Source organism: Somniosus microcephalus, chromosome 1 (genome assembly GCF_052327205.1).
Source record: "Somniosus microcephalus isolate GS21.2 chromosome 1, FLI_Smic_1.0, whole genome shotgun sequence".
Lineage (NCBI taxonomy): Eukaryota > Metazoa > Chordata > Chondrichthyes > Squaliformes > Somniosidae > Somniosus > Somniosus microcephalus.
In genome coordinates, this window is record NC_140987.1 from 81,217,105 (window position 1) to 81,288,928 (window position 71,824).

At 50.1% G+C, this 71,824-nt stretch overlaps 1 protein-coding gene across 1 annotated transcript; it reads right to left on the reverse strand.

Moving 5' to 3' along the window:
- Nucleotides 1–28,025: 28,025 nt before the first annotated feature.
- On the reverse strand, nt 28,026–48,009 carry LOC147124198 (cysteine-rich protein 1). Its single transcript, XM_085983716.1, has 4 exons — nt 47,888–48,009; nt 46,869–46,963; nt 38,189–38,243; nt 28,026–29,053 (listed from the first exon to the last, which is right to left on the reverse strand). The coding sequence occupies exons 1-4, from the start codon at nt 47,928–47,930 to the stop codon at nt 28,974–28,976; spliced, it is 273 nt and encodes a 90-aa protein (XP_085839842.1). The 5' UTR covers nt 47,931–48,009; the 3' UTR covers nt 28,026–28,973.
- Between the last annotated feature and the right edge of the window lie 23,815 nt (nt 48,010–71,824).

The following is a 71,824-nucleotide window of genomic DNA, read 5'->3' on the forward strand; positions in this document are numbered from 1 at the left end:
CCCCGGGATCAGGGATCGGACCTCCCCTGGGATCGAGGATAGGCACAACCCTGGGGATTGGATCCCCCCACGAGGATTGGACGCCCCCCACCCCGGGATCAGGGATCGGACCCCCCCTGGGATCGAGGGTAGGCACAACCCTGGGGATTGGATCCCCCCACGAGGATTGGTCAGCCCCCCCATCCCCCGGGATCAGGGATCAGACCTCCCCTGGGATCGAGGATAGGCACACCCCTGGGGATCGGAACCCCACTCCAGGGTTGGGGCTCGCACCTACCTGTGGTTGCGGCCTCCTGTCCAGCGTTCCCCACCCGACTGAAAGCCAGCCTGTCAGTCAGGCTGACTTCCGGGCAGTGAATCTGTCCATGACGTCACACACACGCTGTGAAGATAAAACTCCACCGCGTGCGGGGGAACCCGTACTCCTGGGTACCTGTGCTCTACCGGGCACCCCCCCACCCTCCACTCTGGGTGGGTCAGAAACTTAAAATTCCAGCCATCATCTCTGCTTTTCTCTCTCAGTCTCTTCACCGAGTGACTTCTCATCCGTGGCTATTTCAACCTCCATCTTAACTCTTCTTGCTCTCTCTCCTGAGTTCACTGCCCTCCTTTCCTCCCTAAATCTCTCCCTCCATATAAACTCTCCTACCCATATTCACGGTCATCCCCTTGACCTTCCCATCTCATGTGGCCTCACTACTCCCATTGTGGCTATCACAGATAAGGCCATCTCTGGTAACTTCTTTGTATCACTCGCCACCTGCATTTCCCTTTCTCCACCCAAAGCCACTTCCTTCTGTGTCTGCCCTTGGGGAAAAACTCTCCCTCAAGTCACTTACCACTGCACTTACAAATTCCTAACTTTCTAGCCTTTGACCTGCCATTCATAATGACATTTCTGCGGCTACCGATCTGCTACATCACACCTTCTCCTTCACCTTTGATGCCCTTGTTCCTATTACTCTCTCTCACCCTAGTCATGCCCCCGGTACTCCCTTAATCCAAGGGACACAGACTTGAATGTCTATGGTGGACAACTGGTTTAACCATCCATCACCAGAATGGATGACATAAAGCACTATCGGGTCCTACTCTCCTTTGCTAAAACTGCTCACTTTTCAAAGATCATCCTGGAATGCAAAGAGAACCCCCGGCTTCTCTTCTCCACCACAAACCGTCTTCTTAAAGCACCCTCCCATGCCTCCTCCAGCCTCACCTCCAGTACAAGTACGAGGAACTCTTGGACTTTTTTGTCACAAAGATCGAGACCATCCATTCAGCTGCTTCCCTCCCTTCCCCTAATCCACCTGACCAAACTTCCCTAATGTTCCCCGCTGCCCTAGCCATGAACTCACATCTTTCTCCAGATTCTATCCCATCTCCCGTCGTGCTCTCTCTGAGCTCATCTTGTCCATGAGACCCACTTCCTGCTCCCTCGACCCTATTTCCACCAAACTGTTGACCACCCAACTTCCTTTCCTGGCTCCCATGTTAGCTGATGCTGTTAACAGTTCCCTCTCCTCAGGTACTGACCCCTCCCCTTCAAATCTGCTGTCATCAACCCTCTCCTCAAAAAACCCACCCTTGACTCCTTTGTCCTTGCAAACTACCGCCCCATCTCCAACCTCACTTTCCTCTCCAAAGCCCTTGAACGTATTGTCGCCTCCCAAATTCATGCCCATCTTTCCCACAATTCCTTGTTTTGTTCCCTCCAATCAGGTTTCTGCTCCTGCCACAGAACTGAAACAGCCATTATCAAAGTCACAAATGACATTCTATGTGACTATGACTGTGGTAAACTATCTCTTCTTATCCTTCTCGACCTATCTGCAGTCTTCTCCGTCTCCTCCGCTGACCTCTCCTCCGTCATCCAGCTGGGTGGAACTGCCTTGCCTGGTTCCATTCTTATCTATCGAATCATAGCCAGAGAATCACCTGCAATGGCTTCTCTTCCCACTTCTGCACCATTACCTCTGGAGTCCCCCAAAGATCTATCCTTGGCCTGCTTCTTTTTCTCATCTATGTTCTTCCCCTCGGTGACATCATTCGAAAACACAACATCAGGTTCCACATGTACGCTGATGACATTCAGCTCTATCTCACCACCACCTCTCTTGACCCTCCACTGGCTCTGATTTGTCACATTGCTTGTCCGACATCCAGTATTGGATGAGCAGAAATTTCCTCCAGCTAAATATTGGGAAGATCGAAGCCATTGTGTTTGGTCCCCACCACAAATTCCGCTCCCTGGTCACTGTTTGCGTCCCTCTCCCTGGCAACTGTCTGAAGCTGAGCCAGACCATTCGCAACCTTGGTGTTGTGTTTGACCCTGAGATGAGCTTCTGAGCACATATCCACTTCATCACCAAGACTGCCTTCATCTACCTCCGTGACATCGCCCTACACCGCCCCTGCCTCAGCTCATCTGATGCTGAAACCCTCATCCATGCCTTTGTTACCTCTATACTTGACTATTCCAATCCTCTCCTGGCCAGTCTCCCATCTTTCACCCTACATAAGCTTGTGCTCATCCAAAACTCTGCTGATCGTATTTTAACTTGCACCAAGTCCTGTTCACCCGTCACCCCTGTGCTTGCTGACCTACACTGGCTCCTGGTCTGACAGTGCCTCAGTTTTTAAGTCCTCATCCTTGTTTTCAAATCCCTCCATGGGCTCACTCCTCCCTATCTCTGTAACCTCCTCCAACCCTACAAGCCTCCGTGGTCTCTGCGCTCCTCCAATTCTGGCCTCTTGCGCATCCCCGATTTTAATTGCTCCAACATTGGCAGCCGTTGTAATGATATCAGCAAATAGTGATGTTATTTGCCTGTTTGATTATGATGCCTTACCAGCATGTTTGCAGGTATTGATTACTTATGCCTGACCAGCAGAGGTCATGTGAGAGACAAGCAGTTTGGTTTAGTTTCAGTTTCGTTCTAGATGGATCACAAGCATCGTGTCTCCTGTAAAAGCTGTATAAAAGAGTTGAACAAGCTTTAGAATAATAGTCATTCTCTTTCATAAATGTCTCGTCATTGAACCCACAAAGAAATCAATACAGCCGTCTTTTCAGCTACCTTGGCCCTAAGCTCTGGAATTCCCTCCCTAAACCTTTTGACCTCTCTACCTTTCTCTCCTGTTAAAACTCTCTTTGACCAAGCTTTTGGTCAGCTGTCCTGATACCTCCTACTGTGGCTTGGTGTTAAATTTTTTATATTGATAAAGCTGTTGTTTTGTGCCTTGGGATATTATACTACATGAAATGCACTATATAAATGCAAGTTGTTGTTGTTGCTAAAACAGTGATTTACCTGTACTTCTTTCAATTTAGTATACTGTATTCGCTGCTCACTATACAATCTCCTCTACACTGGGAGTCCAAATGTAGATAGGGTGATTGCTTTGCTGAACACCTCTGTTCAGTCCGCAAGCTTGACCCATTACCTGTGGAAGGGGTACTCAGAGGAAGCAAGCGGCAGACGAAAACTGGGTAGAACCCCGGCAGGAATAGGTCCTGCCCCAACTTATGCGCTGGTGATGAGTCCTCCGCTGCCATTGTGCCCTGAATGCACTGGAAAACCAGAGGAAATCATAGAATGGTTACAGCACAGAAGGAGGCCATTTGGCCCGTTAAGCCCTTGCCGGCTCTCTGCAAGAGCACTTCAGCTAGTCCCACTCACCCGCCCTTTCCCTGTAGCCCTGCAAAGTTTTTTCCTTCAGGTACTTATCCAATTCCCTTTTGAAAGCCACGATTGAATCTGCCTCCACCACCCTTTCAGGCAGTGCATTCCGGATCCTGACCACTCACCGCGTAAAAAAGATTTTCCTTATGTTGCCTTTGATTCTTCTGCCAATCACCTTAAATCTGTGTCCTCTTGTTCGCGACCCTTCCGCCAATGGGAACAGTTTCTCTCTATTTACTCTGTCTAGACCCCTCATGATTTTGAACACCTCTATCAAATCACCTCTCAACCTTCTCTGCTCTAAGGAGAACAACCCCAGCTTCTCCAGTCAGTCCGTGTAACTGAAGTCCCTCATCCCTGGAACCATTCATGTAAATCTTTTCTGCACCCTTTCTAAGGACTTCACATGCTTCTTCAAGTGCGGTGCCCAGAATGGACACAATACTCCAGTTGAGACCAGACCAGTGTTTTATAAAGGTTCATCATAATTTCCTTGTTTTTGTACTCTATGGGGGAAAAATTGAGTTGCGCCCCCTTTGGGGTGCTAACTTCACCAGGGCGATATTTTTAGCGCCCGAAAAAATTAGCGCCCCCGCGGCCGAAATTCATCAGTAGCGCCCCAAGAGGGAAGCGGGGTGCTACTGGAAGCGCCCCGCCTCCCTCTTGGGACGCTGCGAGGGAATATCGCGATGCTACATGTCGCAGTACTGCAGGCCTTCCTCCGCTTCTTAAAGGGGAGGGCCCTAGCGCAGCGTGACCCGGCACCCAGCTGGGCCACCAGGGATTGGAGTGCCGGCAAAAGAGCCCGGCACTCAAGAGAAGTGCTGGGCTCATGGAGCACAGCCGGCACTCTGCGGGGGGCGGGGGGGGGTGCGGGTGGCTGCACAGAAGGCCGGGGACGGCAAAGCGGGCAGGTGCTGGCAGGCGGCCAGCAACAAAAATGGCCGCCCGGCACCTCGCCTTTAATTAATGCCACCCCGGCCGCAGGTAGGCCCCCCTGACTCCCATCGGCCATAGCATTTGGCGGTAAGTCAGGGGCGATACCGAATATCGCGGCCGGGCCGCGAGTGGGGCACTGCGCACGGCGATGACGTCATCGCTGGCGGCGCAGCTCCGCAGGGCGCTAACGGTTACTGCCGCCGCTAACCTCCCGCTGAATTTTGCGGTAGGTGTTGGCGGCGCCGCACCCGGGCACTAGTTGCTTTGCGCCACGTTAGCACCCTCTTAGGGCGCTAACGGGTGGCGCAAAGCAACTGAATTTTTCCCCCTGTGCCTCTATTTATGAAGCCCAGGATCCGGTATAATTTTTTAACCGCTTTCTCATCCTGCCCTGCCACCTTCAACGATTTGTGCACATATACCCCCAGGTCTCTCTGTTTATGTACCCTCTTTATAATTGTACCCTTTGGTATATATTGCCTCTCCCTGTTCGTCCTACCAAATTCAGGGCAACCTTAGTTGAGCCAGTTAAGGAAAAGGAAACGCAGGGCATCAGCCTGAGCCACTCTGGAACATCTTCTCATTTCTGGTTCATGACCCACATTTGCTGCTTGAGGTCTCAATATAAAATTGTGTATGGCATAAGTTCCAGGGGCAGAAGAACCAAATAAGGGCAAATTATTACTTATAAGTTGGTTGGATGGGGAATTCAATGCTCTGGTTCATGGATGGATACTGACTTTCTATATTGGAGAACTTTTAAATGCCTTTCTGCTGAGAGTTCAATTCTGGTATGTTTACATTACAACAAAAAGTATTTGTTTTAGAGTCAGCAATCCTAAGGCACTTTTCTGCAATACAAATAGTTTTACTCATTTCCTGTCTCACCCTCACGTGCTGCCACACAAAAGGATGCAAGAGATATAACTTGCTACCTAATCTGTGTGCTAACAAAGCCATTTCCTGCCCTAATTCTCTCTAATTCTGGCATGTTACTGTAGCATGAAAGCATATTGGAAATATTTTGAAATTACATGCTCAAAATTTATACACCACTGCTTCATAAATGGGGTGATTAAAACAATGCCACAGTACTGTGAGATTTGCTGCATTAACAGCTGAGCCATCATGGGCCCTAAATTTCCACACGGTTCTCCTGACCTCGGAAGATTGGTGGAAGCCCTGGAGAAATGGCATAAATGTCCGAAAACGGCAGATTACGCAGCTTCCCCGGGGTGTTTTGCCGATCTCCTGTCAAAATGGGTCCTACAGAACAGTGTAGGAACAGTACCCGTAAATTGCTTGAAGGGTGCCTTCGAGATTCGTAGGGCAATTGCCCTCAAATGTGTCTAAAATGGAGTTTAACTTGAAAGTTGTCCAACAACAACAACTTGCATTTATATAGCGTATTTAATGTAGTAAAACATCCCAAGGCGCTTCACAGAAGCGCTATCAAACAAAATTTGACACTGAGCCACATAAGGAGATATTAGGGCAAATGAGAGATGGGTTTTAAGGACGTCTTAAAGGAGGAAAGAGAGGTCGAGAGAGGGAAAGGTTTGGGGAGGTAATTACAGAGCTTAGGGCCTCGGCATTTTAAGGGGCAAGAGGCCAGTTGGAGGTAATTTCTGCTCATTCAGTACTCGGACAAGCAGTCTGACAATTTAGACACACAAAATGGAAGTCTGTAGCTAAAGCCCATAAAGAAATGAAAGCTATAAAAGATCGCAAGTAATGACCCCAAAAAGGATAGTGTCCCTACTAGTATGATAAGCCATTATCCCTAACTCAAACCACTTAGCTAAGACTTAATGGAACATAAAGATTGTAAGATTAGGATCACAGGCTCACACAGATTATCCAACAGGGCTTTAGAAGTTGTAAGGCTTTTAATAAAGAGCTACAGTTTTAAAGCATAATCAGATATTACATATGGTTTAAGCCGAATATAATAGACATACAACCCGTGACAGTAGGAGTGATCTACGACTCCGAAATCGGAATGTCACGACCGGACAGACGAGGAGGCAGTACGGTGGTCTCGGATTGGGTGGATTCCAGCAGTCTGCTGCAGTGGGCACTTCTGTTGGGTCATCTCTCAAGCTGTTGGAAGTGTGAGGCCATCAGCCACCTCAGAGGCTAAACTTGACCAAGGTGTTAGGCCGCAGCCACCTCGGAGAAGCCTTCGCCCCTGACTGCCTGATTTCCTCTCTCGGTCGTCTATATTTATAGTTATTTCGGTGGGCTGGTAATCACCTGGTGTCAATCGTTTGATCCCCCGTCCTATTGTCCAATTGTGAAGCGGGAAAGCAACCCTCACCGTCCCTTTCTGCATGGCTGATGAAGCCTCCCTCTTATCTTTCTGAGGAATGTTTTGTTATGTTTCTTTAAGGACATTTTATGACTTTTCGGCTCCATTTTTGTCTATTATCCCACCACCCTGTGATGTTTTGCATTTTACGATTCCCTTATCACTTCTATTTGTCTTTTGATGCTTGATATTCGACCTTGCTGGCATTTATGCTATCTGTTCCCGGTTGCATGTTGTTAGCCTCTGTTCTAAGAATTAAAACCCATCTTTGAATCTAACAGCTATTTCTTACAAGATGTCTTCTCTCACCACTTGTGTGAAAAAATTCTCAAGATTGAATCGAAAAGGCCATAAAATTGCAGACACAAAGCGGGTTATTTTCCCTGCTGTAGTGCCGGGAATTTAGGTGCAAAAGAGCCTCTGAGGTGGCCAATGTGGGGTCCTGAGCTGCTGCGCCTGGTTAGCCCGCCTTTAACGCAAGATGCCATCTTGGTAAAGGAGTTTAAGAGCATGCCATGAACCGCTGTCCTGAGGATGATTAAACCTATGATCACCAATGAATTTGCTCCTAACGCTCATTAAAGAAGCTGCACGACATTTTGCTGCCTAGCGCTGCAATTAACTATTTCTCCTAACAGCGACCAGCTGAACAGGAGTAAAGAAGTAATTGGTGAGGATTGCAAGCACTATTTAAAGTCATGGTCAACTTTCACTGTTCACTTGCTGATGATTGAGATCGCCTGGCTACACTGCGTTTGAAGAGGACCTTTGAGACACATCGGGGGACTTTCTGGGATACTTTGTTGAGACTTCGCCAACACTCTATCAAAAAAATTTCTGGGAATTCTCTGAGGACGTCACCTAAAAAGAGTGAGTGCTGTGCTACTGTACCTTATTGGAGACCTTGTAGGAGTCACCAGGAGAAAGGGAGTACTTGGTCATGGATGGGGATCTTGCTTGGGGTCACCCTTGGTCTGGAGGAGGAATGGAAGGAGGAAATGAGGCCAGACAGAGCAGCACCAGCTGCTGGAGGAGAGAGGGAGAGGAGGGACAGGAGGGTGAGAAGGGCTCTCAGCAGGAGGCCATATCCACCCAGGGTCGTCAGAAGGAACTATTCCTACATTCACACGTCCCAAGACCAGTGCATGAGGAGACTGCGCTTTATCAAAGAGGTCGTCACAGAGATCTGTGGCCTCGTGGAAGGAAGGCTGAGATGTCGCAGCACAGCCAGGATTGCATTGCCTGTGGCAGTTAAGGTCAGAGTAGCACTTAATTTTTATGCTACTTGAACCTTCCAGGCTGCCACATGGCTCTTCCTCCTCTTCCTCTGGGGGTACGGGGTGGGGGTGTGGTGGAAACAAGGTGGATCTTGCTCCAGGGAGCCTGCAATGATAAAGCTAGAAGGGTTAGTGTGCGTGTGTGGCCACTATAGGAGGATGTATGTGATGAGACCAAATGGACCTTGGGAGTGAGGATAGGTTTGTGGGATTAGGGATCAGGAATAGTTAACAGAAGCTGGAGTGGCCACATACCTCTAGGTGATACACCCCCTGCTCTGCCTGTGGCCATGACGTCTGCCACTCTCCTCCTGATCACCACCAGCACTGCCTTCTCATGAGGACCTCTCTGGCCACAGGGGATGTGCCAGAGGACTGGAGAACCGCTAATGTAGTACCATTATTCAAGAAGGGTAGTAGGGAAAAACCGGGGAACTACAGGCCAGTGAGCCTAACATCAGTGGTAGGAAAATTATTGGAAAAAATCCTGAGGGACAAAATTTGTCTCCACTTGGAGAGGCAAGGATTAATCAGGGATAGTCAACATGGCTTTGTCAAGGGAAGATCATGTCTGACTAATTTGATTGAATTTTTTGAGGGGGTGACTAGGTGTGTGGATGAGGGTAACGCAGTGGATGTGGTATACATGGATTTCAGTAAGGCCTTCGATAAAGTCCCGCACAGGAGACTGGTCAAGAAGGTAAGAGCCCATGGAATCCAGGGTGCCTTGGCACATTGGATACAAAACTGGCTTAGTGGCAGAAGGCAGAGGGTGATGGTCGAAGGTTGTTTTTGTGACTGGAAGCCTGTGGCCAGTGGGGTACCACAGGGATCGGTGCTGGGTCCCTTGCTGTTTGTGGTCTACATTAATGACTTGGATATGAATGTAAAGGGTATGATCAGTAAGTTCGCGGATGATACAAAAATTGGTAGGGTGGTAAATAGCGAGGAGGGTAGCCTCAGTCTGCAGGACGATATAGATGGGTTGGTCAGATGGGCGGAACAGTGGCAAATGGAATTTAACCCGGAAAAGTGCGAGGTGATGCACTTTGGGGGGACTAACAAGGCAAAGGAATACACAATGAATGGAAAGACCCTAGGCAAGACGGAGGGTCAGAGGGATCTGGGTGTGCAAGTACACAGATCCCTGAAGGCGGCGGAACAGGTGGATAAGGTGGTAAAAAAGGCATATGGGATACTTGCCTTCATTAGCCGAGGCATTGAATATAAGAGCAAGGAGGTTATGATGGAGCTGTATAAAACACTGGTTAGGCCACAGCTGGAATATTGTGTGCAGTTCTGGTCGCCACACTACAGGAAGGATGTGATCGCGTTAGAGAGGGTGCAGAGGAGGTTCACCAGGATGTTACCAGGGCTGGAGCGCTTCAGCTATGAAGAGAGACTGGGCAGGTTGGGTTTGTTTTCCTTGGAGCTGAGGAGGCTGAGGGGGGACATGATTGAGGTGTACAAAATTATGAGGGGCATAGATAGGATGGATGCTGAGGAGCTTTTTCCCTTAGTAGAGGGGTCGATAACTAGGGGGCATAGATTCAAGGTAAAGGGCGGGAGGTTTAGAGGGGATTTGAGAAAGAACTTTTTCACCCAGAGGGTGGTTGGAGTCTGGAACTCACTGCCTGAAAGGGTTGTGGAGGCAGAAACCCTCACAACATTTAAGAAGCATTTGGATGTGCACTTGAAATGCCATTGCATACAAGGCTACGGACCAAATGCTGGAATATGGGATTAGATTAGACAGGGCTTGATGGCCGGCGCGGACACGATGGGCCGAAGGGCCTCTATCCGTGCTGTATTACTCTATGACTCTATGAGTGATGTCATGGAGTAACATGCTTCCCCTCCCCTGGTCAGGTCTTGCTGGTGCCTATTATGTGCTATCTTGTCCTGGAAGAGAAAGAGTGGTGATTGTGACTGAGTTTATTGGCAGGTGTGTTTGTGTGTGTGTGGGTGATGACTCACATGATTGATGAGCTGTGAGATGTGGCTGAGGTGTGAATAGTGCCTGTGAAGGATGCAGTAGTGTGGTGATGTGCCTTCAATAACCACAAAACTAGAAGTTATAGACTTTAACAAGTTGGCTTTTAATCACTAAGATCAGAGCTAACATCTCAACACACCGACTGGCTCACAGGAATGAGTCCTACAGATCCTGGGATCTTTAAGTAAGAGAAGTCAGGGGCGGAGCCAAGAGCCAAGACCTGGAACCTTCCAGGTTAGTCAGGAAAGAGGAAGTGAAACTATACACCGTGTGGGGGAGGGTAATATACATGAGTGCAAAACGAATACAGGCAAGACATGTGGGTTGTGTGAATGTCAGTGTATAGGTAGATGATGGATGCAGTGTGTTGAGGTTATGATGCTGGTGGTGGTGTAGTTATTAAGAAGTGTGTTTGTGAGATGGGATCTTACCTTGACCACTCGTGTTAAATCATTAATTTTTTTGTGGCACTGGAGCCATGTCCTGGGGCAGTGCTCCTGGCTGCGACCTCCTCGGCGATCTCCTCCCACATCTATCGCATTAGTTAACTCTGTGGCCTCCTTGTCCCCTTGACATTCAATGGCATTACCATCGCTGAATCCCCCACTATCAACATCCTGGGGGTTACCATTGATCAGAAACTGAACTGGACCAGCCATATAAATGCTGTGGCTACAAGAGCAGGCCAGAGGCTGGGAATTCTGCGGTGACTGTCTCACCTCCTGACTCCCCAAAGCCTTTCCACCATCTACAAGGCACAAGTCAGGAGTGTGATGGAATACTCTCCACTTGCCTGGATGAGTGCAGCTCCAACAACACTCAAGAAGCTCGACACCATTCAGGATAAAGCAGCCCGCTTGATTGGCACTCCATCCACCACCTTCAACATTCACTCCCTCCACCACCGGCGCACTGTAGCTGCAGTGTGTACCATCTACAAGATGCACTGCAGCAACTCGCCAAAGCTCCTTCAACAGCACCTTCCAAACCCGCGACCTCTACCACTTAGCAGGACAAGGGCAGCAGACGCATGGGAACATCACCACCTACAAGTTCCCCTCCAAGCCACACACCATCCTGACTTGGACCTGTATCGCCGTTCCTTCACTGTCGCTGGGCCAAAATCCTGGAACTCCCTTCCTAACAGCATTTTGGGTGTACCTACACCATATGGACTGCAGCGGTTCAAGAAGGCGGCTCACCACCATCTTCTCAAGGGCAATTAGGGATGGGCACTAAATGCAGGCCTAGCCAGCGACGCCCACATCCCATCAATGAATTAAAAAAAAGGTACAGGATATCCCTCCTCCACTGTATCTCCTCCACCAGAACCTCCAGTTCCGCCTGTGAGAACCTGTGAGCCCTCTCCCTCGGCCCCTGAGCCATCCTTCAGTTTCACTGTCAGCCAGCGCACTCTAGACATTCAGTGGAAGTGCATGCGTGGAGGCTAAACGTGCAGGTGTCTGTTTTAGTGCCTCCAGGCACATTTAAATCATGGTAATCATCAATTAGCCCCAAGATTATGGGCTAAATCCAAACTTTTAAACGGGTATGTTTTATTAACAAAGCAGCCACTTAGCGCCTGCTTTGACCCTTTCCCCCAAATAACCCTCAAAGTCTGTTGCTGGGGGTAAAGCTATGCCACAGTGACTCACTGACAGTCACAGGACTTCATATTTATCAGGTTTAATTGACTGAAAGGTGTGGGGTGGGTTTCCTTCTGGCACATGTGCCACTCTGACTTGTGCACCTGGACACCCAAATCCCTTTGTTCCGCCACAGCTGTAAGATGTGCAAAATTTGTGCATCTCCCCGAAGGTTATTATCGATAAAACGGACCCTGCGTGGACATTTTTGAATTAAAAAGGGTACCCAAGATGGCGTCCATGCCTCGTGGCAGAAAGCCTATGGGTCTCCAAAATAGATTCTGCAGCGCAGACAGCTTGGGGGAAATTGAAACTAAGGCTGCAGGCATTCTGTGAAAAGAACTTTGTGTTTTGGGACCCAGACAGAACTGTGAATTATGTATTAGACTGAATTGGAGACAGATCTAAATTCAGTGAGGCCTACAGTTAAAGCCATCAAACAGTCTGCATACATATGATGTGCCTCAATGAATCCGAGACTCGACGTTAACGGAGCAAAGCAAGGCTTTTATTAACTTAGAAAGTAATACACATTGGAGAAGTGTCTCTCATCCAGAGATCTGCTGTACTGCTGTGAGACACGCTGGGGCTTGCTTAAGTTGGGGCCAGGTATGGGCGGAGCCCTACACACAATACAATACAGGTAAGGAAATGAAACTGAAACTAAACTAAACACAGGGGCCTAGAAATTCAGTATAGCCACTTTTGGGGCGGTAAAGTCGGGCGGGCGCTAAAGTTAGCACCCGCCAGAAAGTGGAGGCCACTTCGCCGAAATTCAGTAGCTTTGGCCAAGGAGTTTGGGCGAGCGCTGAAACTGGCGTTGCACTCCTATCTTTAGGCGCTAAGCCGGCGGTGCGGACTGATAACGCCGAGGCCGGGCGCAGCGCAGGTGCGGTCATGTTTTGATTGACAGCAGACACCCTGACGCTGGCCAGCTCTTAAAGGGGGAAGGGTCGACTTTGTCTGCAGCCACGCCCTGGATAGTGGAGCCCTGCAGCTAGGCCTCAACACTGCTGGTGGACCCAAATAGCGCCTGAAGCCATGCAGAAGGCCCGTGAACGAGCGCAGTGCTTCTCAGAGCATGCTTTGAGGGTGCTGCTTAGGGGGTTGGAAAAGAACAGAGAGATCTTGTGCCCGGACAGTGGCAAGAAGGCTCCCAGGAGGCAGTACAGGAGAGCCTGGAGGGAAATCGCCCAGAGGGTGTCAGCCAACAGCGATGTCCCCAGGACTGGTGACCAATGCCGCAAGAAGTATAACGACCTCAGTCGGTTGGTCAGGGTGAGTACCCTTTCCAGTGTCCTCCTCATCCTTGCATGTGCACCTCACATTATGGGCAAAGGGACCTCAAAGGCCTAATGGCCAGCCCTCCTCCCGCAGCTATGGCACTGGCATGATCATCAATAGCACTCTCTGCACTTAACACACTGGCCAAGCTATTCAACCATGGGAGGCAGTGCACACAACAACAGGGCACCACACTGTACTTAGAGGCCGTCCTTTCTCTTGCAGGCCAAGCTGGCGCGGAATTTGAAGAGCCAGACTGTCACCGGGGGAGGCCGTGCCCAGTTCCAGGAGCTCAGTCAGCTGGAGGAGAGCGTGGCTCGACTCATGCGTGGCCGGGTGACTGGCCCCGTTGCTATTGGAGATGCCGACCCTGTGCTGGGACCCAATGGTAAGGACATGACCGTTTGGACCTCTCTGGTTCCCCTTGCGCTTCAGATCTACACCCTTTGCCACTGTCCCACCAATGCGCATAATGGCACCACTCATGCCTCCCTCGCTGACGCCCTGTCTTCACTCTAAAGCTACTCTTGTGCCTTCCTGCTTTCAGCTGGTGAGGAGGAGGTCCCTGAAGCTGAGAGTGCCAGTCCCTCAGAAGAGGAGGACGACGAGGACCAAGAGGAAGGCGGCACATCGGGGGAACCCTCATCCGCGCCAGGGGATGGCAATGGAGGGGACACGTCTTGCCTGGAGGAGAGTCAGGGGGAAGTGTTGCAGGGGGGTGTAGCTCCTGGGCCCAGTGGCGTCCAGGCACGCGGGAAGGGTCGGGCAGCACGGCTGCCTTCTCCCCAGAGGGGGGGAAGTGTTGCAGGGGAGGGCAGTTGCTGGGCCCAGTGGCGTCCAGGCACGCGGGAAGGGTCGGGCAGCTCAGCGGCCTTCTCCCCAGAGGGAGAGTCCGCCCTCCAGTCCGGAGACGGTCCTCACCCAGGAGGTGCGCCTCCTTGATGAAATGTCCGCGGCCTCGGAGCGGCGCCACAACGAGTTCATGGGGGTTGTGGGACAGTTGCCTCAGGCCATTGAGTCCCTGGCTCATAGTGTGGCCAATTTCGGGGACTCACAGGCCAGGGGTGTCGAGCAACTCGCGGCAGTACAGGCCAGGGGTGTCGACCAACTCGCGGCAGCACAGGACGCGAGTCACGAGTTCATGAGTGGTGCCGTCCAGACATTGGCTGATCTGATACGGGCACAGACCAGGGCAGTTCGCGCACTCACTTCTGCCACACTCGCTGTGTCACGGAAGCATCGCCAGGGCACCCGCCGCCCTGCTGCAGCACAGCGGTCTGGCCTTCACCAGATTGCTGTGCTTGCTGCAGTGCCAGCCCGGCCGAGTGCCAGTGTCTCTGGCGACCAGCGAGCGCCTGGCATCAGCCAGCTTGCCCCCATTGCTGCAGCCGCCACTGCCACTCCCCCAGCCAAGGTGCGATGAGCTGCTGGAGAGACTGATGCTGGCCATCCACAGCTGCAGCAGTCAGCAGCCGGCCCCTCCAGGGCCGGACCTCGTCTAGGCCGACCCCCAAGGGCATCTGCCGTCACGCATTGTGCCCCTCCGGAGCCTTCCCCCAGCCTTGCAACACCCACAGGGCCCAGGTTGAGGCGGAGCAACAGGTCGGGCAGGGGCCGGAGAAGCCTGCACAAGGTCTCTCCCTCTCGGCACACCAAGTAGAGTGTGTTGCCAACTGTTTTTTTTATATGGGGGTGTTTGTGTTCTGGAGGGGGGGGGCTTATTTTGGTAAGGCCGAAGATGAAGGCAAATGTTTTTTTATATGGGGGTGTTTGTGTTCTGGAGGGGGGGGGCTTATTTTGGTAAGGCCGAGGATGAAGGCCAATTGGATGGACGATTTTTGTTATTCCTCCCCAGGTTGTGGGAGTGAGATATGTTTTTGACTGTCTTTTGGGGGTCTTGTCTGTTTTTCTGTTTCATGTGGGAAGGGCCCTGAGTTTGTTAAATAAAGCTTTTTATTTATTCAGCTTGTCCAGGTGTCATGTTTCAAGTGGTTGTTGCGTTAACCGGCTGAGGGCTTGCGGAGCGGCTGCATTCAGGTGCGTTCATTGCCACAAGCCATTCCCTGACGGGGCCTAGAAGTGTCGTTCAATAAGCCGCCGGCGGACGGCCCTTGGACCTTGTGGCTCCCTCCTGGGCTGGTACTCCTCCTCCTCCTCCTCCTCCTCCTCATGGTCCTCCTGAGGTGGTGGTCCAACGCGAGGTGGCAGTGCCTGAGTCCTGCGGATAGCCAGGTTGTGCAGCATGCAGCAAACGATGACGAACTGGGAGACTCTACCCGGCGAATACTGTAGAGATCCGCCGGAACGATCCAGGCAGCGGAACCGTTGCTTGAGGACGCCAATCGTTTGCTCTATGATGTTCCTTGTGGCTTGATGGCTTTCGTTGTATGCCTCCTCCGCAGGGGTCCTGGGCGCGCGGAGCGGGGTCATGAGCCATGTACACAAAGGGTAGCCCTTGTCCCCAATAAGCCATCCCCTTGGTGGAGGCTGTGCCTCGAACATGTCAGCCACAGTAGTCTGGCGCAGGATAAATGCATCGTGGCTGCTTCCTGGAAAGCGGGCATTGACAGCTAGGATGCGCTGCCTGTGGTCACACACCAGCTGTACATTGAGGGAATGGTAGCCCTTCCGGTTGCGGTAATCCTCGGCATTGTCGATAGGTGCCCGCATAGCCACATGCGTGCAGTCAATGGCGCCCTGCACCATGGGGAAGTCGGCGATCCTGGCAAATCCGACTGCACGCTGCTCCTGCCTCTCTAGGGTCATGGGGAAGGAGATGAATTGGTGTCTCCTTGCGAAAAGGGCATCGGTGACCTGCCGGATGCAGCGATGCACGGCGAACTGGGAGATGTTCGCTGTGTCCCCAGCAGCGGCTTGGAAGGAGCCGCTTGCATAAAAGTTCAGAGCCACCGTGACCTTCACTTCCACCGACAGAGACGTCCTGCACATCAGCTGTGGACGCAGATCTCTGTGAAGCAGCTGGCAGATCTCTGCAACCACCTCCCTTCTGAAGCGCAGCCTCTTAACACAATGCGCGGCAGTCATGGTGAGATAGGACACCTGCTGCCGGTATTCCCTGAGTGGGTAAGGCCTACATTGCCGACGCCTGATGGCCCCTCTGCGTCTAGGCATGGCTGGCCCTCTCACACAGCGTCTGCGAGCCCTTCGCACATAATGCTGGAACTGAGGGTTGGAACCCCATGCAGCCCCCATAATAAACTTGCAAACAGTGAAATCACAATGAGTCAAATTTCAAAGCTCTGGCCAGAAGCCAAAAATACCTCTCCTATGTTGTCCCAAATCAGTAAGGTCTGTTCTTTGGTCTCTGTCCAGAAATCCAAAGCAGTAAAGTCATTGCAGCAAAATGGCTGGCCTTTATAGTTCAGTGTAAGTGCCCTTTAATTAGCGCTCCCCGAGGCCCGCAGGGCCTCTGCTGCGTTCCACTTCACAGTTCTTAACAGCGCCACGCCCACATTGGGCGGGCGCCACTGAATTTCCGGTTTGGGGCGCACAAACAGCGTTGCACGACGAAATGACGTCATAAGCTGCGCGCGCAGCTGAGCGGGCGCAAACACTTTGCGCCGGCGCTAAATGTCAACTGAAGTTGGGCGTAGGCGCAGATCGGCCTGCGCCCGGGCGCTAAGTGCCTAGCGCTGGAAATCTACCCCTCTTATGGCGTTAACGGCTGGCGAACGCAACTGAATTTCTAGGCCAGGGAATACAGTGCCTGATGAATGGCATATTTCATCACATTCACCCCTTCTACAGATTTAGTCTGTTCGGGGGTTTGATAGTCCTCTGTGACCAACGTAACTGTTGTGGTGCCGCGGGTGTCGGCTGGGTGTCCCCGGTGGCCTCCTGGGTCTCTGCCGGGGGCGCCGCCAGGGTTGGTGAAGGGGAAGTTGGTGGGGGCACCGTTGGTCGATGTTCTTCCGGGGGTGGTGAAAGGATAGTGGGTGGGTAAGAATTGCTGTGATCGTTGTTGCTGTTGTTGTCGTGGTTGTTGTCATTACCGGCTGGGGCGACGTCTTTTATGGACACGGTGTCCTCCCTTCCGTCGGCGTGCCGGACATACGCGTATTGGGGGTTGGCGTGGAGTAGGTGCACTGACTCCACGAGGGGGTCCATCTTGTGGCCCCTCACATGCCTTCGTACAAATACCGGACCTGGGGTGGAGAGCCATGACGGCATGGATACGCCTGAGGTGGATTTCCGGGGAAAGACAAACATTCATTCATGAGGCGTGGCATTAGTGGCAGTACACAATAGCGACCGTATCGAATGGAGCACATCTGGGAGGACTTCCTGCCAGCGGGAGATAGGGAGGCCCTTGGTCCTTAGAGCTAGAGTGACTGCTTTCCATACTGTCCCGTTCTCTCGCTCCGCCTGGCCGTTACCCTGGGGGTTGTAGCTGGTGGTACGGCTCGTGGCGATCCCCCTGGACAGCATGTACTGGCGTAGCTCTTCACTCATGAAGGACGCCCCCCTATCCGTATGGATGTAGCTCGGCATACCGAACAGGCAGAACAGGCTGTTGAGGCATTTAATGACCGTGGCGCTGGTCATGTCTGGGCAAGGGAAGGCGAATGGGAAACGGGAGTATTCGTCCACAATGTTCAGGAAGTAAACATTGCGGTCGACTGATGGGAGGGGGCCCTTGAAATCTAAGCTGAGCCGCTCAAAGGGCCGTGTAGCTTTGATTAAGTGGGCTCTATCTGGGTGGTAGAACCGAGGCTTGCACTCAGCGCAAGTGCGGCAGTTCCTGGTCAGTGACCGAACTTCCTCAATCGAGCAGGGTAAGTTGCGGGACTTTATGAAGTGGAACAACCGTGTGACCCCTGGGTGGCAGAGGTCATTGTGGAGGGTCTGTAGCCGATCCCCGGTGGCGCTGGCACACATCCCTCGTGAGAGGGCATCGGGGGATTCATTAAGGGCCCCTGGCCGGTAAATGATGTCATACTCGAAGGTGGAGAGCTCGATCCGCCACCTAAGAATCTTATCATTTTTAATCTTCCCCCTCTGTTTATTATTGAACATAAACGCTACCGACCGCTGGTCGGTAAGTAGGGTGAAGCGTTTGCCGGCTAGGTAGTGCCGCCAGTGGCGCACTGCCTCCACGATGGCTTGGGCCTCCTTTTCCACGGAGGAGTGTCTGATCTCGGGCCCTTGGAGGGTCCTCGAGAAGAAAGCTACGGGCCGCCCCGCCTGGTTGAGGGGGGCCACCAAGGCAAAGTCAGACGCATCACTTTCCACTTGAAAGGGAGTGTTCTCGTCCACTGCCTGTAGCGTGGCCCGCTCAATATCCCGCTTAATGCTTTTGAAGGCGGCGTGGGCCTCAGCAGAGAGCGGAAAAGAGGATGCTTTCAAGAGGGGGCGGGCTTTGTCGGAGTAGTTGGGGGCCCATTGGGCATAATAAGAAAATAACCCCAGGCACCTTTTCAGGGCTTTGGGAGTGTTGGGCAGGGGGAGCTCCCATAGGGGGCGCAATCGGTCAGGGTCTGGTCCGATTTCCCCATTCTCCACCACGCTGCCTAGTATGCAGAGGCGCGTGGTGTTGAAAACGCACTTGTCCTCGTTGTAAGTGAGGTTGAGTTTTTGTGCGGTTTTCAGGAACCTCTCGAGGTTCGAGTCGTGATCCTGCTGGTTGTGACCGCAGATGGTGACGTTGTCGAGGTAGGGGAAGGTTGCCTGCAAGTGGTGGTCATCGACCATGCAGTCCATCTCCCTCTGGAAGACCGAGACCCCATTCGTCACCCCAAAAGGGACTCTGAGGAATTGGTAGAGGCGTCCGTTCGCCTCGAAGGCGGTGTACGGGCGGTCCTCTGGTCTGATAGGGAGCTGGTGGTACGCTGACTTGAGGTCGATGGTGGAGAACACCCGGTATTGGGCGATTTGGTTCACCATTTCTGATATGCGGGGTAGCGGGTAGGCGTCTAGCTGGGTGTATAGATTAATCGTCTGGGTATAATCTATCACCATCCGCTTCTTCTCGCTACCCCTCACCACCACCACTTGGGCGCGCCACGGGCTGTTGCTGCGTTCGACAATGCGCTCCTTCAGGAGCCTGTCTACCTCGGTCGCGATAAACCGCCTGTCCTCCCAGCTGTACCTCCTGCTTTTGGTCGCTATTGGCCGGCAGTTGGGAGTAAGGTTCGCGAATAGCGAAGGCGGCTTTACCTTCAGAGTAGCCAGACCGCACACTGTGAGGGGCAGCTGGGACCCACCGTAATTGAGCGTGATGCTTTGGTGGTGGCACTGGAAATCCAGGCCCAAGATCACGCTCGCACATAGATTCTTCATGATTAGTAATTTAAAATTATCGTATACAGTTCCGTTAACGGACAATTGTACCGCGCAGTAACCCATAATGGTCGATGTCTGGGTTTTATCAGCCATACAGATGGTGCCCCGAGCAGGGACCACCGTTAGAGAGAGTTATTGTGCTAGTTCAGGGTGGATAGAACTCTCCGTGCTTCCACTGTCAATTAAACATTTAACCCCGCACCCGTTTACCTCGATGTCCACCATTGATTTGGATAGCGGGTGCGGTCTGGTCTGGTCCACTGTGACCGATGCCATTGTAGGGCCCTGATCGAGACAAGATGGCGTCCACGCTGTCTGCTCACAAGATGGCGGACCCCACGAGGTCGGGCAAGATGGCGTCCAAGATGGCCGCTCCCACGGCGCACACGCGGCGGTGGCGGGTTTTCCAGCGGGGTTCCCTCTGCACACCTTCCCAAAGTGCCCCTTCTTACCGCACTTAAAGCAGGTGGTGCCTTTCGCCGGGCATAGGTTTCTGATGTGCTTCGGCTGCCCGCAGAAGTAGCAGTTGGGGCCCCGACGCGTCGCGGCTGTCGTAGGGCTTCTGGGGGGAGAGTGGGGCCCCGACGGTGTCGGGCTACCGGGCGGGGAAGATGCCTTCCAAGATGGCGGCGCCCTTGGTGCACCCGTGGCGGCGTGGGCGGCGCGGGCCGAAGAGTAGGCATCCGAGTTTCTCTGGGCCACATCCAGGGATCGCGCTGTGTCCACAGCCTGTTTCAGGTCCAATCCCGTTTTTTCCAGTGGTCTCTGCCGGATATAAGTGGAGCTGAGGCCTGCGATAAAGGCATCACGAACAAGCTCGTCAGTGTTCACTGCGGCTTTTACATCTTGGCACTTGCAGTCTTTGCCAAGCGTTTTCAGGGTGACTAGGAACTCATCCAGCGATTCCCCAGGTCGCTGTGTGCGAGTAGCGTGCAGATGCCTAGCGTACACCTCGTTCGTAGGCTGCTGGTAATGCGCCTTTAGGATGTCGCAGGCGGCCGGGTACGTGTCGGCGTCTTGGATGAGGGGGTAAACCCAGTGGCTTACCCAATTCCGCAGGATTCCGAGTTTCATACTCTCAGCGTCCGTAGCGCCTGTGATGGCTGCGGAATTGTCCAGGAAGAATTCCATACACTTAAACCAGTGTCCGAATCGTGCCGATGCGTCCGAAGCATGCGGGTCCAAATCCAAACTGATATGCCTATCAATTAGTCCAATAAAAGGCGACGAGTTAAGAACGTAACTGAAGGTTTTTATTGGCTAAATAACAGAGCCCACCCTCGTGGGTGATCCGATCCAACAGGGAGGAATACTAGCCAGTCAGCTACCTTTATACCTGGGCAGGTAATGGGCGGAGTCGGAGGTGGTCAGCCCAGGTATAACAGTGCGACAAGAGGCGACCTCGTGTAGTGATGTGACAGTGAGAACAGTGAGAACAATATACAGTGATAACTATAACAGTGGTTTACCACATTCACCCCTTGTTTAGATTAGAGTCCGGCGGGGTGAAGTGTATTACCAGCTCTGGTATGTCAGTCTGTCCGGGGGCTTCGTTAGCCTCTCCGATCGTCGCAGCGGCGGTGTTACATTATCCGGTGTTAAAGCTGGTGTCTGCGTAGTCGGCAAAGGCTCGTGGGGTTCCGGCATGCCGTCTACCTCGGCTGGACTCGGGGGGTTGGGAGGGGGGGGTGAGGGTGCGAGGTCTCGTAAGGAGACAGTGTCCTCCCGTCCGTCTGGGTAAGCCACATAGGCGTACTGGGGGTTGGCGTGCAGGAGGTTCACCTTCTCGACCAGGGGGTCCGTTTTATGGGCCCTCACGTGCTTTCGCAGCAAGACGGGTCCCGGAGAGGTCAGCCAGGTTGGTAGGGTGGTTCCCGTAGTCGACTTCCTGGGGAAGACAAACATTCGAGCATGGGGGGTGGTGTTAATGGCAGTGCAAAGTAGTGACCGGATGGAGTGCAGCGCAATCGGGAGGACCTCTTGCCAGCGGGAGGTTGGGAGGCCCTTAGACTTTAAGGCTAAGAGGGTGGCCTTCCATACCGTCGCGTTCTCTCTTTCCACCTGGCCGTTCCCTCGGGGGTTGTAGCTGGTGGTCCTGCTTGCTGCAATACCCCTCTCCAATAGGAACTGACGGAGTTCCTCGCTCATGAAGGAGGCGCCCCGGTCACTATGTATATAGTTCGGGAACCCGAACAAGGCGAAGAGTTTGTTCAGGCATTTAATGACCGTGTTACTGGTCATGTCTGGGCAGGGGAAGGCAAAGGGGAAACGGGAGTACTCATCAACGATGTTGAGGAAGTACACATTACGGTCGGATGACGGTAGGGGCCCCTTGAAGTCGATGCTCAGACGCTCGAAGGGGCGGGTGGCCTTGATCAGGCTTGCTCTGTCCGGCTTATAGAAGTGCGGTTTGCACTCAGCACAGATCTGGCAGTTCCTGGTCATGGTCCTGACCTCCTCGATGGAGTATGGCAGGTTGCGGGCCTTAATGAAATGGTAGAGTCTGGTGACTCCGGGGTGGCAGAGGTCATTGTGGAGGGTCTGAAGTCTATCACTTTGCGCGCTGGCGCATGTAATGCGTGAAAGAGCATCAGGGGGGTCGTTCAGTTTACCGGGCCGGTACAAGATCTCATAATCATAGGTGGAAAGCTCGATTCTCCACCTCAAGATTTTGTCGTTCTTGATCTTGCCCCTCAGCTTGTTATTAAACATGAAGGCAACCGAGCGTTGGTCGGTGAGGAGGGTAAATCGTTTGCCTGCCAAGTAGTGCCTCCAGCGCCGTACTGCCTCCACAATTGCCTGGGCTTCCTTCTCGACCGACGAGTGTCGGGTCTCGGGGCCCTGTAGGGTCCTTGAGAAGAAGGCTACCGGCCTACCCTCCTGGTTAAGGGTAGCGGCTAGGGCGAAGTCGGATGCATCGCTCTCCACTTGGAAGGGGATTGACTCATCCACTGCGTGCATTGTGGCCTTGGCTATGTCTCCCTTAATGAGGGAGAAGGCCGCGCACGCCTCTTCCGTGAGGGGGAAGGATGTGGTTTTCAGGAGGGGTCTGGCTTTGTCCGCATAATTGGGTACCCATTGGGCATAGTAGGCGAAAAGCCCCAGGGTTCTCCTAAGTGCTTTTGGACAGTGGGGGAGGGGTAGCTCCATGAGGGGGCGCATTCTTTCGGGGTCGGGGCCGATGACTCCGTTCTCTACTACACAGCCAAGGATGGCAAGGCGCGCTGTGTTAAACACGCATTTCTCCTTATTGTAGGTGAGGTTCAGCCGTTGGGCCGTACGGAGGAATTTCTCCAGATTCACGTCATGGTCCTGCCGGTTGCGGCCGCAGATGGTGACGTTATCGAGATAGGGGAAAGTGGCCTGTAGTCCGTTCTGGTCAACCATCCGGTCCATCTCCCGTTGGAAAACCGAGACCCCGTTGGTGACACCAAAGGGGACCCTAAGGAATTGGTAGAGGCGGCCATTCGCCTCGAAGGCGGTGTACTGGCTGTCCTCCGGGCTGATGGGGAGTTGGTGGTAGGCCGACTTGAGGTCGATGGTCGAGAATACGCGGTATTGTGCAATCTCATTGACCATGTCCGATATGCGGGGGAGGGGGTATGCGTCCAGCTGGGTGTATCTGTTTATGGTCTGGCTGTAGTCGATAACCAGGCGATTTTTGTCGCCGGTCTTGACTACCACCACCTGGGCACGCCAGGGGCTGCTGCTCCCCTCAATAATGCCCTCTTTCAGGAGTCGCTGCACCTCAGAGCTAATGAAGGCTCTGTCCCCAGCGCTGTACCGCCTGCTCTTAGTAGCGACAGGTTTGCAGTCGGGGGTGAGGTTAGCGAACAGGGAAGGTGGCGGTACCTTGAGGGTGGATAGGCTGCAGGTGTTACGCGGTGGGCGGTTTAACTTTCGCTGGTTGTCGACTGTGAGTGGGGGGAGGGGTCCACCGTATGCTAGGGTTACACTTTGGAGGTGGGATTGGAAGTCCAGCCCTAGTATGACGGCAGCGCACAGCTGGGGGAGTACGAGGAGTTTAAAATTTTTATACTCTGTCCCTTTAACCGACAATGTCACGACACAGTAGCCGCTGATGTCTGTGGCGTGCGACCTCGATGCCATCGAGATGCGGCTGCGCGTTGGCAGGACGGGGAGGGAGTAGTGGCTCACCGTGTCTGGGTGGATGAAGCTCTCCGTGCTTCCGCTGTCGAACAGGCAGGTCGTGGCGTGGCCGTTGACTTTGATGTCCATCATTGAGCTGGCCAGGTGGTGCGGGCGGGCTTGATCCAGGGTCACGGAAGCTAGGGTGTAGATGAGCGCGTCGTTGTCATGACAAGATGGCGGCGAAGATGGCGGCCCCCGTAGTTCACATGAGGCTCTGTTTAAATCGTTTGCCCCGCACAAAGATGGCCGCCCCTGCTGTTCCCATGAGGCTCTGCAGGCTTCGGCTGCCCCGCACAAAGATGGCCGCCCCTGGTTTTCCCATGAGGCTCTGCAGGCTTCGGCTGCCCCGCACAAAGATGGCCGCCCCTGGTTTTCCCATGAGGCTCTGCAGGCTTCGGCTGCCCCGCACAAAGATGGCCGCCCCCAGGGTTCGCATGAGGCACTGCTGGCTTCTGAGGATTTGCTTCTGCAGGCCTTGGAGAAGTGGCCTTTCTTGAGGCAGGTTTTGCAGGTCGAGTTTTTGGCTGGGCAGCGCGACCTCGGATGCTTCTCCTGGCCGCAAAAGAAGCAGCCAGCGGCCCGATCGGGGTTGCCTGATGTCGGGGCCGGTACCGGGGCTAGCGGGCCCGGTCGGATCCGTGATGCAGACGCTGAGGTAGGTCCCGGGGGCAGCGCTGTGAAGGGTGGTGGGGTGGGGGTCGGGCCCGAGTCCCAGGGTCGCGAATAGTACCTGGCAAACGCTTCCTGGTCTTGCTGGGTGGCCTCTAGGGTGAGGGCGAGGGCTTCGGCCTTGTCCAGGTCTATGTCCTTAGCTTCAAGCAGTCTTTGCCGTGTGTAGTCGGAACGTAGGCCTCTCACCAAGGCGTCGCGGACATTGTCTTCCATGTTCGCAGTAGCCGTCACCGCTTTAAAGTCACAGTTCCTGCCGAGTTGTCTCAGCGCTCGTGAAAATTCAGCTATCGATTCTCCTGGCTGTTGCTGGCGAGATCTTAAGAGATGCCTAGTGTACATGTAGTTTACCGGGCTCCGGTACTGCTGTTTCAGTAGGTTGATGGCGTCGTCATACGTAGTCATGTCCTGGATGAGTGTATATACTCTCGGGCTCGCTTGGGCTTTCAGGACTCTTAGTTTGGATCTCTGAGGGACGACGGCTTCCTCCAGGTACGATTCGAAGCAGTCCAGCCAGTGTTTGAAGTCGTTGGCTGAGTTTGGTGCCTGTGGGTTTAGATCCAGGTATGGTGGTTTCAAGGCTTGCAGCCAAGCCGGCTGGTGTGGCCCGTTGTCTGGAGGCTGCTGTTGCTGTGCTGCTGGGTGAGCTCCTTGCTGTTGCTGTTCATTATCAGACATCTTTAAAATTTAGCCAATAAAATTGATATGCCTATCAATTAGTCCAATAAAAGGCGACGAGTTAAGAACGTAACTGAAGGTTTTTATTGGCTAAATAACAGAGCCCACCCTCGTGGGTGATCCGATCCAACAGGGAGGAATACTAGCCAGTCAGCTACCTTTATACCTGGGCAGGTAATGGGCGGAGTCGGAGGTGGTCAGCCCAGGTATAACAGTGCGACAAGAGGCGACCTCGTGTAGTGATGTGACAGTGAGAACAGTGAGAACAATATACAGTGATAACTATAACAGTGGTTTACCACACAAACGTTCGGGTTTCAAGAGTTGGTCCATTGCGTTGAAAATTGAGTTAATAAAATTGATGTGCCTCAATGAATCCGAGACTCGACGTTAACGGAACAAAGCAAGGCTTTTATTAACTCAGAAAGTAATACACATTGGAGAAGTGTCTCTCATCCAGAGATCTGCTGTACTGTTGTGAGACACGCTGGGGCTTGCTTAAGTAGGGGCCAGGTATGGGCGGAGCCCTACACACAATACAATACAGGTAAGGAAATGAAACTGAAACTAAACTAAACACAGGGAATACAGTGCCTGATGAATGGCATATTTCATCACAACATAATCAGAAACAGATTAAGCACATCCATCGAGGCTGGACAAGCCCATCAAGGACTTTCAGGACAATACGAGTCAATTATCGGGCCGGTAGATGCAATTACCGGCCATCTAAAAAACCGTCAGTATAGATTGCTACCATTATTTTAACTAGCCCGCCAAAATTAAAACAAAGAACTAACCTGATTTGGCGTGCAGATAAGGGTTTTTCGACGAAGGTATAATTGAAGGCCCCCAGGTAGCAATCGGAGAAAGAACTCCTGCTCTGCTCTCCTGCTGCTGTGCTGGTGCTGCCGCTCCCCAGCTCTTCGGCCCCTCGCCCTCGTGGCTGCCGCTCTTCCCCCGTCCCGCGCTTAACCCCTGGCCTTTGCCCGTGCCCTCTCCCACTCTATCTGGACTCGCCCCGGCACCGGGTCGGGCGAACATGGGCAATTCAGGCCAGGTGAAGCGGGACGAGGGGAGGAGGAGGGAAGACCACTGGAGGGAAGGCCAACTGAGGGTAGGCTTCGAATCATCGGGCCTTCAGCCTCAGCCGACCTGCGACTATCTTCATGCAAACTCAAGCTGCCGACGAAGGACCATCCCTGCAAGGCAAAGTACCCAAGCAGAGACTTTAGCTTTGGGGTACTCGAACCTGGACAACGCCCTTGCAGCACCCGGAGCCCACGTGATGACGGCAGGCTCCAGAGAGCACCAAGAGCGAACCCCGAACCCAACCGTTGTTTTGAGTCTAACAAACCCTTTTGATTGGTGAGCATGAATTCTAACCCCTCATAGCTTAACCTAGTTAGGTATAGGGGGTGGGATAAGGATAAGGGGATTGTTAAGATATTTGTTTTCCCTCGATGTGCCGTGTGTTCCCCATTTCCCTGTATAAGTATAAGTATAGTATTATTATGACTCTCTTGTGATTTTTGCCTGTAGAAGTGTACACTAGTAATTTTCCATAAGATTGTATCAAGTTTTCCTCTTCAGTAAAAATCTTGGTTTTGTTTGCATCCCAACCACCTGTCTACCCGAGTCTTCTCTGTATCGCTGCCTGTATCTAAGTCCGGCATCCAGAACCCAGGGGGCGAGCGATTCGAACCGCTCAAAGAAGGTAGTCAGAGGCAAAGCTGACTGACCCGAACACGCCTGTGCAAAACCCCCTACACAGCCCCTAGTCTCTCGCTATTAAGAAAATATTCCAATTTGTCTTTCTCAAAACCAAAGTGGATGACCTCACACATCTGTCATAGTTTTGCCTACTCTCTTAGTCTGTCTATGTTCCTTTGTAATCTTTTGCTCACATCTACAAAACTTACTATGTCTCCTAACTTAATGTCACCTATAGTAAATTCACTAAGTTGCTTCCCTTGACATTTTTAGGTTGCCTTGTACTGTTGGTTGTGGAAGGGAAAAATTGTGTTGTAACCTGTCCCTTTCCACAATAAGTATGCAGAGACAGGTAAGAAAGAGACTGCATTCTGTTACCTGTCTCTACTGTCTTCATGTTGTTGTTCATCTCTATGTCTCTCATCCTCTGGTACTACCTCTCGCTTTCTGTTAAAAGAAAGACTTGCATTTATATAGTGCCTTTCACGACCTCCGGATGTCCCAAAGTGCTTTACAGCCAACAAAGTATTTTTGAAGTGTTATCCCTGTTGTAATGTAGGAAACCTACAGTACAATCTACTCCTGTACTTGTTTTCCTTAACTCCTATTTTTGCTTTCCTTTCTGTCCTTTACCTCTTTCCTTTTGGGTGGGAGGTGGGTGGTATGGTGTGGTGAAGAAAGGAGTCACCAATGGCTGCATTTGCAGTGGGGGTTGCAGGGAAAATATGGCCCTTAGCAACTCCCTTCCCATCCCCTCCACTAATCACTCGTGCTTCCCCCATCCCTTTGATGCCTTCATGTCCCCAGCCCCTTTAACCTTTCCTCCCCTTGCTCCACTGTCACTCACCTCACCCTTAACTCTTCATCCACTCTTTCACACTCAGTCACTTCCCCAAGGACAGGCAGCGAGAGGCCAAAGGCTGCTCATCCTCAACCATCCTCTCATACCCTACTATTGCCCTCAAAGAGGCTTTGTTTGCTTTCAAAATTCAACCTTGTCAAACAAAATCATATTGGACTGAGGAAGAAAACTGCCTGTCTGCTTTATTCTCTGCCTGTCTGTCTCTCTCCTGCTGTCTCAGGTGTTAGAATCTTTGCCTCACAGCTGTAACCCATTAGTATTGAACTTTTTGTCACACCACACATCTCTTTTTTTAAAATACATTCAATATGAATCTTACCTCAGTAAAGCTTTTGATATTTGTCCTCTAACTTTTTTTCAACTAATTTTGAAAGAAAAATATTCCTTATTATAGCTGACTGAACAGTACTGATGCATCTTGGGGAATTAGGCAGAGAGTTCTGTACAAGCTTAGATGCACAATCTAAATTCAGCTCACAATGTCAAATTATCAGGCTTTTGGGAGAGGCAGAGGGCTTCAAGTAAATACTTTAATGAAGGCATTAAAATACACAAGAGACAATTCAATGGACACATTTAATTATCTTACTATGAAATATGTATTTTTTTGGTTTTTGGTATATTGGTTAAACCCTTACTTTGGAGACAAGGAATTTCAGTTACTGAGAAAAAAAACATTTAATTTTTTTTTCAGAAAGCATTCTGAGAAAATTGTGAGAAACCAGTGGCCAGATATCACAGTCAGAGTGATCAGTTTACATAGGGATTTTCTATTTTAAATGGAATTTAAAGTGGGAAAAGTTGACATAAAAAATGTGACAGAAATGTGACAACAGGAAGTCAAGGGATGCAGGCAGGAAGCGCGGACAAATATAAGTTTTTATTATAGAAAGATATAAAACTCTTAAAGGTAAAATGACATTTTATTGCATATATTACTAATGTGTAGCTGCAAATATGGTCTATATTTTAGTCATTGCACTGGATTCAGAAAATGAATGATTGGGGCATAAGAGTAAGGTCTGCAGAGATCGGCTGGCTGTATCAGTTTCACAGGAGCTGATCACCTACCAACCGGGTTAATATGGCGGGTAGAAAGTGTCATCTCACTGAGCCTCTTTGTGAAGAATTGGAGGTGTTTATATTGTCCTCTGAAAACTGGATTTCACCGGAATTACAAACAGGTGGCAAAACATAGGGTACAGACAAGATTGCAGTGTTAGTATCAGACATTCTGAAGCTACCAGGTTGGTATCAAATGCAAATCAGACTACATAACTGTAAGATGGTCTGAGAGCAAATGATTTTCAAATGTTTCTTCATTTACACAATAATGGCGCATAACAGCTAATTATTTTCTAAAGCTCAAACAATTGTCTCTAACAGTTGTTTCTTTTTTGTGTTGCTGTTCTGATTTCCTTCAGGATGGAGGCTGCAAATCTTCCTTAAGCTGGATGACACTAAGTGCTGCTGGGGTTTTCAACTGGAACGTTGGATCCAGCTGCTCCAAGAGTGGACCGAGATGTTGGCCGTCTTGCTCCTACAGTGAAATAGAAATAATAATGAAGAGAATGACCAATGAAAATTAAAGGACTGATCAACAAAGGGGCTGGACAGTAGAAACTCCACTTGCTGAAGTTTATGCACACTGCTCAGTATTCTTTTTCCACAGTCCTGTGTGTGCAGGTGTTAATTCGTTTATTTATTTCGTTTTGTTGATTTAAAAATGTTAATGTCTGTGCTAAAATAGTGGACTGAGGAATTTAGTACACGCCTGTTAAGTGTTTGCATATCAACTTTGCTGTTCAGATTTCCTGTCGTTTTATGGTTAAATCTTTTAATGCTGTACACCTGTCGCCTAAATCCTGGCTAAACTGCCTCATCATAGATTTTCCACATCTCGCTTATTGCACATTTGACAATTTTCTGCAATTTTCTTTAGAAAGCCAGCTGTTTTCCCAACTGAGTTTTATTTCCTAGCATTGGTTCCAAGACCCGTTGTTTTCTTTGAGGTTGGGAGGTCTGTTTACGAAAAGGCACTATAAGTAATTCATACTTTGTGTTACTCAGTGAAGTCTATGGTGAGTGTGTATCTCGATGCAGTGCTCAGTGGGGCCTGCGGCCAAGACTGCCAGCTGTACATATTTTGTTTGCAACTGGACAGTTGCAGGTTGAAGTCCCAGCCTCTGATCTCCCTGCCCGAACTGGGATAAGTGTCTTTGACTCTCTTTGTCATGGCAACAGATAGAATGATGCCTGGCAGAGAAAATACCACAGCCATATTAGAAGGATAAGCTGATAGGGTCAGATGATGTAGGATGGGAGGAGGCTCATGTGGAGCATAAACACCAGCATAGACCTGTTGGGCCGAATGGCCTGTTTCTGTGCTGTAATTTCCATGTAATTCTATGTAAAGTGAGAGGGAAAAACTAATCACTAACATTTGCTTTGAGCTTTGAGTTCCAACAAGAGTGTCTTCTGTTGAAATATCTGTGCCATTATGGGTACATCTGTAGTCTGTACCAACATTCGCTGATTGAAGGAAAACATGAGGCTGAAGGAATACCACTAAGTAACAAGGGGCACCGTAGCACACTCAGTGTGGGAGGCTGTGTGTTTACACCCAAGATTCTCTGAGTTTCTGCTCTCTGTCATACCTTCAGCAGGGAGGCACTGAGCAGAGGCCAGCACATCCCCAGAGAAGAAGGGAGTAAGCCGGAAGACCTCAGAATGATGCCAGGCATCTCCAAGTAGTCATTTACAGTGCCATATTACCTGGCGTCTGGAACAACTCCTTGTGGGGGTAATGTGTGTGGCATGTGGAGACCCAGCAGGGAAAAAGAAAACTATTTAGGAAATCTCACGATATACACACAATGCATCTGTTTCTATGTGCATATGTTTGTATGTGCGTCCATGTTTATATATATCCATGTGTTTATATATGTATCTATTTATCAGTATATATGCTGCATCCCAGCGCAGGCAGAGTCAGAACAGTTTGGCAGCTGGACCTCACAACCTGTGTGGCTTTCAAATGTTATGGGGCCCAATGTCATTGAGTGTTTTCTTCTTCTTCTTCAGTAATCTAACACCTGACAATTCTTTTAATTTATTCTCATGATGATATGGGTGATACTGGCATGGTCACCTTTATTGCCCTTCTTTGTTACCCTCAGAAGGTGGTGATAGTGCTCGGTGGGAAATTCCGGTGGATATAGACCCAGCGACGATAAGTCACGATAGTGTGTGACTTGGAGAGGAAACTGGAGGTGATGGTGTTCCTATGACAATATCGTTCTCGTCTTCTTGGTGGTAGAGTGCTGGGAGTTGCTGCAGTGCATCCTGTAGCCACAGGACTCCAGTGGTAGATATTGGGCTGGATTTTAATTCAGGGGTGGGTTGGGGTCGTGTAACCCACATTTCGTGTTATCCACACGAATCTAAATCGATGTGGGAGAATGATGCAATTTTAACTTAATTGGCCAATTGAGTTCCAGCGTGTGGGAACCCATGGCAAATGAGTTTTTCCAGTCTGAAAGTCGCATCCGATGATGTCATCATTGCTGCTGCTGCATTTAAGGTCTGCAACAAGCCTTGCTTCTTCTGCAGACTGCCAACCTTTTGGCCTTTGCTGCTACAGGGACCTGGAGTCATAATGGCCAGTGAAAGACCTAGGTCTGCTCCAAGATTTGACGACGTTGCCCTGCAGGCTTTAGTGGAGGGAGCAAGAGCTCATAAGGACGTGCTCTTCCCTTCATCAGGGAGAAGAAGCCTCCCCAGCAGACCAAGGCTGTGTGGCTGCAAGTGGCAGAGGAGGGCAACTCCTTATCGGTAACCCGCAGAACCTGGATACAGTGCAGGAAGAGATTTCATGACCTTCTGCGCACTGGAAAAGTGAGTATGAATTTCCCATCACCCTCAATCTGATCCCCATTGCCTTTCCTCACCAGCACTCAGCTTTAGCAATCTCTTCCTCCACATCCCACTTGACACTGACATCCGTGCAACCTTACCCATTCCCTCTCTCTCTATGGTCACATTCGCCTAACTATTCGACTATGCAGCCCTCACACTCCCTATCACTCTGATGCTATGAAAACAACTGACAACACACAGGGAGGGCCCTTGGGATGCCACCTCACTCCATTTTTGTCTCCTTCTAAGCATCTATGCTATGGATTCTCTACACTCACTCCTTCATTCTCACTCAAACTCCACTTGTCTCTCTCATGCAGGAAAAGAGAGCTTGCAATAAAAGGGAAAGAGCCAGGACAGGAGGTGGGCCACCCTCAGTAGCCCACCTCACCCCCTGGGAGGAGGCGGTCCTGGAGATCATGGGAGTGGAGGAAGATTCCCAAGTGGGGGACGGACAGACGGGTGCAACACAGCAAGCTGGTGACAGAATAGTTTTCCATCTCTCTCAATGACATTGCATGAGTCGCTGATAATGATTCTGAAGCTTTAACAGATGGACTTATGATCATCGGCAATATGCAATGTGCATGTAACCTTGGCCTCACATCTCTGACTCTTTCCTTTACTCCTTTATATATTAATGATCTAGACAAGGGAACTAGATGTAATATCTCCAAATTTGCAGACGACACAAAGCTGGGTGGGTGTGTGTGCTGTGAGGAGGATGCCGAGAAACTCCAGGATGATTTGGACAGGTTGGGTGGTTGGGCAGAAGCATGGCAGATGCAATATAACGTGGATAAATGTGAGGTTATCCACTTTGGTAGCAAAAACAGGAAGGCAGATTATTATCTGAATGGCAATAGATTGGGAGAAGGGGAAGTGCAACGAGACCTGGGTGTCCTTGTGCACCAGTCGCTGAAGGTAAGCATGCAGGTGCAGCAGGCGGTTAAGAAGGCAAATGGTATGTCGGCCTTTGTAGCGAGAGAGTTTGAGTACAGGAACAAGGATGCCTTGCTGCAGATGTACAGGGCCTTGGTGAGACCACATCTTGAGTATTGTGTGCAGTTTTGGTCGCCTTTTCTGAGGAAGGATGTTCTTGCCATGGAAGGAGTGCAGCGAAGATTAACCAGGCTGATACCTGGGATGGCAGGAATGACGTATGAGGAGAGATTGGGTCGATTGGGCTTGTACTCGCTGGAGTTTAGAAGAATGAGAGGGGATCTCATTGAAACTTATAAAATTCTGACAGGACTGGACAGACTAGATGCAGGAAGAATGTTCCCGATGGTCGGGGAGTCCAGAACCAGGGGTCACAGTCTAAGGATAAGGGATAGGCCATTTAGGACAGAGATGAGGAGGAATTTCTTCACCCAGAGAGTGGTGAACCTGTGGAATTCTCTACCACAGAAGGCAGTGGAGGCCAATTCATTAAATATATTCAAGAAGGAGTTGGATATATTTCTCAAGGCTAAAGGGATCAAGGGGTATGGGGAGAAAGCAGGAACAGGGTACTGAATTTGGATGATCAGCCATGATCACATTGAATGGCGGAGCAGGCTCGAGGGGCCGAATGGCCTACTCCTGCTCCTATCTTCTATGTTTCCCCCACAGGACCATTGCAAGCACCCATCCCCACTAGCAAGGAGGAACAGCCTGAGCCTCCAGGCTCCTCAGAGGAAGCTGCAACCTCTGAGGGCGCAGCATCAGCAGAATTCAGCGCACCCAGCACCAGCGCAGACACTCACACCTTGGTGGGACCTTCGGGACATAGAGTAGTGTTGTCACCTGGTGTATCACAGCTCACAAGTGAGCATCAGCAGATTGTGGAGACAGGGACAGCAGTGGAGAGTCATGGTCAGAGGGCGCAGGACTCTGCCAGCTCGGCTCAGCTGCATGTCAACCCTCTACCTCTGGGTCCATCCATAAGATCAGCGGTGCTGGAACTCCAGGAACAGATGCAGGAGTCTCTGGCAGGTTTTGTCTCCAGGGTCGCTGCGAGTTTGGAGCGAATGGAGGAGTCCATAGCGAACATGAGCAGAGCCTTTGTGGCATCATTGGCACATGAACGCATCACCATGGAAAGGATGGCAACCTCTATGGAGGTGATAAGTCGCCAGAGTGCAGAAAACATGGTGAGTGTTCAGAATAAAATGACATCTCTGGAGGAGCGATGGGCATCTATGGAACAGAGAAACCAGACCTTCATGGAAGTCCTTCTGAGTAGGACTGCCAGTGCAGATATGGGTCCCCATGGCCCCCCTGATGTGCAGCAAGGTGCTCTCAAGCCACTTGCAAGCGCTGAGGGGGACCTGACCCATGAGAGGGAAAGTTGGTGGCAGACATCAAGGAAGTGCGGCTCCTCTCCAAGCGCTCACACTTCCATGCCACTGCAGAGCCCTCGGTCAGAGCCCCACCAGAGTCCACACCCAACTGAGATCGGCGTCTCAACCCCTGCACAGCCGCAGGAGCAGCAGACTGTTGGCGAGCCCTCACAGGTTCACCACCCCAGAGGACGCCCACCAAAGGTGTCGAGACAGGAGCGGCAAGAAAGTGAGCAAGGGGCCTCCACATCTGCTGAAGCCACAGGGGAAGCACCACGTAGGAGCATGCATAAGAGAAAGATGCTGCACAAATAGTCACAAGAGTAGTCACTTGGGTGAAATTTGATGTTTTATGTGAAAAAGCCATCAGATGAATAATGTAAATAAAAAATCTGATGGCTACTGCTGCAGTTTTGGCGTGTGTCATTTCGCGAATGGGACTTTCACATTGAGGGCTTAGGATTACTTGCAATTGTCAGTATGCTGGTCAAATTGCTAGGAATCCGCTGGTCCTTGGCCATTGTCGATGCTCAGGTAAGAAGCTGCGAGGCAAAAGTGCTTGATTGGCTAGGCTAAGCAAATCTGGCCAAGATGAGTGCGTTCCTTGCATCCCGGGCATCAATGTGATCTCGCGCTGGCGCCTTCTGGCCTGTGCAGCTTCAGATGGGTGAGCAGCAGCTTGGCGCTCCTGCTGTTGCTGCTGCTGTTGGTGGTGCTGTTGTTCATGGTTCTGCTGCTGCCACGGCTGGTCTTCGTCCGAATCTGATGTCCAGGAGTAAAGGAAATAAATGGCTCCCATGCTTCTGGTATATACCTCAGTTGAGGAAGCGCTCAGTCAAGGTGGCGAGAGGGGTTTCCCAGGAGGTCACACTGGAGATGGGTGTCAGGCTCCAAATTTCCACAACTGTGGTTATGCCTTTTAAAAGTTCCCCCAGACGTGAGACTACAAAGTCCTGCCACCTGCAAATGATGACTGATCAAATCTCCTATTTAATGGTAGAGCTGCAGCTGATAGTCAGCAATCCAATTGTGCTACCGCCAGGTTTCACCGTCGTGTTTCAGAACAAGCGTGTTTCATGTGGGAAAAGGGTTAAAATCACAAAGGCCTTTCAAAATGGCATTATAGAGGCAATTTAGTGCCTATTAGACACGAATTAATGAAAACTGCGTGGAGGCGGGATGGGGCCCGCCCGCCAGTTTTTGCAATTTTAACTCCCACCCCCCCCAACCACAATGCCTCCAATCCCCAATGAAAATCCTGCCCATTGAGTCCGGTGGCAGGGCACCAATCAAGCTGTTTCCTTTATGGTATTGCGCTTCTTGAGTGTTCGGCTGCATTCATCCAGATGAATGGTGAAAATTCCATCACACTCCTGGCTTGAGCCTTGTAGATGGCGCAAAGCACTGAGGGGTCAGGAGGTGAGCCAAAGTATCCAGCATCTGCCCTCCATTTGTAGCAGCATGATTGATATAGCTGGTTCAGTTCAGTATGTGGTCAATGGTGACCCCCAGGATGTTGATGCTGGGTGACGGCTAAGCCTATTGTCTCGTTGACTGTAAGTAATCCAAGTCTTTCAGCACTGCAGGCCTTTTATTGTCACTTGGAATGAACCAAATTGGCTAGATATTGGTGACCTTCGGAGGAGGCCAAGTACTTTTGGCTGAAAACACTTCAGACTTGTTTATTGCACTCATGACATGGTTGAGGATGGAGAGTGTTCATGGAGCCACCTCCTCCCATTAGTTTCCTTGCTGTCCAGCACCATTCTTAGCTGGTTGTGGTAAGGGTACAGTTCTAATCCGTTGGTTCTAGGATTACTTATTTTTTTAATTTGTTCATGGGATGTGGGCAAGCAAGGCCAGCATTTATTGCCCATCCTCTAATTGCTCTTGAACAGCTTGCTAGGCCATTTCAGGGGGAAGTTAAGAGTTAACCACATTGCAGTGGGTCTGAAGTCACAGACACAGCAGACTTCCTTCCCTAAGGAACTTTAGTAAACCAGATGGGTTTTTACGACAATCCGGTAATGGTCACCATTACTGATACTAGCCTTTTATTCCAGATTTATTTAATTAACTGGATTTAAATTCTCCTGATCCCCTCCTCAGTGCTATGGTGGAATTTGAATTCATGTCTGTGGATCATTAGTCCAGGCCTCTGGATTACTAGTCCAGTAACATTACCACTATGCTACTGTGCCCTTCTCTGTCTAGAGCCTGTTGTATGTGGTGTTTAAGATGCAGGTAACCCTGTGTAGCCGCTTCACTACATTCACATCTCATTCTAAGGTTTGCCTGATGCTGCTCCTGGCATATCTTTCTGCACTCTGCATTGAACCAGGGCTGGCCTCCTGGTTTGATGGTGATGGAAGTATAAAGGATGTGTTACAGATTGTGGTAATATATAATTCTGCTGCTGCTGCTGGCCCCCAGTGCCTCATGGATGGCCAGTTTTTGGCTGCTAGATCTGTCTCTGGTTTGCCCCACTTAGCATGGTGGTAGTGCTACACTACATAATGGAGGGTGTCCACACTGTGACGAAGGGACTTTGGAACTGAAATTCCGTAGGGATTCCAGCCTTTGCCCACCATTACAGTGGAAATGATTGGGCTGGGATTGCCTAAGTCTGATGCCTGGGTTGATATTTCTCTTAGTGTTCTGTTGTTGTAGTTGTGCCCACTTCAGAAGCCATTAAAAGTCAACTGCAGAGTCAACTGGCATCATGTGTAGGCCAGAACAGGTAGGGATGGCATATTTTTCTGAAGGATTTTAGTGAACCAGTTGTGTTTTTACTAGTGCTAACCCACAAATTACCGGATTTATTGAATGGTAGGATTTGGTTCCACAGCTTCTGGGCTGCTAGTTCAGTACCATACCATTAGGCTACCGTGCTCTTGATAATAGTACAAGGCTGATGAAAATAATGCCAAACAATTGCTCCCTGACATGGATACAGTAATGCAGTGGTCATAATACTGGATGAGCTATCCCAGAGGTTACAATTTCAAATTCCACCATAGCAAGGTATGAAGTTGAATTAAATAAATTTGGCAATTTGTGGGTTAGCACTTAAAAAATAACCACACAGCTACTGGATTGTTGTAATCACCAGATATTTAGAAGAAGGGAACCCGGTCTGGATGATACGTGACTCTACTCCACACAACGTGGTTAACTCTTAATACTTTCTGAAGCGGCCTAGCAAACCACTGAGTTGTTAAAACAATTGTTATGAAGCAAGAAGAAAGCCAATCTCAGGGCAACTAAGGATAGGCAATAAATGATCATTTTGCCAGTGTTACCCAAATCACAAGAACAAAATAAATAGCCTGCCCTATGTTATAAGGCGATGCAAGGCTATAGTTTTCTCAGTGTTTTCATTTTTAAAAAAAGCAGAAGTGCATAAACAGAAATTGGAGAATGGTTAAAGCAGTAATGGGCTAATCATTTATTTATACAAAGAAAGAACAAAGTTGAATTTATAAAACACCTTTCACATCCTCAAGACTTCCCAAAGCGTTTCACAGCCAATGAATGACTTTGGAAGTGTAGTCACTGTTGTATGTCAGCAAATGTGGCAGCCAATCTGTGCATAGCAAGGTTCCACAAACAGCCACGTGATACATAATCTGTTTTAGTGGTGCTAGTTGAGGGATAAATTTTGCTCAGGACATTGGGAGAACTCTTCTTTCAAATAGTGCCAGGGGATCTTTTACGAGCACATGAGCGGGCATTCAGGGCCTTGGTTTAACATCTCTTCCGAAAGACGGCACCTCTGACATTGCAGCCCTCCCTCACTACTGCACTGGTGTGCTGCATTTATATAATAACTACTCAGGGAAAAACACACAACTTTTTGCTTGTTAAATCCAATTATGTGAAACCATTGCAACACGGCAACATGAAGAAGTAAAATGAACTGTAAATCAGAGCAGGCAGCAGCTGTATTAATGGAACGGTGTGAGAATCACAGAAACCCCACAGTGCAGATAGAGGCCATTTCGGCCCATCGAGCCTGCACCGACACATATCCCACCCGATCCCCGTAACCCCTACACCAACACATATCCCACCCTATCCCCGTAACCCCACGTATTTAATCCCCCTAACACTAAGGATCAATTTATCATAGCCAATCAACCTAACCCGCACATCTTTTGACAACAATATTGCCATTACTTTCAGAGAATAGGGTCTTCAAAGTTAAATTAACCACAACAACTTTAAAAACATTGACACTTGTGAGTCCGCAAATATTTTAATCTGTGTAGTCCTTAAGGTTATGTAATTTCCGTGACCACAGTATGTGTGTATGCACGTGTGCGTGTGTGCCTCTACGTGTGTGTGTGTGTGTGTGTGTGTGTGTGTGTGTGTGTGTTTCTACATCTGTGTGTATCTGCGTGTCTCTGTGCATTAGTTAAATGCCGTCTTACCTCTTGGTCCGAAGTGCAGTAAGTAGCAATGATTGCAGTACGGTTTCTCATCATACTAAGCAAAAGAAAGAACAGGAAGTTATTCAAATTAAAAAGAAATAATTTCATATTTCAAATAAATAATTTGAATAGCACCTTGACGCATCCTCAGAATGCCCCAAAATTCTTCACAACCAATTAATTACTTTTAAAGCCCAGTCACTTTTTATGTAACGAACACAGCAGCCTATTTGCACACAGCAAGATCCCACATACTGCAAATGAGATGAATAGCCAGTTAGTCTGTTTTTGGTGGTGTTGGTTGAGAGAGGGATGCCAGTCAGAACTTTTACATTATTTTCTTGAACTGAAACAAATCTAAAAATAATATTTCATTAAAACCGATCCCAAGTCAGAACAGAATTTGTCTGGACAAGCAGTATGCTGTGCTGAACAGATCTTATTTGTACAAAACTGGTTTGCATTTCCCTGCTCTCCATGACATTCCCTCTACATATCCCTGCCCTGCACTTCGGTTTCATGTATCAGCCCTCTCTTTGTATTAGCTCTTTGTCTGGCATTCCAGAGGAAACCATAGCCCATCTGCTGTCTCGGACAGAAACAAATATCAGTCGCATATTTTGTAAGTAAAATGTAGTTGCGTTGTTTTTGAACAGAGAATGAAAGATAACTTGGATTATGTGCTGAACATCAGTGCACTCAGGAGCTTAAGAATGATTTCATAGAAATACACAGAAGTTACAGCACAGAAACAGGCCATTCAGCCCAACCAGTCCATATTGGCCTTTGCCATTTACATCAGCAAATAGTCCAAATCACATTTTACCCGCCCTGTTCCCATACCCCTTCAACCCCTTTTCCTTCATTCATCAATCCAATCTAATATTGAAAGTTGACATGGGGACGATTTTAACCCACTCAGCCCATCGGAACCGCACAGTTAAAATTGCCTCTGAAAACTTACCGCCGCGTTCAAGCTTGACTCCCACCCGCCACCGCTTTAACTGCACCCTTTTTCTGGGCACCTGAAGCACTTGTTTAACTCATCCGGGAACCTCATTAACACACACAAATTAGGGTTCTATAATCTCATTAGGACCCTGATGACAGTTTAACCGCCGACTTAGCAGGATGCCCGCTGTGGCCGTCTCACTCAGTGAAACCTGCTCTGTAGGAAGAAGAGGCCCTCTAAGTAAGTGTTAAGCTCTCCTTAGTGAGGTCAGGAGACTCTGTCAAAACCCTCCCCGTGGCTAGCAGGTCGCCTCCAGTCCGTCCAATCATCACCTGCCAGCAGCCGGCCAGCTGCCTCTTTCTGCCTCTTTAGGGTGGGCAGCTGGGAGTTAAAATAGCCTGGGCCTCAAACTGATGATGTCACCTGACCCCCGCCCACCTAAAACCCGCTTCCAGTTAAAATGCCCCCCCCCCCCCCCCATAGTTCTGCCTCAACCACTGGGAAACAAAGTCTACAGCCTCACAACTCTCTGTATGAAGAAATTTCTCCTGCTTTTTGTTCTAAGAGAAGCAAGGGAGGAAATAGCTGAGGCTCTGACCATCATTTTCCAATCCTCTCTGGCTACAGGTGTGGTGCTGGAGGACTGGAGGACTGCTAACGTTATAGCATTGTTTAAAAAGGGAGAAAGGGATAGATCGAGTAAGTACATGCCAGTCATCCTAACCTCGGTAGTGGGCAAATTATTGGAAAAAATTCTGAGGGACAGTATTAATCATCATTTAGAAAGGCACGGATTAGTCAAGGACAGTCAGCATGGATTTGTTAAGGGAAGGCTGTGTCTGACTAACTTGATATAATTTTTCGAGGAGGTAACAAAGATGGTCGATGAGGGTAGCGCGTTTGATGTAGTCTAAATGGATTTTAGGATAAATGGTAGGATACTGAGAAGTGTAGAGGAACAGAAGGACCTTGGAGTGCATGCTCACAGATCCCTGAAGGTAGCAGGACAGGTAGATAAGGTGGTTAAGAAGGCATACGGGATACTTTCCTTTAATTGCCGAGGCAAAGGATATAAGAGCAGGGAGGTTATGCTTGAACTGTATAAAACACTAGTTAGACCACAGCTAGAGTACTGCATGCAGTTCTGGTCACCACGTTACAGGAAAGATGTAATTGCACTAGAGAGGGTACATAGGAGATTTATGAGGATTTTGCTAGGACTGGACAATTTTAGCTACAAGGAAAGATTGGATAGGCTGGGATTGTTTTCTTTGGAACAGAGGAGCTTGAGGGGAGACTTAATTGAGGTGTATAAAATCATGGGGGGCCTAGATAGAGTGGATAGAAATGACCTATTTCCCTGATCAGAGAGGTCAATAACCAGGGGGCATAGATTTAAAGTAATAGGTAGAAGGATTAGAGGGGAGTTGAGGAGAACTTTTGTCACCCAGAGGGTGGTGGGGGTTTGGAACTCACTGCCTGTAAGGGTGGTAGAGGCAGAAACTCTCATCACATTTAAAAAGTACTTGGGTATGCACTTGAAGTGCCGTAATCTACAAGGCTACGGACCAAAAGCTGGAAAGTGGGATTCGGCTGGATAGCTCTTTTTCGGCCGGCACAGACATGATGGGCCGAATGGCCTCCTTCTGTGCTTGTAAATTTCTATGATTCTATAAATCTCTTACATTTAATCTTGTGTCTATGGCCGCTCATTCTATTCCTCATAACTACTGGAAACACTCTGCTTCGATCATAGAATCATAGAAATTTACAGCACAGAAGGAGGCCATTCAGCCCAATCATTCTGTGCCTGTCTACCCTGTCATATCCTTTCATAATTTTAAAGACTTCTATTATATCGCCCCATAATTTGTATTGTTCTAATGAGAAAATAACCAATATTTCAAATCATACCAGGCAGCAACCTAGTGAATCTGCATTGTACGCTCTCTAAAGCTTCAATATCCTTATATACTTGTGATAAAACTAAAAATTCCATTAGCTTTCTTTTATCAGCCTGAGGTGCTGCCTTTAATTTCCTGTGAACCTATACCCCCAAATCCTTCTGCTCTGCCACAGCACCGAGCCTTACTTCCATTCAAAGTATAATTACTACTGTTATTCTTTTTTTACTGAAAAATCACCTCACACTTGCATTGAATTCCATCTGCTACTTTTTAGCCCATTGCCCCATTTTATCTGTATTCCTTTACAGCTTCCTGTGGTCTTCTAAAGAATTAACTATACCTCCTATTTTTGTATCATGTCCAAATTGTGACACCATTCTTTCTAGGCCAATATCCAAATCGTTGATATGCACAGTGAACAGAAGTGGCCCCAGAACTAAATCCTGTGGGACACTGCTACCCACTTCCAACCACTCTGAAAAACTGCCTGTAACTCCTACTACGTTTCATCCCTTCTAGTCAATTTTTAATCCAATTTTCTATCCTCATCCTTATCTTCTCTAGTAATCTCCCATGTGTTAACTTGTTCTACAGTCCACGTACACCAGATCCATTGCATTACCCCATTTACCATGTCTGTAAACTACTCAAAGAATTCTTCATGGTAGATTTTTGTCTTCACTGCCTGGGCAGTAACCTGGCTGAACAGATTCCTCGTCCTTTATCGAACCCGTCCAATTTTTATTCTGTTAAAATTAATAGAATGAAAATCATGTGGGTTCAATAATCTGCTCTGCCAGATTACTGACCAGGCAGTCAAGACAAAAATCTATCCTATGAGGTGTTTCAAGCACAATTGTCCCTTTTGAAATCCATGCTGGCTACTTCTAACTATTTTCTCTTTATCCAATTACATGGTAATTTCATCCTGGGTACTACATTGGCCACTCTCCAGTCCTCTGACACACATCCACACTCAACAGAGCCTTGAAGTATAATTTCTAAGGCCTCAGCAATTTCCTCGCTCACCTCCCTCAGGCTCCTAGGATGTATCCTGTGTATTAACTTGAACTGGATATCAGGGAGTATCGTGTATTTATTCTCGCAACTACTCCAGGATTCACCTGCTTTCAAAAACCATAAAGCAAAACTCAAGCAGTTTTTGCAGTTATCTGAACCCAGGGAATGTGTCTTGTCATGTTTCAGGATTTTAGACCTTTTATTTCACAGAACAGATTGTGGGATTGAGTGGAGTTTAAGGGTTGTGTTTTAAAACAAAATGAATTTGCACAAGATCTGAAATGTAACAGTGGTATTGCCTTAAATATGTGCTCAAATATTGCTTAAATTTCATAATAAATTTCATTCAGCACCCTGAGGGAGAGTCAGCCTAAAAAGGACCTTCCACTATGCTGATGATTGATGAAGAAACTCTGAGGATTTGCATGAAGCTGTTGGGAGGTGTCACCCAAAGGTTGGCTATGTGACTATATTTCCAGGGTTCGATGGCTACTATGTTTGGGTTGGAGTCAGGCACGGAGATTCTGCAGCAGCGAAGTGCCTCCAATTGGTGTAACTACTGTTCGATGTAGCATGGTGCGTATCTGTGCTGTGGGCAGGAGGGTGGTGGCAGTACATAGACACATTTTGTGATGAGCTGTGTTGCTCATGATGCCACTCAGTGGGAGTTCCTGCTTGTGCTATCTGCCTGGTGATGACTCAAAGCTGTGCTTGTTGGCTATCTCATGGCAAACTAATGATTACCCTCCTGGGGGAGGGAGACAGTAGGTGGGGTCTCTTTGAGGTCAAGGTCGCTCTAAGGTGACCGCCTTATGATGGAAAATTGGGACCGCCTGAGCTCTTTGATTCACTCAGTGGTGATTGGCTGGTCTGGCTCATTACAGAGACTTGGAAAGGTAAAGTAAAGAAAGGCCTAGCACCTTTCACACCCTTGGGAGTCTCAAAGTGTCTCACAGCTAATGAAGTACTTTTCAAAGTGTAGTCACTGTTGGAGGGAAATTCAGCAACCAATTTGCACACAGCAAGGTGCCGCAAACAGCAGTGATATAAAAGACCAATTAATCTGTTTGAGTGTTACTCGTTGAGGGATAACTGTTGGTCAGGACACCGGAAGAAATCCCTTGCTCTTCTTTAAATAGCTACATCCTCTTGACTAGATAGATAGGCATGGTTTAACGTCTCATCCAAAAGACGACCCCTCCGACAGTGCAGCATTCCCGCAGTACTGCATTGAAGTGTCAGCTTAGGTTACATGTGCAAGTACTGGAGTGCGGCTTGAACTCAAAATCTTCTGACTCAGAGGGGAGAGTGCTACCACTGAGCCAAGTTAACACTTGGGGATAGGGTTCTGTATAACTCTGTAAGCCAATGGATAGAGTGGACAACAGTGGGAAGTTTACCAGTGCTCTGTGTGGGTAAATTGTGAGTTTTACCTGATTAAGCTCCACCAATATCCTTGAGCTTGTGAACATCTGTGATCCCTAGGTCTTGACTGTTGCCAACCCGTATCCAAAGTCTTACCTAGAACAATGTACTCATGTGGAGGGTAGAGTCTGACATGGACTGGATGGGTTGAATGGCCAATTCCATGTTCTCCTGGTCGGCCTCCCACCTTCCACCCTCCATAAACTTGAGCTCACCCAAGATTCTGCTGCCCGTATCCTAACTCACACCATTCACCCATCACCCCCTGTGCTCACTGCCCCGTATCCTAACTCACACCGTTCACCCATCACCCCTGTGCTCACTGCCCCGTATCCGAACTCACACCGTTCACCCATCACCCCTGTGCTCAATGCACCGTGTCCTAACTCACACCATTCACCCATCACCCCTGTGCTCGCTGACCCGTGTCCTAACTCACACCAAGTCCCATTCACCCATCACCCCCTGTGCTCACTGCCCCGTGTCCTAACTCACACCATTCACCCATCACCCCCTGTGCTTGCTGCCCCGTGTCCTAACTCACACCATTCACCCATCACCCCCTGTGCTCGCTGCCCCATGTCCTAACTCACACCGTTCACCCATCACCCCCTGTGCTCACTGCCCCGTGTCCTAACTCACACCGTTCACCCATCACCCCCTGTGCTCGCTGCCCCGTGTCCTAACTCACACCGTTCACCCATCACCCCCTGTGCTTGCTGCCCCGTGTCCTAACTCACACCGTTCACCCATCACCCCTGTGCTCTCTGACCCGTGTTCTAACTCACACCGTTCACCCATCACCCCTGTGCTCGCTGACCCGTGTCCTAACTCACACCAAGTCCCGTTCACCCATCACCCCCTGTGCTCACTGCCCCGTGTCCTAACTCACACAAGTCCCGTTCACCCATCACCCCTGTGCTCACTGCCCCGTATCCTAACTCACACCAAGTCCCGTTCACCCATCACCCCTGTGCTCGCTGCCCGTATCCTAACTCACACCAAGTCCCGTTCACCCCTGTGCTCGCTGCCCGTATCCTAACTCACACCAAGTCCCGTTCACCCATCACCCCTGTGCTCACTGCCCCGTATCCTAACTCACACCAAGTCCCGTTCGCCCATCACCCCTGTGCTCGCTGCCCCGTTTCCTAACTCACACCAAGTCCCATTCACCCATCACCCATCACCCCTGTGCTCGCTGGCCCGTATCCTAACTCACACCAAGTCCCGTTCACCCATCACCCCTGTGCTCACTGCCCCGTATCCTAACTCACACCAAGTCCCGTTCACCCATCACCCCTGTGCTCGCTGCCCCGTATCCTAACTCACACCAAGTCCCGTTCACCCATCACCCCTGTGCCCGCTGCCCCGTATCCTAACTCACACCAAGTCCCGTTCACCCATCACCCCTGTGCTCGATGAGCTAGATTGGCTCTCGGTCCAGCAATGCCTCAATTTTAAAATTCTCATTCTTGTTTTCAAATCCCTCCATGGCCTCACCTCTCCCTATCCCTGTAACCTCCTACAGCCCTACAACCCTCCGAGATTTCTGCGCCCCTCCAATTCTGGCCTCTTGCCCATCTCCTATTTTCATCGCTCCACCGAGCCTTCAGCTGCCTCGGCCCTAAGCTCTGGAATTCCATTCCTAAACCTCTCCATCTCTCTACCTCTCTTTCCTCCTTTAAGATGCTCCTTAAAACCTACCATTTTGACCAAGCTTTTGGTCACCTGTCCAATATCTCTTTATGTGGCTTGGCATCAACTTTTGTCTGGTAAGGCCTCTATGAAGCACCTGTGAAGCCCTTGGGACTTTTTTCTACATTAAAAACGCTATATAAATGCAGGTTATTGTTGTTGTTGTTGTATTTCTATGACTTTAATAAGGAGAGAGAGAGTGTCCACTCCATAAGGAGCCATGTGAGTTTCTCAGTAGCTTTGTTTGGGGACTTTAACGTGATGATGGGTTTCCACACATCAGACCTGGCTAACCAAAAACATTCAGACCTTTCCTGTTGGAGATTTACCATTGGAGTTCATTACCTCTGCTAGCCAACCCAGAGAGAAGGTATTACTGAAATGTAATACTGTATCATGCTTTACAGCAGCTACAGCCCCAGCATCTCCAAATATTGACTTCCCCAGGCTGGGGGATCTAGAACGAGGGGTAACAGTCTCAGGATACGGGGCAGGATATTTAGGACTGAGATGAGGGTGGTGAACCTATGGAATTCTCTACCATAGAAGGCTGTGGAGGCAAAGTCACTGAATATATTTAAGAAGGAGATAGATTGATTTCTAGACACAAAAGGCATCAAGCGGTATGGAGAGAGAGCGGGAATATGGTATTGAGATAGAGGATCAGCCACGATCATATTGACTGGCGGAGCAGGTCGAAGGGCCGAATGGCCTACTCCTGCTCGTATTTTTTTTTCTACAGCACTCCTGCATACTATATTCACTTTTAACTTTTTATCTTTGATGCTTGGAAGACATATCCATAACAAAGAGACACACATGAAAAAAAAAGTTTAAATCATGTGATTTTTATGCAAGCTTTGTTTTGTTTGAATGCATTTTTTCTGCAACTGTCTCCACTCTGAAGGATTAGGTTCTGAGGTACTTTACAGTTGTTTATAAAAGATGTATGCAGTATACTGCAGTCTTTTTCATCTGCACTTCGAAGTCTCCTATTATCTGGCTCTTTTATTCATTTTGAAATGCATTTCCAAGATAGATATTTTGATATCCAAAGTTCTATTTTGCATAAAGCATTTCATTTCAAAATGACTCAGAGCTCTGTCTGGTTTGAATTAACAATCACCCTATAATGTGTGCAAGGCTTTCATTTTAAAATGCACTCATTTACAGTCATGCTTTCACCCTGGAGAGGAGCTGACTTCAGTCAGTATGATTTAAATTCATACCCTTTATTTCTCCCAACAATCTTAGTGCCAGTTGCTTATGTTACAACAGTCCACTTACACTGATGTGTATGCACACACACCAACATACAACATATACACACCCGAACACACACAAAGCAGCTGTAACCAACAATATACCCACTGCTCAAGCATGAAACCTGATGAGAATCTCGTTCTCCCAGGTGCCCTGCCATGTAAATGGGGAGAATCCCAGTAGTGGAATTCTAACTCAGATCAAGATGATACATAATTAGTTTCATCTCCGTATGTACATGGGGCAAGAGATATTGATGTTCATGATTAAAAAGCAAGCCTCAGATGTTCGCATTGCTTACAATTCCCTCAAGAAAGCAACAGCTATAGAACAATGTTTAAAAGACAGATTACAGTAACAACACAGCTAGACAGTCAGACACCAGGGCAAACAGATGGAGGCTCAAGACACTACGTACCTCTGCATGCTGGCCCGGACTTAATTGGCGCTTGCACCGGTAGCATTTCAGACAAAGAGGATGGTAATCTTTGCCTAAAGATCGTTTTCTCTCCGCTGCAAAAAGAAAAAGGTTAACAAGGGATCCTCTTTTAAATGAAAAATCACCACACTCAGCGGAAGCAGATTTTTTCCTATAAATTGTAAAAAAATGTGCCAAGATCTGTTTGATTCATGTCGGCAGCATTGCAGACTAGACACATCCTCCCACCTTCTCAGAACAAACACATTTTTAATCTTGGTCCTAACAGGGGTGTCACTGTAATCCCTTCTCTCTGTTTTAGCAATATTATCCAGAGACTTTTCAACGTGCATCTTTTAGAATGGTGTCTGGTGACTGACTTTTAAGACAAGGTGTCACTGCAATGAGGTTTTCTATGAAAAATTATAATGTGGCTTTTATGCTATTTGATATTTACTATTCGTTCAATGACAAAGTAATCAGTACGTGTACAATACAAAGACCAGTTCCTTCTGCTAGCAACAGGTGTAAGATGAGCAGCTTGAAGCAGACCAGGCCTATTTCCTCTTGTTCATCATATGATACAAGGCACTCACTATGTGCTTTATAAGGAGGGAAATCTATTATTATAGTTTACCAACATCTATCTTTGCTGCGTGCTGATTAATTTGAAAAGTTCAACAGTAAGAAATTGAAGTCACCCTGACAAGCCAAGCACTTGCACTGTACAATCATCTCACCACAACTATTCCTGGGCCAGAATACGGTTCGCAAGTATTTCTGCAATTTGTTGGTTTAACTCAAAAGCCAAATTAAACCAGCTACAGAAAGAACCCGTCCCCAAAACCTTTAGGAAAACACATTTAATTGCACATTATCATGGCTGTCCTTTTCTGAAAGAATAATTTCAGTCGAGTTGCACAACACTACCAACTGTAAGAGGGAACAAGCCACACCAACTTGATTACAGAATTAATTCTTCCTTCAGCTCGGCCGTGAGTTTCCAAACTTACACTTACCAAAATAGACAGGCTTCCCACAGATTGGACAGTACGAAATCATCTTCTGAAATTCTGCCTGTTTAATCCTACAGCGGATGCAGTTTTTAAAAATGTACAAAACTGACAGGAAAACCAGCAAGTGTGACGTGTTTAACTTTAAAACCAGGATGTGGTTTTCTTTAAGGGCGACCATTAGAGAAGTCTCTGACATGCTTAACTAAAACGTTAGTACATGTCAGTCAAAACCTATGGAGTTACACAACCAAAGATATCTGCAAAAAGCTTATTTTTATTCTAGCCCTTAACGCGGAAGCTAAGTATAACAAAAGTGACAGAAAACTCCCTGTAAAGTTTTAAATGAGAAGGTGTTTATGTCATTTTTCATTTTGATAGCTATGTTGTTCAATATTGTGGGTAAAAGTGAGAGGTGGTGTTTATGTTATTTTTGTGAGTAACTGCAATTATTTCCTTTTGATCTAAAGTATTGTAAATATTAATTTAAATATGTGAATATTGACAAGAGAATCATTTTCAGCATCTCCTTTAGGTTAGTATTCCATAATCAAGTTGTTTCATGCTATAGGTCTATTTAGGATGGGAATTTGCAGCATCTTTCCAGTGTAACCACCATCACTTTGCCACATCTGTTGGAGATGTCCAAGAATTATCTCCAAGAGACAGCTGGACTTGTTCCTGGCTGGGGCGGAGATCGCATCATACAAGAGGTAGGTGTCAAGCAATATAATTCATGGTCAATGTGATCTTCTGGACTAGTTTCGATCACCTAGGGGAATCAGAGGGGAATTTTCCAGATTTTTTCCCCTCCAATTGCCTTTGAGCTTTTGATTTGGTTTCCTCTCCCAAGAGACTACATGACACCTTGGGGAGTAGGGAGTCTCTTGATGTGATGTATAAGGCATCACAACTGTATGGGACAGGCTAGATGGACCAGCTGGTCTTTTCCTGTGCGACGTTTATGTTAATTGTATCATGGACAAAATAGTGCCGTATATTCAGATTGTTTGGTATAAAGGCACTTTAAACAGGTTTGTACCAGTAATTATACCCAGTTACCGTTGAACCGATCACGCCACCTTTTTGGCTTCACCGGTTCTCAAATGACCACTAATGGTAGGTTAAAACACTGATCAACTGAAGCCAGTAAGGCTTGTTGTTGTTTCTCACTCAATGAGCAGGAATTGAAACTGTTTGCCCATATGTAGCTGTATGGTAATACTGCCACCAGGGCTGATTATAGCATAACATGCAAACAAACAAAGCAAACTCTAAGTTACTGATGGATGTGCTGGTGCAGAAAGCCATGACCAGGACAGGCTTTGCATTTGGGACTGTCATCAATAATCCCCCCCACCCGCCACAACCCCACCCTGCCTCACACACTGTGATGAAATATTCCATTCATCACTCATCAGTATTTCTCTGCCTGTGACTGTGGTTGGTTTCAGTTTCATTTCTATTGTATTGTACTGTGTGTAGGGCTCCGCCCATACCTGGCTCCTATGTAAGTTGGCCCAGCCTGCAGCACATCCAGTACGGCAGACCTCTGGATGGAAGATACATTCTCCTCTGTGTGTTACCTTCTAAGTCAATAAAAGCCTTGTTTTGTTTCGCTAACATCGAGTCTCAGATTTGTTGAGGCACATCACACACCACTGCTACTCAGCCCCAAGGACCTGGAGAGGTGGTTGAAAACCCAGAAATAAGAGGTCTTGCCATGAGATCCAGAAAGAGCTTAGCAATGTGATGAAGAGCTGAAAGGGAAGATTGTTTTCAACTGAGATGCCTGGAGAGCAACTAATAATGAAGGACTATACACTCGGATCACTCACCTTTTCAATAAGCAAAGCATCACATCTGACTGAATCTGCTAAGTTCCAGTTCAGTGTACATTATCTGCACATACAACATAGAATCATAGAATGATGCAGCACAGGAGGAGGCCATTTGGTCCATTGTGCCTGTGCCGGCTCTTTGGTAGAGTTATCTAATTAATCCCACTCCCCTGCTCTTTCCCCAGAGCCCTGTATTTTTCTTCACTTCAAGCATTCATCCAAATCTCTTTTGAATGTTACTGTTGAATCTGCTTCCACCACCCTTTCAGGCAGTGCATTCCTGATCACAACAACTCGCTGTGTAAAAAAACGTTTCCTCATGTCGCCTCTTTTTTTGTCAATCACCTTAAATCTGTGTCCTCTGGTTAATTACCCTTCAGCCACTGGAAACAGTTTCTCTTTATTTACTCTATCAAAACCATTTATGATTTTGAACACCTCATCAAATCTCCTCTGAACCTTCTCTTCTCTAAGGAGAACAACCCCAGCTTCTCCAGTCTCTCCATGTTAACTGAAGTCCCTCATCCCAGGTGCCATTCTAGTAAATCTCTTCTGCACCCTCTCCAAGGCCTTGACAGCCTTCCTAAAGTGTGGTGCCCAGAATGTAAGGTTAAATTTCAGACAACACCAATATAAAAGTTGAATCCTACTTATGCTTCTCTCAGTCACATGTGGTACTTTACTTCCTGTCAATAAACCTATTTTATTTCCTGCTGAGGGCCTTGACCGCGGACATGTCTTGAAACCCTGTGTGTTAGAGCGGCAACAGGATATGTACAAAGCCAATGCTGATACATAGTCTAACCAGTCAGAGATTATAGCCTCTCTAGGCCTTAGTCTCTGATAGCATATGGTGGTGACATTATAGCGGTGTAGAGTGCATTCAAGATAGAGTTCACAGTGGAACTCTCAGTGACTTATGAAGGTACATCACCCAAACACATTGCACCACACTCACTGACACACTTCACTTTCTCTTGCAGGAAAAGGTGCCGCATAATCAGAGCCAGCAGAACCTAATCGACGGGGACAGGCTCACCTGCAACACCTCACCGCCTTGGATTAGACGGTGCTGGCCATTCTTGGGCGGGGCACGGCTGAGCCCGTGGCCAGCAGCGGGGCTGAAAGAATACAAGATGCCGGTATCGTCATACATTATCCTCCTTCTCACATCCCACTTCCCACTCATCCCACAGTCTCTTCTGATTTACAATTTGCACATGGTGTAAGCATGCACCTCTTGCTTTCCCCCCTCCCCTCACCACAACCCTACTCTTATGCCTGTTTCATTTCAATTACCCAAGAAATTCAACCTGCTCAGCCAGTGATTGTAGAAGAAGAGGGAGAGAGAGAGAGTGATGAAGAAGGAGAAATACTGTCACTCGATCTGACAGTCGCAGGAACCAGCTCAGATACTGGCACTGCACGGAGTTTAGAAGGTAGCTTATAGGCGGGATCTGCACGTGGTGAGTCACCGGCACGTGGGCTGCAGCCAGGCCAGGGGAAAGGGTAGTGCAGGTGCCAGCTCCCCAGAGAGCGAGCTTGCACACGAGTTCCACTGCAGAGGACTCAGATGAGGACTTCGATGGAGCGGCCTACAGAAGAATGTTGATGGGTATACACAATGAAATGCTTGGTGCAGTGGCAGGCCTGCTAGAAAGCCTGAGTGCACTGTCAAGGAACATGGAGGAGTCCGGCACCAACATTGCACAGAGCTCTGGGCAGAGCTTGGAGCCCATTCTTTCCAGCATAGAAGGGGTGGGCAAATCCATTAGCGCACGTGTGGACCCAACCATGACGCAGCATCTGATGGCCGATGTGTCAGCTTCCATTGCAGCACAAACACAAACCACCCTACGCTTGAGTGCTGCAGTGGAAGCTCAGACTGAAGTTATGCAAGCTCAGACTGCTGCCATCGTAGCTGGGTTTATCAGTATGGAGAAGGGCTTGCAGGATGTCACAGCATTCCAGCAATCTGTCCTCCAACAGGTGGCTAGGATTGCTGAGACGCTGCCCCAGGGGAGTGGCAGTGGCTCCGTGGGGGATGAACTGCTGTCCTCTCTCAGGATGACAGCTTTTGTCCTCCCACCACTGCCACACTGCCAGTGCCCTTGCTGCTGCCTGTCAGCCAGCCAGCACAAACTGCTGCCGCCTATGCCGAGGTGGTGCAGTCTAAAGCTGGCCTTCTAGGCACAGAGGTGCTCGAGGTCGACCTGCAAGGCCATTTGCAGTCTCCCCCATTGAAGGTCTTGCCTTCCACCAGCCATGCTGCAGCCACTGGGGTAGCGCTGTGTAGGAGCACTAGTACAGGCAAAGGCACACTAAAGTCCGGTAATAAGGGAATGCACAAGGGTGATTAGTTGACTTTGTTAGGTTATATTGGATGGATTGATGGATAAAGTTGGATTGGAATGTTTCTTTTGTGGTGGCTTTTATTTCAGCATCATGGCCAAGAGAATGCTGTGATGGTCAGTAACAGAGGGAAAGTAAGGTCTTGGACTATTGTTGAATGGGGAATTGGGGTTGCGTTCACTCATACCGGATGAGTCGATCACGGATTCCTCCTTCTCCGCATGCTCCTCTTCCGCTTAATCCTCCTCATCATCCTTTTCCTTCTCAGCTGGTTGCCCTTTGCCTGGTGGCAAAGGCTGGGCCTTCATGATGGCGAGGTTGTGGATCATGCAGCAGACCATGATGAATCTTGAGACGCGTTCTGGTGAGTACCATCGGGCTCCTCCAGTGCAGTCGAGGCAGCGGAAGTGTTGTTTAAGGATGCCAATGGTCTGCTCTATCAGATGCCGTGTGGCAGCTTGGCTCTCATTGTACTCATGCTGCCCATGTGTGTGTGGGTTCTGGAGCGGAGTCATGAGCCAGGTGGTCAGTGGCTAGCTCTTGTCACCCAGTAGCTACCCTCTGGTTTGTCTTGGTGACTCAAAGACTGAGGGAACAGTGGACTGGCGCAGAATGAAAGCATCATGACTGCTGCCAGGATACCGGGCATTCACCATCATGATGTGCTGAGCCTGATCGCACACCAAAAGATTCAATGAGTGATAACATTTGTGGTTGCGGAACATCTCCGCATTTAGATGTGGCACCTGTAAAGCCACCTGCGTGCAATCCATGGCGCCCTGCACCATGGGGAAGCCCGCTATCCTGGCAAAGCCACGTGCATGCTCTGCTTGCTTCTCTCTGGTCAGAGAGAAGACAATTAAGCCCCCTCTCCTGGCGTAAAGATCATCTTGTGGCAGAGCCACCAAGGGTCTCAGAACAATTAGTAATAATCCCTTTAACTACAGTGTAGTGCAGCCGCGGACTGCACCTTTAAACTGCCTGTTAACTGTACTGTATTGTATTTTCCTGCACTCCACGGGATGACGTCATGACGCCGATCACGTGACCGCCAGTGGCGCGAAGAACGCGATGACGTCGTGACGTCAGCTTCCAGAATGTTCCAGCAGTCGTCGAGTGCCCAGCAAGCTGATTAGACCTGTGTATTGTTTCTCCAGTAGTTTTCCTGTTAACTTCGTTGTTCATTAAAACCTGTTGATTTGATTCATCGAGTCGAAGACCTTTATTCAGATAGGAACCTCCGTTCCTACATTGGTGACCCTGATCTCGTCGGACAACTTTCGTCGAGGATGAACATGAACGCCGTCGCCCTTAAACTGCCGCAGTTCTGGGAACAGCAGCCAGCAGCATGGTTTTTCCAGGCAGAAGCACAGTTCGCTCTCCGGGAGGTCACAGCGGATTCGACCCGTTATTATTATGTGGTTTCCGCTCTCGACAGTGCCACGGCCTCGCGGGTCGTCAGCCTCCTTGGCAACCCACCGGAGGAGGGCAAGTACGAAGCGCTTAAAGCCCGTTTGCTACAGGTATTTGATCTTAATAAGTCGGAGTGTGCACGCAAGCTTATTTCCATGCCCGGTCTCGGGGACTCAAAACCGTCAGAACTGATGAGTCAAATGCTCACGCTGTTGGGCGCGGAACCCCAATGTTTTTATTCCGTGAGCTTTTCCTCTGCCAGCTACCCGAACCGGTTCAGGCGGCCTTGGCCAACACTGCCATCACAGACGGTGCTGAACTCGCTGCAGAGGCAGACAAGATATTTACTGTTACTCAACAATGTTGTGCAGCCACGAGGCGCCTTTCCCCCACGCGAGCGAAGCCCAGCCCTCCCCCAGCAGGCTGGTGCGCGTACCATGCCCGTTTCGGCGCCAAAGCTCGCTGCTGCCAGCCTCCTTGCAGTTTCCCTCAAGACAAACAAAAAACTCCAACAAGCCCGCGCCCTCCCGGACGGAAGACAAGGTCTGAAAAGCACGGCAAGTTAGCTATGGCGGTGGGCTCAGCAGGCAAACTCATTTACGTTACGGATTCTGTTACGGGCCGACGATTCCTGTGCGACACTGGTTCACAGTGCAGCATCCTGCCAGCTTCAAAGCTGGACCTACTATCCGGCAGCCATGGGCCTTCCCTCGTGACAATAAACGGCGCTGCCATGCATACGTTCGGTAAACGGACAGTAAACTTAACCTTCGCCGGTCAGCGTTTTGTCTGCGAGTTTATGACAGCTAAGGTCTCACAGGCCATCCTGAGGGCTGATTTTTTCTGTGCCAACGGTCTGCTGGTCGACGTCCAACACTGCCGACTCATTAATGCATCCACTTTCCACGCAGTGCCCTGCCACCGCAGCACCGCTGTGTCCTGGTCGGTTGCCTGTGCGGTTCTGTCACAAGACGGGTTTACGCGCCTGCTCGGCCAATTCCCGGAGCTCACCAGGCCTACCTTCTCAGCTGCAGTCACACGGCACGGAGTGGCGCACCATATCTCCACGACCGGAGCACCCGTTTACGCTCGGGCGCGGCGATTAGAAGCCGGCAAGCTGGCAGCCGCAAAGGCTGAGTTCCAGACCATGGAGCGCCTCGGGATCATCCGTCGCTCGGACAGCCTTTGGTCCTCCCCACTGCATATCGTACCCAAACCAGGCGGCGGATGGCGACCTTGCGGGGATTACAGACGCTTAAACGACGCCACGACACCGGACAGGTATCCTATTCCCCACATCCAAGACTTTTCGGCACATCTGGCTGGCAACTCTACATTTTCTAAAGTGGATCTCGTTCGTGGATATCACCAAGTTCCGGTGCATCCTCCAGATGTCCCCAAAACGGCAGTCATCACTCCGTTAGGCCTGTTTGAGTTCCTCCGCATGCCGTTCGGTCTGAAAAACGCAGCTCAAGCATTCCAGCGGTTGATGGACTCTGTCTTACAGGATCTGCCCTTCATTTTTGTGTATTTGGATGACATCCTAATAGCCAGCAAGGATACGACGGCTCACATGGCTCATTTACGCACACTTTTCGCCCGGCTCAGCCAACACGGCCTTATTGTCAATCCGGCCAAATGCACGCTTGGAGTATCCAGTATTGATTTCCTGGGACACAGGATTACCCCAGAAGGCGCCGTCCCGCTAGCCACCAAGGTAGAGGCAGTTACCGCATTCCCGCGGCCTCACACAGTCAAACCCCTGCAAGAGTTCTTGGGGATGGTAAATTTTTATCATCGTTTCGTCCCCAAGGTGGCCCGGTTAATGCAACCTCTGTACGAAGCACTAAAAGGAAAGTTGGGTAAGGATGTTCTCACTTGGACACCGCAAATGGACCATGCGTTCCGCGATACCAAGGCGGCGTTGGTGGATGCAACTATGCTAGCACACCCACTCCCAGGCGCGACTGTCGCCCTCACTACAGATGCCTCCGACTACGCCATCAGAGCAGTTCAAGAGCAGTGGGTCGACGGGGGTTGGCAGCCGTTAGCCTTTTTCAGCCGCCAACTGCGCAAGAACGAGCGAAAGTATAGCACTTTTGACAGAGAGTTGCTAGCCCTGTTTTTGGCCATCCGGCATTTCCGTTTCCTTCTAGAAGGCCGTCCGTTCACTGCATTCGTGGACCACAAGCCGCTCACCTTCGCCATGGCCAAAACGGCGGAACCTTGGTCAGCTCGGCAGCAGCGCCACCTCACGTTTATATCCGAATTCACAACAGATTTGTGGCATGTGTCAGGCAAGGATAATCTCGTGGTGGATTGCCTTTCCCTGGCTCCAGTCCAGGCAGTCCACCTGGGCATCGATTTCGTCGGACTGGCAGAGGATCAACTGGCAGACCCAGAGGTACAAGCGTTTAGGACCACACCTTCCAGTTGGCAGGTTGCAGACGTGCCGTTTCAAGCGGCAGGAACCACGCTCTTGTGCGACACATCCATGGGAGTGCCCCAGCCCATTGTGCCGGTCGAATGGCGCAAGAAAGTATTCCAGGCAATCCACGGGTTATCTCACCCGGGGATGCGGGCTTCTCAACGGCTCATGTCCCGCAAATTTGTTTGGAAAGGCATGCATTTGGACGTCCTGGACTGGACAAACAATTGCGTCGAATGTCAAAAATCCAAAGTCCACCGTCACGTCAAGGCTCCGGTGGCCAACTTCCCGGTGCCTGAGCGCCGCTTCGACCACGTTCACGTGGACTTAGTAGGTCCCCTTCCCGGGTCACGTGGATTCACACACCTCCTGATGGTGGTAGACCAGACCACCAGGTGGCCAGAGGCGATTCCCTTGGCCGCCACCACTGCAGCAGACGTCTCCAGGGTGTTTCTTTCGTCGTGGGTGGCTCGGTTCGGGGTGCCATCTGACATCTCCTCGGACCGTGGTCCGCAATTCACATCAGAGCTGTGGAACGCAGTGGCACAGGGCCTGGGTACCAAGCTGCACCGTACCGCCGCGTACCATCCGCAGGCGAATGGTCTGTGCGAAAGGTTCCATCGGTCTCTCCGTGCCAGCTTGAGGGGACCCAACTGGGTGGATAGGCTCCCATGGGTGATGCTAGGCCTCCGGACAGCCCCAAAGGAGGATCTCCAGTCTTCATCGGCTGAGCTGGTTTATGGCCAGACACTCAGAGTGCCAGGTGACTTTCTCTCTCCACACAATGAACCATGGTCTGCAGCTCAACAGCTCCTGCTACATCAGGAGGCGGCCAGGAATTTCCTGCCTATCCCAACCTCGCATCATGACCTGCAGAGGCCTCATGTCCCGACAGAACTCATGAGTTCGGACTATGTCTTTATTAGACAGGACGGGCACAGAGACCCGCTCAAGCCGCCTTATACCGGACCGTTTCGTGTCATCTCATCAGGGGAAAAGTTTTTCACAGTCGAAGTCGGTGGCAAGTCCGATACCATCTCTATCGACCGGCTTAAACCAGCCCACCTAGATCGGAGTGAGCCTGTCGTGGCTGCCCAACCGCCTCGCCGCGGCCGACCGCCGTCGACCGCCAGACCAGCCGTACACCAGCCCACCCTCGAACAGCCCGATTCGGCCTCAGACGCACCTGCACCTCTGACTACCGTTTCTGCCTCGCCCGAGGTGCCGCTTCTGCCGCAACCCGGCACAGGTTCGTCTACCAACGCTCCGTTTCCGCTGCCGGATTTTCGGCGTCGTTCGGCCAGGATCATTAAACCTCCTGCTCGGTTGACAATGTCCGTTAAAGTGGATTCTGGGGGGGCGCCTGTGGCGGAGCCACCAAGGGTCTCAGAACAATTAGTAATAATCCCTTTAACTACAGTGTAGTGCAGCCGCGGACTGCACCTTTAAACTGCCTGTTAACTGTACTGTATTGTATTTTCCTGCACTCCACGTGATGACGTCATGACACCGATCACGTGACCGCCAGTGGCGCGAAGAACGCGATGACGTCATGACGTCAGCTTCCAGAATGTTCCAGCAGTCGTCGAGTGCCCAGCAAGCTGATTAGACCTGTGTACTGTTTCTCCAGTAGTTTCCCTGTTAACTTCGTTGTTCATTAAAACCTGTTGATTTGATTCATCGACTCGAAGACCTTTATTCAGATAGGAACCTCCGTTCCTACAGTCTGTCACCTCTCTTATGCAGCAGTGGACGGCGAACTGGGAGATATTACAGATGGCGCCTGCACCCGCCTGGAAGGATCCCAACGCGAAGAAATTCAGGGCCACGGCCACCTTAACAGCCACTGGCAGCTCTGTCCTTGCCCTAGTGTGAGGATGCAGGTCTGGTTGCAAGAGGTGGCAGAGTTCTATGAGCAACTCCTTCGTAAAGCGCAGATGCCTCACACAGTGCTCCTGGCTCAGATTGAGGTAAGAGAATTGCGGCCACCCTCTTTTCGCTATTTTTTGCTGGTAACGGGTGGTGTAAAGCCCCCGCATTTTTAGCCCATGGTCTCTAGTAATTTTCCCACCACTGACGTTAGACTGATTGGCCTGTAGTTACCAGGATTATCTCTCTTCCCCCCTTTTTTGAACAGGGCTGTAACATTTGCAATCCTCCAGTCCTCTGGCAGCACTCTAATATCCAAGGAGGATTGAAAGATTGTGATTAGAGTTTCTGCTATCTCCATCCTGCTTCCCTCAGCAACCTAGGATGCATCCCATTTGGACCAGGTGACTTGTTGACTTTGAGTGGTGCCAACTATTTAGCACATCCTTTTTACCTATTTTTATCCTATACAATGGGTTGAATTTTAATCTGCTTGAGGGCGTGGGTTTGGGAATGGATGAGGGGTTAAAACCGGTGAAATTGACAGCACGTCGGGAAACCAGCTCGAACCCCCCTGACTTCCGCACTTCATAAAAACATAGAAACATAGAAGATAGGAGCAGGATTAGGCCATTCGGCCCCTCGAGCCTACTCCACCATTCAATGCGATCATGGCTGATCATCCAAATTCAGTACTCGGTTCCTGCTTTCTCCCCATACCCCTTGATCCCTTTAGCCTTAAGAAATATATCCAACTCCTTCTTGAATATATTTAATGATATGGCCTCCACCGCCTTCTGTGGTAGAGAGTTCCACAGGTTCACCACTCTCTGGGTGAAGAAATTCCTCCTAATTTCTGTCCTAAATGGCCTACCCTTTATCCTTAGACTGTATCCGCTGGTTCTGGACACCCCGACCATCGGGAACATCCTTCCTGCATTTAGTCTGTCTAGTCCTGTCAGAATTTTATAAGTTTCAATGAGATCACCTCTCATTCTTCTAAATTCCAGCAAGTACAAGTCCAATTGACCCAATCTCTCCTCATACGTCATTCCTGCCATCCCAGGTATCAGCCTGGTGAATCTTCGCTGAACTCCTTCCATGGCAAGAACATCCTTCCTCAGATAAGGCGACCAAAACTGCACACAATACTCAAGATGTGGTCTCACCAAGGCCCTGTACAACTGCAGCAAGACATCCTTGTTCCTGTACTCAAACCCTCTCGCTATGATGGCCAACATACCATTTGCCTTCTTAACCGCCTGCTGCACCTGCATGCTTACCTTCAGTGACTGGTGCACAAGGACACACAGGTCTCGTTGCACTTCCCCTTCTCCCAATCTATTGCCATTTAGATAATAATCTCCCTTCCTGTTTTTGCCACCGAAGTGGATAACCTCACATTTATCCACGTTATATTGCATCTGCCATGTTTCTGCCCAATCACCCAACATATCCAAATCATCCTGGAGTTTCTCGACATCCTCCTCACAGCACACACTCCCACCCAGCTTTGTGTCATCTGCAAATTTGGAGATTTTACATCTAATTCCCTTGTCCAGATCATTTATATATATTGTGAATAGCTGGGGTCCAAGGACCGATCCCTGCAGTACCCCACTAGTCACTGCCTGCCATTCGGAAAAAGACCTGTTTATTCCAACTCTTTGCTTTCTGTCTGCCAACCATTTCTCTATCCAAGTTAATACCTTGCCCCCGATCCCATGTGCCTTAACTTTACACGCTAATCTCTTATGCGGGACCTTATTGAAGGCCTTCTGAAAGTCCAGATGCACCACACCCACTGGTTCTCCCTTATCATTTTACGAGTTACATCCTCAAAAAATTCCAGTAGATTAGTCATGCACGATTTACCTTTTGTGAATCCTTGTTGACTTTGTCCGATCCTGTCACTGTTTACCAAGTGCTCTGCTATTACATCTTTTATAATGGACTCTAGCATTTTCCCCACTACCGATGTCAGGCTTACCGGTCTGTAATTCCCCGTTTTCTCTCTACCAGCTTTTTTGAACAGTGGGGTAACATTAGCTACCCTCCAATCCATGGGTACTGTTCCAGATTCCATCGAATGTTGGAAGATGATCAGCAATGCATCTACTATTTCTAGGGCCACTTCCTTAAGTACCCTAGGATGTAGATTATCAGGCCCTGGGGATTTATCGGCCTTCAGTCCCATCAATTTCCCTAATACCATTTCCCTACAAATACTGATTTCTTTCAGTTCCACCCTTTCATCAGACCCTATGTTCCCCGACATCTCTGGGAGGTTATTTGTGTCCTCCTTTGTGAAGACAGAACCAAAATATGTATTTAGTTGGTCTGCCATTTCTTTGTTCCCCATTATAAATTCCCCTGATTCTGACTGCAAGGGACCAAGCTTCACTTCACCAATCTTTTTCTCTTCACATATCTATAAAAGCTTTTACAGTCAGTTTTTATGTTCCCTGAAAGCTTACTCTCATATTATATTTTCCCCTTCTTAATTAATCCCTTTGTCCTCCTTTGTTGAATCCTAAACTGCTCCCAATCCTCAGGATTATTGCTTTTTCTGGCCAATTTATATGTCCTCTCCTTGGATCTTATGCTATCCCTAATTTCCCTTGTTAGCCACGGTTGAGTCACCTTTTTTGTTTTATTTTTATGCCAAACTGAGATGAACAAATTCTATAGTTCATCCATGCGGTCTTTGAATGTTTGCCATTGCCTATCCACCGTCAACCCTTTGAGTGACATTCTCCAATCAATCCTACTCAACTCGTGCCTCAGACCATCGTAGTTTCCTTTATTTAAATTCAGGACCCTAGTCTCTGAGACAGCTACTTCATTCTCCATCTTAATGAAGAATTCGATCATATTATGATCGCTCCAACCCAAGGGACCTCGTACAACAAGATTGCAAATTAATCCTTTCTCATTACATAATACCCAGTCTAAGATGACCTGATCTCTGGTTGGTTCCTCGACATATTGGTCCAGGAAACCTTCCCGTAAACACTCCAGGAATTCCTCCTCCACAGTATTGTTACTAATTTGGTTAGCCCAATCTATATGTAGATTAAAGTCACCCATGATGACTGCTGTGCCTTTATTGCACGCTTCTTTAATTTCCCTTTTAATGCCATCCCCAACCTCCGCCTTACTGTTTGGAGGTCTATATACCCCTCCCACTAACGTTTTCTGCCCCTTGGTATTTCTCAATTCTACCCATACAGATTCCACATCATCAGAGCTAATATCCTTCCTTACAATTGTGTTAATCCCTTCTTTAACCAGTAATGCTACCCCACCTCCCTTTCCTTTTTGCCTATCTCTCCTGAATATCGAATACCCCTGGATGTTGAGTTCCCAGCCTTGGCCATCCTTGAGCCACGTTTCTGTAATCCCAACCAAATCATATTCGTTTACCTCTATTTGCGCAGCCAATTCATCCACCTTATTACGAATGCTCCTCGCATTAAGACACAAAGGCCTAGAAATTCAGTGTAGCCACTTTTAGGGCGGTAAAGTCGGGCTGCCGCTGAAGTTTGCGCCCGGCGCAAAGTCGAGGCCACTTCGCCGATATTCAGTAGCATCGCCCTAAGAGGTTGCTGCTGCGCTAAAACTGGCGATGCACGACTATCTTTAGGCGCTAAGCCGGCGGTGCTGAGTGATACCGCCGAGGCCGGACGCAGCGCAGGTGCGGTGATTTTTTGATTGATGGCAACACGCTGGCCCCGGCCAGCTCTTAAAGGGGGAAGGGTCGATTTGTTTGCCTGCAACGCCCTGGACACTGCAGCCCTCCACGTAGGCCTGAGCACTGCTGCTGCAACTCTTTACCGCCCAGGACGATGCAGAAGGCCCGGGAGAGAGCGCAGCGCTTCAGCGAAGGTGACCTGAGGCTGCTGGTTAGCTCAGTGGAGCGAAGACGCCATGTTTTGTTTCCTGACAGTGGCAAGAAGCCGCTGGCCAGCATCTACTGCAAAGCCTGGAGGGATGTCTCCAACAGGGTGACATCCAACAGCGTGGTTGCCAGGAATCCTGTACAATGCAGGAAGAAGTTCAACGACCTCACTCGGATTGTCAGGGTGAGTACCCTTTCCAGTGTCCTCCTCATCCTTGCATGTGCACCTCACATTATGGACAAAGGGACCTGAAAGCCCTAATGGCCAGCCCTCATCCAGCAGCTATGGGACTGGCATGAACATCAATTGCACATTCTGCACTTTACACACTGTCCAAGCTATTCGACCATGGGAGGCAGTGCAGACAAGATCAGGGCTACACACCGTACTTAGAGGCCATCCTTTCTCTTGCAGGCCAAGCTGGCTAACAACAAGCGTAGCCAGATTGCGACCGGGGGAGGCCGACCTCAGCTCCAAGAGCTCACCGACCTCGACCAGCGCGTGGAGCGCATTATGGGAGTCCGGGTGATTGGCCCCGTTGCCACTGGAGATGCCAACCCTGTTCTGGGCACCAATGGTAAGGACATCACCTTTTGGACCTCTCTCGTTCCACTTGCGCATCTGATCAACATCCTTTGCCACTGTCCGACCAATGCGGTGAATGGCACCACTCATGCCTCCCTCTCTGACGCCCTGTCCTCACTCTAAAGCTACTCTTGTGCCTTCCTGCTTTCAGATGGTGACTCGCCAGGTGAGGAGGAGGTCCCTCAAGCTGCCAGTGTCAGCCCCTCGGACGAGGAGGAGGAGGAAGAGGAAGCCGGCCCATCAGTGGCACCCTCAGCCGCGCCAGCCCATGGCGATGTAGGGGACACGGCTTCCCTGGAGGGGAGCCTGGGGGAAGGGTTGGAGGAGAGTCAAGTTCCGGGGCCCAGCGGCCTGCAGCAACGTGGGAGGGGTGGGGAAGCTCGGTGGCCTTCTCCCCAGAGGGTGAGTGCGGCCTCCAGTCCTGCGACGGTCAGCGCAGAGGAGGTGCGCCTCCTAGAGGAGATGGCCGTCAACTCTGAGCGTAGGCACACTGAGCTCATGGTGGTAGTGGCACGGATGCCTGACTCCATAGAGTCACTGGCTAAGAGTGTCCAGGAATTCGGGGCAGCACAGGCAGCTAGTATCCAAATGCTCAGTCGTGCCGTCCAGCCACTGCCTGGTCTCATGCAGTCACAGACCAGGGCAACACGGGCACTAACTGCTGCCACACTCGCTGCGTCAGGCAGGCATCGCCAGGGCACCCGCCGCGCTGCAGCAGCACAGCGGTCTGTCCTTCAGCAGATTGCTGCGCATGCTGCAGTGCTGGCCCGGGCGAGTGCCACTGTATCAGGCGACCAGCGAGCGCCTGCGATCAGCCAGCTTGCCCCCATTCCTGCAGCCGCCACTGCCACTCCACCAGTGCAGCTGCCACGATCTGCTGGACAGACTGATGCCGCCCAGCCACAGCTGCAGCAGTCACCAGCCGGCCCCTCGAGGGCCAGAGCTCGTGCAGGCCGACCCCCAAGGGCATCTGCCGTCACGCCATGTGCCCCTCAGGAGCCTTCCCCCAGCCTTGCTGCAGCCACTGGGCTCACATTGAGGAGGAGCAGCAGGGCGGCCAGGGGCCACACAAAGATGCGCAAGGCATCGCCCTCGCGGGGCAAAAAGTAGAATGTGTGGGCAGTTGTGTTTGTTTGTTATGAAGGCCGAGGATGTTGTGTTTGGTTTTTATGAAGGCCGAAAATGTTATGTTTGTTTTTTATGAAGGCCGAGGATCACGGTCATTTTTGTTTCACTGTTTTGATCATCCTCTCCAGGTTGTGGGAGCCAGTTATGTCTGACTGTTTTTTGGGGGGTTTTTCTGTTGTTTGTCATGCGGGAAGGGCACAGAGTTTGTGAAATAAACAATTTTCTTTAATCAGATTGTCCATGTTTGAACTTTGAAGTCTTTGTTGCCTTGACCGGCTGAGGGCTTGCGGAGCGGCTCCATTCATCTTCTTTCATTGGCACAAGCCATTCCCTGAGAGGGGGCCTAGAACCTACGTTCAATAAGCCGCCGACGGGCGGCCCTTGGACCTTGTGCCTCCCTCCTGTGCTGGTCCTCCTCCTCCTGCTCCTCCTCCTGAGGCGGTGCTCCAATCTGTGGTGGCAGTGCCTGAGTCCTGCGGATAGCCAGGTTGTGCAGCATGCAGCAAACGACCACGAAATGGGAGACTCGCTCCGGAGAATACTGCAGGGCTCCGCCGGAACGATCCAGGCAGCGGAACCGTTGCTTCAGGACACCGATTGTTTGTTCGATGATGTTCCTGGTCGCTTGATGGCTCTCGTTGTATGCCTCTTCAGCAGGGGTCCTGGGCGCGCGGAGCGGGGTCATGAGCCAGGTACACAATGGGTAGCCTTTGTCCCCGATAAGTTATCCTCGTGGCTGAGGCTGTGCCTGGAACATGTCAGCCACAGTAGTCTGTCGCAGGATGAAGGCATCGTGGCTGCTGCCTGGAAAGCGGGCATTGACAGCTAGGATGAGCTGCCTGTGGTCACACACCAGCTGCACGTTCAGCGAATGGTAGCCCTTCCGGTTGCGGTAATCCTCGGCATTCTCCACAGGTGCCCGCAAAGCCACATGCGTGCAGTCAATGGCGCCCTGCACCATGGGGAAGCCCGCTATTCTTCCAAATCCCATTGCACGCTGTTGCTGCTTGTCCAGGGTCATGGGGAAGGAGATGAACTGACGTCTCCTTCTGAAAAGGGCATTGGTCACCTGGCGGATGCAGCAATGCACGGCGAACTGGGAGATGTTGGCAATGTCCCCTGCAGCGGATTGGAAGGAGCCGGTGGCATAGAAGTTGAGAGCCACCGTCACCTTCACTGCCACCGACAGAGACGTCCTGCACCTCAGCTGTGGCTGCAGATCTCTCTGAAGCAGCTGGCAGATCTCTGTGACCACCTCCCTTCGGAATCGCAGCCTCCTAACACACTGCTCGTCAGACATGTTGAGATAGGAGAACTGCTGGCGGTATACCTTGGGTGGGTAAGGCCTCCCTTGCCGATGCCTGTTGCCCCCTCTCCGTCTAGCCAGGGCTGCCACTCTCTCACGGCGTCTGTGAGCCCTTTGGATGTAATTGTGAAAGCCAGCGTTGACACCCATTGCAGCCCCCATAATATGCTGGCAAACAATGAGATATCAATGAAGGCAAAGACAATTGCAAAGCTGTGGCCTGAAGCCAGAAGTACCTGTCCTAGTGTTGGGCCAAAGCAGTAAGCTCTCTACCTTGGTCTCTCTCCAAAGATCCGTTTCACAAGAATGAGTGCTGCAAAATGGCAGCCTTTTATAGTGCAGGGGAAGTGCCCTTTAATTTGCGCTCCCCGCGGCCCGCATCGGCTGAGCACCATTCCACTCAACAGTCGCTAGGGCCGCCCGGCGCACAATGGGCCGGCGTGACTGAAGATCCGGTTGGGGGCGCACAAAGGGCGTTGCACGAGGAAATGACGTCATGATCTGCACGCGCAGCTGAGCGCGCGCAAAGACTTTGCGCCGGCGCTAAATGTCTACTGAAGTTGGGGCGAGGTGCAGATCGCACTGCGCCCGGGCGCTAAGCGCCTAGCGCTCGACATCTACTCCTCCTAAGGCGCTAACGGCTGGCGCAACCAACTGAATTTCTAGCCCAAAGCCTTCAGGCTTGTTTTTTTTGAATTATTCGAATTATTATTTACTGTGGCCACGTTTGATTTAAACCGTTGATTTCTCTGACTGCCACTTTTGTTTTTCTCCTTCCTATCTTTTGCTTTTATCCTTGTTTCCCTTTCCTCTGTCTCCCTGCTCAGGTTCCCAACCCCCTGCCATTTTAGTTTAAACCCTCCCCCAGAGCACTAGCAAACACTCCCCTAGGACATCGGTTCCAGACCTGCCCATTTCACTGCAGCATGTTAGGCTGCCTGTGAGAAACCCCCTCAAGAGAAGTGGGTTGCCACTTAAGATATGTAAATCGCTCAATTAGAGCGATATTGACATGGGTTTTCTACTTTAACTTTGGGTCCATGGGTTTTCTGGGCTTCTTGGAGCTCGCCAGTGAAAGCAAGGCATGAACACAGCAGCAATTAAGGGGGCTGAAGCCACGTCAGTGAAATAAACCAATAAGTACTCAGCATTCATAGCTGCTTTCTTACCTGCTTGTGGGAAGAGGTTTATTCACAGTACTTGTGATGAGAGGTTACTCTGCACACTTTGGAGGTCTGATTTACACTTGGGAGCTCTGATCTATTAGGCCAGCATGGGTGCTGCTTACATGACCTTGTATTGGACCTCTGATGAGGATGAAGATGACCAGCAGCAGCAGCAGCAGGACCAGCAACAGGCTGCTGCTCACAGGCCTGTAGCTCAACAGGAGAGAGAGGAGCAGCAGCGAAGTGCAGCTCACAGGAGGCCATACCTGGCACACAGTGTCTACTGGCAGAGTGTATGCTTCTTCGACATGTCTGAACACCAGTGTCTCAGGAGGCTCAGGGTGTCACGTCAGGTGGTGGCAGATGTTTGCAGCCTGCTGGAACAAGACCTGCTGCCAAATGGACCTGATGGCCAAGCTTTACCAGTGGCAATCAAAGTCACCACCGCCCTCAAATTTTTTGCTTCTTGATCCTTCCAGGGCTCTGCCAGAGACATTTGCAGGATCTCGCAGTCAGTGACATGCAAATGCACAGGACAGGTGACTGATGGCTTCTTTGCCAGGGCAGCCAATTATATCAATTTTGCGTGTGATGACGCCAATCAGAATGAGTGGGCGCTTGGGTTTGCGGCTCTGGCTAGCTTCCCACAGGTTCAGGGCTGTGATCTAGACGAGGAAACTAGATGTAATATCTCCAAGTTTGCAGACGACACAAAGCTGGGTGGGCGTGTCTGCTGTGAGGAGGATGCCGAGAAACTCCAGTATGATTTGTACAGGTTGGGTGATTGGGCAGAAGCATGGCAGATGCAGTATAATGTGAATAAATGCGAGGTTATCCACTTTGGTGGCAAAAACAGGAAGGCAGATTATTATCTGAACAGCAATAGATTGGGAGAAGGGGAAGTGCAACGAGACCTGGGTGTCCTTGTGCACCAGTCGCTGAAGGTAAGCATGCAGGTGCAGCAGGCGGTTAAGAAGGCAAATGGTATGTTGGCCTTCGTAGCGAGAGGGTTCGAGTACAGGAACAAGGATGTCTTGCTGCAGTTGTACACGGCCTTGGTGAGACCACATCTTGAGTATTGTGTGCTGTTTTGGTCGCCTTATCTGAGGAAGGATGTTCTTGCCATGGAGGGAGTGCAGCGAAGATTCACCAGACTGATACCTGGGATGGCAGGAATGGCGTATGAGGAGAGATTGGGTCGATTGGGCTTATACTCGCTGGAGTTTAGAAGAATGAGAGGGGATCTCATTGAAACTTATAAAATTCTAACAGGACTGGACAGACTAGATGCAAGAAGGATGTTCCCGATGGCCGGGGAGTCCAGAACCAGGGGTCACAGTCTAAGGATAAGGGGTAAGCCATTTAGGACAGGGATGAGGAGGGATTACTTCACCCAGAGAGTGGTGAACCTGTGGAATTCTCTACCACAGAAGGCAGTGGAGGCCAATTCATTAAATATATTCAAGAAGGAGTTAGATATATTTCTTAAGGCTAAAGTGATCAAGGGATATGGGGAGAAGGCAGGGACAGGGTACTGAATTTGGATGATCAGCCATGATCTCATTGAATGGCGGAGCAGGCTCGAGGGGCCGAATGGCCTACTCCTGCTCCTATCTTCTATGTTTCTATGTTTCTAAGGCATCATTAACCACACACACGTGGCAATTAAGGCACCCCCAGATCAACCAGGAGTATTCGGCAACTGCAAGGGCTCCCATTCCATCAATGTGCAACTTGTGCGTTACCACAAAAAGATCTTTAAGCAGGTGTGCGCAAGATTCCTAGGCAGCTGCCATGATGTTTTTGTCCTGCGACAGTCCATCCTCCCTTATCTCTTCACACCTGGAAGTAGAGTTACTGGCTGGCAGCTCGGAGACAAGGGATACCCACGTAAAACATAGCTAATGACACCTCTCAGAAACCCAAGGAATGAGGCCCAGGAGCCCAATGCCATATCACCGCCAGATATGACTTCAACAAGCCATCGGCATGCTGAAGATGTTCTTCAGGTACCTGGACAGATCTGGAGGCACCCTTCAGTACGTACCAGCCAGGGTCTCCAGAAAAGTCATGGTATGCTATGCTCGGTACAACATTGCGCAGCAGCAAGGTTTGGACCTGCAGGGATAACAAGGCGTAGAGTGCAGATCCAATTCGGAGGAGAAGGAGGAGGAGGGAGATGAGGAGGCGAAGGTGGTGGAGGAGGAGGAGGGAGATGAGGAGGCAGAAGTGATGTGCCTCAATGAATCCGAGACTCAACGTTAACGGAGCAAGGCAAGGCTTTTATTAACTCAGAAAGTAATACACATTGGAGAAGTGTCTCTCATCCAGAGATCTGCTGTACTGGATGTGAGACACGCTGGGCCTGCTTAAGTAGGGGCCAGGTATGGGTGGAGCCCTACACACAATACAATACAGGTAAGGAAATGAAACTGAAACTAAACTAAACACAGAGAATACAGTGCCTGATGAATGGCATATTTCATCACATTCGCCCCTTCTACAGATTTAGTCTGTTCGGGGGTTTGGTAGTCCTCTGTGACCGACGTAGCTGTTGTGGTGCCGCAGGTGTCGGCTGGGTGTCCCCGGTGACCTCCTGGGTCTCTGTCGGGGGCGCCGCCAGGGTTGTTGAAGGGGTAGTTGGTGGGGGCACCGTTGGTCGGTGTTCTTCCGGGGGTGATGAAAGAATAGTGGGTGGGTAAGAGTTGCTGTGATCGTTGTTGCTGTTGTTGTCATGGTTGTTGTCGTGGTTGTTGTCGTTACCAGCTGGGGCGACGTCTTTTATGGACACGGTGTCCTCCCTTCCGTCGGCGTGCCGGACATACGCGTATTGGGGGTTGGCGTGGAGTAGGTGCACTGACTCCACGAGAGGGTCCGTCTTGTGGCCCCTCACATGCCTTCGTACAAATACCGGACCTGGGGTGGAGAGCCATGACGGCATGGATACGCCTGAGGTGGATTTCCGGGGAAAGACAAACATTCGTTCATGAGGCGTGGCATTAGTGGCAGTACACAATAGCGACCGTATCGAATGGAGCACATCTGGGAGGACTTCCTGCCAGCGGGAGATAGGGAGGCCCTTGGTCCTTAGAGCTAGAGTGACTGCTTTCCATACTGTCCCGTTCTCTCGCTCCACTTGACCGTTACCCCGGGGGTTGTAGCTGGTGGTACGGCTCGTGGCGATCCCCCTGGACAGCATGTACTGGCGTAGCTCTTCACTCATGAAGGACGCCCCCCTATCCGTATGGGTTTAGCTCGGCATACCGAACGGGCAGAACAGGCTGTTGAGGCATTTAATGACCGTGGCGCTGGTCATGTCTGGGCAGGGGAAGGCGAATGGGAAACGGGAGTATTCGTCCACAATGTTCAGGAAGTAAACATTGCGGTCGACTGACGGGAGGGGGCCCTTGAAATCTAAGCTGAGCCGCTCAAAGGGCCGTGTAGCTTTGATTAAGTGGGCTCTATCTGGGCGGTAGAACCGAGGCTTGCACTCAGCGCAAGTGCGGCAGTTCCTGGTCAGAGACCGAACTTCCTCAATCGAGTAGGGTAAGTTGCGGGACTTTATGAAGTGGAACAGCCGTGTGACCCCGGGGTGGCAGAGGTCGTTGTGGAGGGTCTGTAGCCGATCCCCGGTGGCGCTGGCACACATCCCTCGTGAGAGGGCGTCGGGGGATTCGTTAAGGGCCCCTGGCCGGTAAATGATGTCATAATCGAAGGTGGAGAGCTCGATCCGCCACCTAAGAATCTTATCATTTTTAATCTTCCCCCTCTGTTTATTATTGAACATAAACGCTACCGACCGCTGGTTGGTAAGTAGGGTGAAGCGTTTGCCGGCTAGGTAGTGGCGCCAGTGGCGCACTGCCTCCACGATGGCTTGGGCCTCCTTTTCCACGGAGGAGTGTCTGATCTCGGGCCCTTGGAGGGTCCTCGAGAAGAAAGCTACGGGCCGCCCCGCCTGGTTGAGGGTGGCCGCCAAGGCAAAGTCAGACGCATCACTTTCCACTTGAAAGGGAGTGTTCTCGTCCACTGCCTGTAGCGTGGCCCGCTCAATATCCCGCTTAATGCTTTTGAAGGCGGCGTGGGCCTCAGCAGAGAGCAGAAAAGAGGATGCTTTCAAGAGGGGGCGGGCTTTGTCGGAGTAGTTGGGGACCCATTGGGCATAATAAGAAAATAACCCCAGGCACCTTTTCAGGGCTTTGGGAGTGTTGGGCAGGGGCAGCTCCCGTAGGGGACACAATCGGTCGGGGTCTGGTCCGATTTCCCCATTCTCCACCACGCTGCCTAGTATGCAGAGGCGCGTGGTGTTGAAAACGCACTTGTCCTCGTTGTAAGTGAGGTTGAGTTTTTGTGCGGTTTTCAGGAACCTCTCGAGGTTCGAATCGTGATCCTGCTGGTCGTGACCGCAGATGGTGACGTTGTCGAGGTAGGGGAAGGTTGCCTGCAAGTGGTGGTCATCGACCATGCAGTCCATCTCCCTCTGGAAGACCAAGACCCCATTCGTCACCCCAAAGGGGACTCTGAGGAATTGGTAGAGGCGTCCGTTCGCCTCGAAGGCGGTGTACGGGCAGTCCTCTGGTCTGATAGGGAGCTGGTGGTACGCTGACTTGAGGTCGATGGTGGAGAACACCCGGTATTGGGCGATTTCGTTCACCATCTCGGATATGCGGGGTAGCGGGTAGGCGTCTAGCTGGGTGTATAGATTAACCGTCTGGCTATAATCTATCACCATCCGCTTCTTCTCACTACCCCTCACCACCACCACTTGGGCGCGCCACGGGCTGTTGCTGCGTTCGATAATGCGCTCCTTCAGGAGCCTGTCTACCTCGGTCGCGATAAACCGCCTGTCCTCCCAGCTGTACCTCCTGCTTTTGGTCGCTATTGGTCGGCAGTTGGGAGTAAGGTTCGCGAATAGCGAAGGCGGCTTTACCTTCAGGGTAGCCAGACCGCACACTGTGAGGGGCGGCTGGGACCCACCGTACTTGAGCGTGATGCTTTGCTGGTGGCACTGGAAATCCAGGCCCAAGATCACGCTCGCACATAGATTCTTCATGATTAGTAATTTAAAATTATCGTATACAGTTCCGTTAACGGACAATTGTACCACGCAGTAACCCATAACGGTCGATGTCTGGGTTTTATCAGCCATAGAGATGGTGCCCCGAGCAGGGACCACCATTAGAGAGAGTTGTTGTGCCAGTTCCGGGTGGATAAAACTCTCCGTGCTTCCACTGTCAAATAAACATTTAACCCTGCACCCATTTACCTCGATGGCCACCATTGATTTGGATAGCAGGTGCGGTCTGGTCTGGTCCACTGTGACCGATGCCACTGTAGGGCCCTGATCGAGACAAGATGGCATCCACGCTGTCTGCTCACAAGATGGCGGACCCCACGAGGTCGGGCAAGATGGCGTCCAAGATGGTCGCTCCCACGGCGCACACGCGGCGGTGGCGGGTTTTCCAGCGGGGTTCCCTCTGCACACCTTCCCGAAGTGCCCCTTCTTACCGCACTTAAAGCAGGTGGTGCCTTTCACCGGGCACAGGTTTCTGGTGTGCTTCGGCTGCCTGCAGAAGTAGCAGTTGGGGCCCCGACGCGTCGCGGCTGTCGTAGGGCTTCTGGGGGGAGAGCGGGGCCCCGACGGTGTCGGGCTGCCGGGCGGGGAAGATGCCTTCCAAGGTGGCGGCGCCCTTGGTGCACACGTGGCGGCGTGGGCGGCACGGGCTGAAGAGTAGGCGTCCGAGTTTCTCTGGGCCACATCCAGGGATCGCGCTGTGTCCACAGCTTGTTTCAGGTCCAATCCCGTTTTTTCCAGTAGTCTCTGCCGGATGTAAGTGGAGCTGAGGCCTGTGATAAAGGCATCCCGAACAAGCTCGTCAGTGTACACTGCGACTTTTACATCTTGGCACTTGCAGTCTTTGCCAAGCGTTTTCAGGGTGACTAGGAACTCATCCAG

Bases quoted from the DNA above. Each gene is read 5' to 3' on its own strand.
- LOC147124198 (XM_085983716.1), bottom strand. From the start codon at position 47,930: ATGATTTCGTACTGTCCAATCTGTGGGAAGCCTGTCTATTTTG. The intron at 46,964-47,887 runs GTAAGTGTAAGT...TTCTTTTTGCAG, and splicing joins TGGGAAGCCTGTCTATTTTG to CGGAGAGAAAACGATCTTTA. The intron at 29,054-38,188 runs GTAAGACGGCAT...ATTTCACTGTAG, and splicing joins ACTGCACTTCGGACCAAGAG to GAGCAAGACGGCCAACATCT.